The sequence below is a fragment of the Apium graveolens genome, chromosome 9 (assembly GCF_009905375.1).
Source record: "Apium graveolens cultivar Ventura chromosome 9, ASM990537v1, whole genome shotgun sequence".
NCBI lineage: Eukaryota > Viridiplantae > Streptophyta > Magnoliopsida > Apiales > Apiaceae > Apium > Apium graveolens.
Window position 1 is genome coordinate 110,290,036 of NC_133655.1, and position 72,089 is coordinate 110,362,124.

At 36.4% G+C, this 72,089-nt stretch overlaps 2 protein-coding genes and 3 non-coding genes across 7 annotated transcripts; 1 reads left to right on the forward strand and 4 right to left on the reverse strand.

The window, feature by feature from the left end:
- The first annotated feature begins 26,892 nt into the window (after positions 1-26,892).
- LOC141683918 (glycerophosphodiester phosphodiesterase GDPDL3-like) lies at positions 26,893-33,171 on the forward strand. 3 transcript variants are annotated; one of them, XM_074488722.1, is made up of 9 exons: positions 26,893-27,226; positions 28,099-28,392; positions 29,223-29,338; positions 29,452-29,953; positions 30,334-30,372; positions 30,556-30,834; positions 31,014-31,156; positions 31,446-31,932; positions 32,603-33,171. In XM_074488722.1, the coding sequence occupies exons 1-9, from the start codon at positions 27,112-27,114 to the stop codon at positions 32,902-32,904; spliced, it is 2,277 nt and encodes a 758-aa protein (XP_074344823.1). In that variant the 5' UTR covers positions 26,893-27,111; the 3' UTR covers positions 32,905-33,171. The 3 variants fall into 3 exon arrangements, with proteins under 3 accessions (XP_074344823.1, XP_074344824.1, XP_074344825.1); XM_074488723.1 differs by lacking the exon at positions 26,893-27,226 and adding an exon at positions 27,578-27,707; XM_074488724.1 differs by lacking the exon at positions 26,893-27,226 and adding an exon at positions 27,816-27,950.
- Positions 33,172-43,086: 9,915 nt separating this feature from the next.
- LOC141683575 (small ribosomal subunit protein eS8-like) lies at positions 43,087-46,326 on the reverse strand. Its single transcript, XM_074488320.1, has 5 exons — positions 46,211-46,326; positions 46,050-46,122; positions 45,493-45,826; positions 44,998-45,167; positions 43,087-43,369 (listed from the first exon to the last, which is right to left on the reverse strand). Exons 1-5 carry the CDS (start codon positions 46,212-46,214, stop codon positions 43,291-43,293), a joined length of 660 nt encoding a protein of 219 aa, XP_074344421.1. The 5' UTR covers positions 46,215-46,326; the 3' UTR covers positions 43,087-43,290.
- LOC141688256 (small nucleolar RNA R38) lies at positions 43,725-43,810 on the reverse strand. Its single transcript, XR_012561712.1, has one exon. It is a non-coding gene; the product is annotated as a small nucleolar RNA R38 (small nucleolar RNA).
- LOC141688257 (small nucleolar RNA R38) lies at positions 44,005-44,087 on the reverse strand. The gene has a single exon (XR_012561713.1). It is a non-coding gene; the product is annotated as a small nucleolar RNA R38 (small nucleolar RNA).
- LOC141688264 (small nucleolar RNA snoR64a) lies at positions 44,406-44,480 on the reverse strand. Its single transcript, XR_012561720.1, has one exon. It is a non-coding gene; the product is annotated as a small nucleolar RNA snoR64a (small nucleolar RNA).
- Positions 46,327-72,089: the final 25,763 nt, after the last annotated feature.

Sequence of the window (72,089 nt, forward strand, 5' to 3'; positions counted from 1 at the left end):
TCTTAGGCTCAATTTAAGATAAAAAGTATGTATGCAAGCTTTTATTTGTTGTGGCACTTCTAGTCCTCACTCCAGCATTAGGATCATCAATTATAGTGTCTCTTGTGTGACTTCTATACCATTTTCTGGTGTGATAATTTTGGTGACTAGAATTAACCTCATTTTCTTCATTGTTGGCAGGACTTGCAGAACTATCATTTCCTTCTCCCCCTAAGTTTGTGCGATTAAATTAGGTGCGTTTCTTTTTTGAGATGAATTCTCATTTTCAGATCATTGGTCATTTGTTTCTTCCTCCATTCTATTATTTATGTTTACTTCGACTTTATTTTTCCAGAATCGCTATCAATATTGAGATTTTCAAACTTTAAAGCTTCAACTTCATTTTCGTCAAGATATTCCAAGCCTAGATACTTATCATCATCAAATGTCACATCTGTGCTCTTCAATATTTTCTTCTGCCCTAGCACATAGACTCTGTAGGCAGTCCTTTCTAGTGAATATTTAAGAAAAATAGTTTCAAATACTTCGGAGTCAAATTTTTTAATATATTTAGAGTTGTCTTTTAGCACAAAGCACTTGCTTCCAAACACATGAAGATGCTTAACAGTAGGCTTTCTTTTGAAAAAATTGAGTAGGGTGACTTTTCAATATTTTTGTTTAGTAAATATATATTTTGAGTGTAACATGTTGTGTTAACAGCTTCTTTCCAAAAACTGGTTGGCAGTTTGGCATCTTGCAGCATTGTTCTTGCAGTTTCAACTAGAGTTCTATTTTTCCTTTCAACCATACCATTTTGTTGAGGTGTTCTTGCAGCTGAGAACTCTTGAACAATGCCTTTGTCTTTGCAAAATTCACTTATAATTGCATTCATGAATTCTGTATCATTGTCACTCCTCAATCTTTTGACAAAGTTTTGATCTTCAGCATGCTTCTCAATTTTTTTATGTGTTCAATGATGATGTGTGGAGTTTCATATTTTGAATGCATAAATTCCACCCAAGTGTACCTTGAGCAATCTTCTTTGTCAAATATAACTTTGAAGCCTTTGTCTGTAAATTGTCTAACACTAAGAAGATTCACTTAAAGACCTGCAACCAGTGCTACATCTTCAATGACAACATTTCCATAAATCAACTTGCCATTTCCCATTTTGAAACCCTTGTTGTTGTCTCCAAAGGTCACCAAAAGGTCAGCCATCTCCTCAAATTGTGATAGCAGGGCTCTATCACCTGTCATATGTCTGGAACATCCACTGTCAATGATCAATATGACTTTATTCTTTTTTCTCTGCATACAATGAGGTTTAAGTGTGTTGAGCTACCCAAGCAATGTTGGGTACTTTCTTGTTTTTGACAGAGTTAACAGAAGTAGAAATTGAACATTCAAAAGAAATAGCATTCTTAGTTTGATCAGCATTTTATTCTTTGATCACTGATCCAAAGTTAACTTCTTTTAGATCCTTTCTCATTTTATGATAATTTGTCATAACTTTCATATTACATGGAATGCAGTCAAACTTATCACTAAAAGAGTAGGGATCATTGTCCGTGCCTCATTGTATTTGCAAGCTCCATACTTTGGCTCACTAACAGCCTTTTTACAAAGGTGAGTTAAATGATTTGTTGAGCCATATTTTTGACACTGCTTTCTGGGAGCATCTGTAACATAGGCATAATTGTTGATTTTGTTGACACCTATCTTTCCATTCATGTTCTCTTTCTTCTTTCTATTACTGTCATTCTTGATCTTAGTTGTCGGTGTCTTGACAGCTGGACTCACTGTAGGCTTCTTCTCACATTCAGTGTTAAGAGCAGATTTTGCATCATCCTTTTGTTTATCTTCATCTGCAAGCTCCTGCTTGATGATAAGCTCCACTTCACTGAAGTTTACTTCAAGAGCTTTGAACAAGGGTGAATTTACCTTTTTGAGCACAGGAACATCTTGGTTCATACTTTCCTTTCCATTGTCAACGTTGCTTTTCTTGTGAGATGTAACGGCGTCATAGTCCAAACCAATAGCTATGTTAGCAAATGGTTTGTTCTTCTCATGGTATTGACCAACTAGCTGCGATGCATTTTTGAATTATTTGAGCTTCAGTTCATTGTTCTCAACTTTTTCTCTCAACACAACTTTTATTTTGTGGCGCCCTCCAAACCCGGGTCAGAAGTTTGGGGTCCACACACACACACCTTATTTATAACCTGCTTATAACAATAATAAAGATAATAATAATATGCAGTGACCCTACTTACCAACTACCACGGACCGCAACAGGTTAGAGTATGCACACAAGCCAAACACACACTTATATTACAAACCGTCCAAATCCCAACTATTCAAACTCAGAATTGAGTATTAAGCATTATTACAAACTTTTACAAACTTAAATTATCTCAAAAGATGCCTATTATCTTAACTCGATCAACCTGAACCCCTAGCTCTTGCGCTGGACTGGGGATCCTCGCTACCAACTGGTTCCTTCTTAATTGGAAAAGAACATAAACAACATCGCACAAATGAGCTAACTAGCTCAGCAAGTCACAATGAAAAAATTGAGAATAATGATCATCAAGTGAAAAGGGTTATGATATCAAGTGAACAATGAATTATGATTTAGAATTGGATATTATATTTTAATTTTAAAAACCAAGGTTAGGCTGCTGATCAGTCACGCACTAACCCCGAGCAAAGCACACAGCACTGCTCTAACTACTGGATCCAAGGCACACATTGGCCTAACTTAACCATTTATATGGTCTGACCACGAATATGGTCCACAATTTTATAAAACAATCCAATTCTAACATAATAACAGAATAAACAATGTAAAGCAATAAACAGAATCATAAACAACATTGGATGTTCGATAATGAAATGGTTTCAACCTTCACAAAGAGTCAATATGGCAATTTCAAAGCTTAGCTGTTAGGTAATGAAAGAATTGGATAACAAAGGAATCAATATTTCAGGGTTACCAGGAATTGGTCTTTCAAATCATAAGGTACAATGGTTTGAGTATGTAAGTAATTCGATTCAGTGTTTGGTATTTAGTTTGTATGTATTTGTGGAGTAGTATCGTATATTTGTGGTTCGTATCTGGGTGTACGACAACCAATGGTTTAGAAAGAATAAGGTTTACGGCTCAAGATCAATAACTGGAATCAGGGTTTAGGGTTCAGTGCTTCAAAGCACTTGCAATATAAAACATGACTATCAATCAACTATAATATATCTCGAGAAAGTTCAGAACACTTGCCTAGTACTAGCTTGTTATACTGCACTAACTTCCAATCACAACCGTCTACTCCTCGACTATCTGTTTCCCTTTCCTACGCCTTGCCTCTTCTTGATTTCTGCAGTAAAACGGATTCCAGAATCTGATAGTACTCCTCAAACCCTTCATTTTGGTTACTCAAGCTTTGAAAACAGAGATCACTAACACCTTCAAATTGTTGTTTGATTCTCAGAAAGGTTTATGAATATATGAATTTTCTCTGGAAAATTATATAATTACTGTCTGCAAATGATTTTTGATACCGAATAAAATACGGTAAAGGCTATTTATAATTACAGAAAATTAGTATCCCGTTGGATCATTCCTGATAGAAAATGGTACGTTTATTTATAAAAACTGATACAAACGGTACCGGTTTTCGGGATAATTATCCAAACCAGTACAATTTGTATTGCGGTCTTGGTCTCAGCGCCTGGTTACACGTATTACGAGGTGATAATTGTGATAGTTTAATAAAAAGATCTCATTTATCGAAAATACGAGTTTTATTAATTTACCGAAACGAATAATGTATCGAAAATGTTGCGGCGGGACCCGCGCAGGACAAACCGTACGCCGGATAGAAAAAGTCGAAACATGGAAAATGCTCGGAATATTACAATTAGGTTAGGAAGGAGTTCTCGGAAGAGTTTCGGGTTATAAAAACGTAAAAATGGATGACGTCGGTTGGTTCCCGTTTGTATAAAATAGTTTTTAAATACTCAGAAAAAGATTTTATAAAATCCATGTGTTTCCTATAAAATCATAAATCAACATAAAAATAATTAGGAAGATATGACAATTATCTATATTTTATTTTGGACATATAAAAATTAAAATACTCAATTAATATTATTTTTAAACATCCAAACACATTTAACACTTAACAAATAATTCACAGAATAAACACTGAATATTCATAATAATTATTTATTAGCAAAAATAATTACACGATATATCTCAGATATTACATCCTTCCCCCCTTAAAAGGATTCTGTCCACAGAATCTCCTAAGAAAACAAATGAGGGTACTTTGCTCTCATATCACTTTCTAACTCCCAGGTTGACTCTTCAACCTATGGGTTTCTCCACAATACTCTTACTAGCTTTACCACTTTATTTCTCAATACTTTCTTTCTTTCCTCTAGAATTTCTATCGGACTCTATACATATGACAAGTCTGCCTGAAGCTCTATTGGCTCATATTCTATTACATGCATGGAGTCTGGATTATACTTCTTAAGCATCGATACGTGAAAAACATTGTGAATGTGCTCCATGTGCGGAGGTAACGCCAACTCGTAAGCTACTTTGGCTACGCGCTTTAAAATCTCAAAAGGTCCAACGTATCTTGGGCTCAGTTTTCCTTTCTTTGCAAATCTCGTTAATCCCTTCCATGGTGATACTTTCAGTAATACCAAGCTTCCTTCTTCGAATTCCATATCTTTCCTTGATTGATATGCATACTTCCTTTGACGGTCTTGTGCTGCTATCAATCTCTTCTGGATAACTTCAACAACTTCCTTCGTTTGCTGTACTAATTCAGGTCCAAGTATTTTGCGTTCTCCTACTTCGCCCCAATACACTGGAGATCTACATTTGCGTCCGTAAAGAACTTCGTAGGGTGGCATCCCAATACTAGCGTGATAACTGTTGTTGTAAGCAAATTCTACCAGAGGTAAATACTCGTCCCAACTTCCTTTAAAATCAATAGCACAAACACGTAACATGTCTTCGATTGTCTGGATCGTTCTTTCACTCTGGCCGTCTGTTTGTGGATGGTAAGTCGTACTCATATTCAGTCTCGTTCCCAAACATTCTTGAAAACTCTTCCAAAATCTTGAATTAAATCTTGGATCTCGATCAGATACGATGGATACAGGAACTCCATGACGAACTACAATTTCTTTCGAGTACATATGGACTAACTTATCAAGTGAAAATCTTTCATTTATAGGCTGAAAATGAGCTGACTTGGTAAGTCTATCCACTATAACCCAAATGGCATCATGATTAGCTTTTGTCCTTGGTAATCCAACTATCAAATCCATGAAAATATGCTCCCACTTCCACTCTTAAATCTCCAATGGTTGTAGCAATCCACTTGGTCTCTGATGCTCTGCTTTAACTCTCTAACATGTATAACATCTGCTAACCCATTCTGCAATTTCCCTCTTCATATATGGCCACCAAAAATTTTCCTTTAAATCTCTGTACATCTTGGTACTCCCTGGATGGATTAAATACCTTGAATTATGAGCTTTCTGTAAAATTTCATTCTTCAACTCCGTCACTGGTGGAATCCAAATTCTAGAAAAAAACCTAAGAATATATTGATCGTCCTTTTGCGTGCACAATTCTTCACCTACCAAACGATTTATGTCCTGATCCATTACTTCTTCTTGACACTTCTTTATCTTCTCTAACAACTCCGGCTGGAAAGTCATACTATACACTTTTGCTTCATCAGGCTTGCAAACTCTAATCTCCAATTCCAGTTTCTGAAATTCCTTATATATTTCTTCGGGTACTGATAACACATTTAACTTTTCCTTCCAACTCAACGCGTCCGCTACAACGTTCGCTTTACCGGGATGATAATTAATTGTATAGTCGTAATCCTTGATCAATTCTAACCATCTCCTATGTCTCATATTAAGCTCTTTCTGTGTGAATATGTACTTCAAACTTTTGTGATCCGTGTAAATCTCGCATTTTTCTCCATATAGATAATGTCTCCAAATTTTTAAAGCGAAAATTATGGCTGCTAGCTCTAAATCATGGGTAGGATATTTCTGTTCGTGTGGTTTCATTTGCCTTGACGCATATGCAATCACCTTATCGTGCTGCATCAGAACACATCCGAGTCTTTTATGAGAAGCATCGCTATAAATTATGAAATTTCCTTGATCGTCGGGAAGTGACAAAACAGGTGCCGTGATTAATCTTCGCTTCAATTCCTGAAAACTCTCTTCACATTTATCGTTCCATATAAACTTTTCATTCTTCCGTGTAAGCTTTGTCAATGGTGTGGCAATCCTTGAGAAATTTTGAACGAATCGACGATAATATCCCGCTAATACCAAGAAACTTCTTACCTCTGTTGGTGTTCTCGGTATTTCCCAATTTATAATTGCTTCAATCTTTGTTGGGTCTACTTTGATACCTTCATTACTGACTATGTGTCCTAAGAACTGAACCTCCTGTAGCCAAAATTCACACTTCAAGAATTTAGCATATAACTTTTTTTTCCTTAAAATCTCCAAAGCTGTTCCTAAATGTGATGCATGATCCTCTTCTGTCTTTGAATAAATTAAAATGTCGTCTATAAACACAATAACAAACTTGTCCAAATATTCCTTAAAAATTCTGTTCATCAGGTCCATAAACGCTGCCAGGGCATTGGTCAATCCAAAAGACATCACTAAAAATTCATAATGTCCATACCTCATCCTGAAAGCTGTCTTTGGTATATCTTCTGGCTTAATCTTTAGTTGATGATATCCTGATCTTAAGTCAATCTTGGAGAAATACTTGGCTCCCTTCAATTGGTCAAACAAATCATCAATTCTGGGTAACGGGTACTTGTTCTTGATTGTAAGCTTGTTGAGCTCCCAATAGTCGATGCACGGTCTCATGCTTCCATCTTTCTTCTTGACAAACAATACTGGTGCACCCCACGGGGATACACTGGGTCTGAGTACTCCTTTCTCTAACAACTTTTACAATTGCTTCGCTAGTTCTTTCATCTCAACGGGCGCCATTCTATATGGGGGCTTGGATACTAGTTCTGTTCCAGGTGCTAAGTCAATTGCAAACTCAATTTCTCTATCTGGAGGAAGTCCTGGTAACTCATCGGGAAACACGTCTGGAAATTCATTAACTATTGGAATATCTTCAAGTTTTGCTGGCTCCTGACTTCTATCAATCACATATGCAATGAAATACTCGCATCCTTGTCGTAGTAACTTCTTGGCTTGAATCATCGTTAAGAACTTATTTGCTTGCTTCTGGCCCTTGAACGTTACTATCTTTTCGTCTGGCGTCTTCACCGTTACTTTCTTATTTTGACAATCTGTCTGGGCATTGTGCTTAGATAACCAATCCATTCCTAAGATAACGTCAAATTCTCCTAACTTGAATGGTATCAAATCTACACAAAACTTACTACCAAAAATCTCAATCTCACAATTCTCACAAACTTGATTAACAGATACACGTTCTTGATTTGCTAATTCCATAGTCATTATTTCATTTAAATACTCAACTGAACAATTTAACTTACTAACAAAATATTGTGAAACAAATGATCGAGTTGCTCCCGAATCTATTAACACTTTGGCACATAAAGAATTCACATTAAGCGTACCTGCCATGACATCAGTATCCTGGATAGCGTCCTTCACAGACATATCAAAAACTCTAGCCCTTGGAGTCTCATTCACTGCTGGGGTAGATCCCATAATCATCAATGCATTACTGACTGGGGCTGGTGTCTTGCAATCCCTGGCTATATGTCCTGGATTCCCACATTTAAAGCACGTAAATCCAATAGCTGGAACCTTAACTGCTGGATTCCAAATAGGCTGATCCTTGTTTGTTAGCTCTCTCACTGGCTGATTTCGGCACTCCCTCGAATAGTGCCCTTTCTGATTGCACTTGAAATAAACTACATTCAACTTATTACAAACTCCTCCATGTTTCTTCCCACATACCTGACAATCTGGAAAAGTTAATCTCAACTGATTCGGCTGATTCACATTAACTGGACGGTTGCCCTGGCCTCCGTCGTCTACATTTTGTCTCTTAAAATTAAAATTTCTCCCTGGCTGAAACTTGCCCTTCTTAAAATTTGGAAACTTCCCTGATTGTGACTGACCTTCATTCCCTTCGGACTTTCTCTTCTTACTTTCTTCTTCCTTCTGTGACATCTCACTCTCTGTCTCTGCAATCATGGCCTTTTGTAAAACTCCTGCATAGGTATCCAACTCAAAAATGGCTACCTTTCCTCTGATCCATGGCTTCAGACCTTGCTGAAATCTCTTAGCCTTCTTCCTGTCAGTATCCACATATGACAGCACATACCTTGACAACTCTTCGAACTTACTTTCATAATCCGCCACCGATATATTTCCTTGCTTTAACTATAAAAACTTCAGCTCCATCTGATCCTGAACAAACTAGGGAAAATATTTTTCTAAAAACAATTCCTTAAACCTTTCCCAAGTAATAACATCTGTACCTTCCAATGTCTTCACAGTCTCCCACCAATAGGTGGCCTCATTCTTCAAGTAATAACTCGCAAACTTAACCTTCTGATCTTCCTTCACCTTTACTAAGGCAAATGACTTCTTTATTTCCTTTAACCAAATATTTGCTTCAATCGGTTCTAAGGAACCCTTGAATTTTGGTGGGTTTACTGCCTGAAAAGTTTTGAAAGTTACCTGGGGACTGGTCTATCTTTGTTGTTGTTGTGCCAGGTGAACTGTTTGCTGGGCCAAGATTTGGAGAATCTGGGCTATTGTTGGGTCTATGGGTCCTGGGTTCACATTCTGGTTTGTATCATCTTGGTTATTATTGTTGTTGTTGTTGGTTTCTTCATTATGGGTGTTGGTGCGGGTATTTCTTCTGGGAGGCATTTTTCTGTAAAGAATCAAACAACTTATTTAGCTTTTTAATCAAATTCTTTGCATAAAAGAAAAGTTTTGTAGAACAAAAATATCTCTTTTTGAAAATAGTTGTAACAGTTGAACTAAGTACACTGCATGCTTCTTTACAGAATATAAACAGTTATGGGAATAGGGTACATGGTATCACAGGGATATAAATGGTGCAATAAATAAGGTAAAGTAAAACAGGTGCAGTAAAGTAAATGACAATACTGGAAAGGAAAAAGGTACTGATATATATAGATCAAAAGTTTTAGGTAGTACAAGCGTAAGGACACTTCGGAAGTAAAAGCAAAAGGATACAACAACCTACTCACTAGTCAGCAGATCTAGTCTATAAATACAACCCAAAAGTCTATTGATACATACTACACACTACTGTACATACTATACAACCATGACAACTCTGATCAGCATCTCCATCTCTGGCTCATGGCAATTCTGGACCTCCAATCTCCTCAAGCTCCACTAGAACCCACTTAGCCCACTCCACTAGAAAATCAGGGGTGATGTCCTCATGAGTAGCCTCAGCAATCCTCACAGCAGCTGATGTACGAAACACCTGGAGCTTCTCTCTAAGTCGCCTCTCACCACTCCCAACCTCTCTGGTACGCATGATATGTAATAACTCCGGAATCTGGCCCTGTAAGAATCGCTACTCCATAAGGCAAGCCTCGAACTGATGATATGGGACAGGATAGGAAGAAAACTGGAAAGGTAATCCTGTAACTGAATGACCAGTGAAGCCTGAATCAGTAGGTGGGGGTCCTCTGATAGGTGGCCTCATGCCTGGGGGTGGAATAGCCTGCAATGGTACGGGCTGTGTTGCGAATATGTTGTGTACCTGATGATCACTTAAACAAAACATCTAAGTAGATTTTACTTAGTGAAATAATGTAGCACTCGACGGATAAGAATTATAGTCCCAACGAATAACTCATTATAGTCCCGACGGATGATTAACTTATTATCCATCGAGTGAGTAGCTTATGTAATAATAAGTTTGTAGCACAGTGATGTATACACCTTTGTATAGAATCTGTAGTAGCATATAAGTCATGTTGACTTTAACTAGATATGCAGGATAGGTTGATTAATTGTACATAAGCAATGTCTTGTAATTCTGTATAAGTGAAATGAAGTCAAGTGCCAAAATAGCTACCGACAGATGATTAACAAAGCCTTCGACGGATGATCAAATGACTATCAACGGATGTTTAACATAGCAGTCGACGGATGATCAATTAAGTCATCAACGGATGATCTGAAAGTCGACGGATGATCATATCAAGAATTCAAACATCAATTGAACAGTGAAAGCTGACACACAGCCGTCGAGTTGTATACAAACACATTGTGGAAGCCCATTAACTGGGTAATAGAGGATGAAAAGCAGCAAAGATTAAGACTGTTAGATTTTATATTTGTTCAGTCTTTTTGACTTTGTAATCTTGGTATTATATAAACCAATAGATTAGCAAATAGAAAAATAACTGAGATAACTGAGAGAAACTCAAAAAAAAATAGAGAAATCTTTGTAAGCATAATCTTTAGCATTTCCTGTATTCTCAGTAGTTCTATTTTGTAAGCAGCTGTGAGCATTTCTGCACATAGAGTCCTCTCGATATATTATATATATCTCTGGTGGAATTGTTTAAATCCACCAGAAAGTTTTTAAAGACTCTTGTTTTTAATTACTTGTGTTTTGATTCATTTAAGTTTATATTCCGCATTGTGCTAATCAAAACAAATATATCAATAATCGAGTTGAACATTTTTATTTCAAGAAAAAGGTTCAAGAATTCCATTCAACCCTCCTTCTGTAATTCTTGCTACATTGTTAAGGGACTAACAATTGGTATCAGAGCAGACTCTTAATCTACAAAGAGTTTAAAGATCAAAACAATTCAGCAAGATGAACAATAAAGATGTTGGAGTCAAGATTCCTTTTCTTGATAAAGATAATTACCATCATTGGAAGGTAAAGATGCATCTTCATATGCTTTCTCAAGATGAGGCCTATGTGGACTGCATAAAAAGAGGCCCCCATGTTCCAATGAGAGCTGCAACAGGAAATGAGCCATCTGTTCCAAAGCCAAGGCATGAATGGTCTGATCCTGACATTGAACAAGTCAGGAAAGATAAAAAGGCCATGAACATTTTGTTCAATGGTGTTGATGCAGACATGTTTGATGACATCATCAACTGCAAGACTGCCAAGGAAGTTTGGGACATAATATAGATAATCTGTGATGGTACTGAGTAAGTAAGAGAAAATAAAATGCAGCTCCTGATTCAGCAATATGAGCATTTTCACAATGAAGAAAGTGAGTCACTCACTGACATTTTTAGTAGATTTCAAAAACTACTAAATACTCTTAAGTTGCATGGAAGAGTCTATCAGACTAAAGACTCAAATCTGAAATTTCTCAGATCTCTTCCAAAGGAATGGAAACCAATGACAGTCTCATTGAGAAACTCACAAGATTATAAGGAGTTTACTTTAGAGAGACTGTATGGCATTCTGAAAACCTATGAGCTTGAGATAGAGCAGGATGAAAGAATGGAGAGAGGAAAGAAGAAAGGAGGATCCATTACACTAGTTGCTGATCTGGAAAAGGAGAAAGAAGTGAAGATGGAAACTGTGGAATCAACTTCAAAGGTCTGTGAAAGCAAGGGTAAGGGGCTAGCTGTAGAAAGTGAAGAATCATTGAGCCAAGATGACATGGAGGACATTGATGAGCACCTAACATTCCTTTCAAGAAGATTTTCCAAGCTCAAGTTCAAAAAGAACTTTGGAGCAGCCAAGCCAAATAGAAACATGGTGGATAAGTCAAAATTCAAATGTTTCAAATGTGGCTTGGCAGGGCATTTTGCAAATGAATGTAGAAAGTCAGATTCCAGTAAGAAAAGGTTTGAGTCTGTAGATTACAAGAAAAAATACTTTGATCTACTCAAATAAAAGGAAAGGGCTTTTATTACACAAGAGAATGACTGGGCAGCTGATGGTTTGGATGAAGATGAAGATGTCAGCTATGTCAATCTAGCCCCAATGGCCAAGTCTGATGAAACAGAGACAAGTTCCTCAAGCAATCAGGTAATCACTACAAACCTTGCACATTTATCTAAAGCTGAGTGTAATGATGCCATAAATGACATGTCTACGGAATTGTATCATTTGCATGTTACACTTAAGTCTCTCACTAAAGAAAATGCTAAAATCAAAGAAAACAATTTGTTTTTAAGTGAGAGGAACAATGTGCTTGAGTCTCAGTTTATTGAGTTTGAGAAACTAAAAATTGAGTGTAAGATTGCCAAGGAGGAATTAACAGAGTCCTTGAAAAAGGAAGAAATTTTGAAGAAGCAGCTCAAGCGTGAACAAGAGGTGATTAAAGCATGGAAAACATCTAGGGATGTTCATGCTCAAATCACCAAGGTTCAAGGAATTGAGTCTTTTTGTGATGAAGCCTGGAAAAAGAATAAGGAGAAACTAGAACCTATTTTGGTAGATGGGCTGCTGACAGATGTAGTCTCGACGGATGATGAGGACTATCCGTCGGATAACAAAAAGTGTTATCCGTCGAATGATAAAAATCCTCATCCGTCGGCTGTAAGCAAACCCATTAGCAAAGCCAAATTAATCAAGCTAAATGAAAAGTATGGGTCTGTTTCCAAGAACTTTGTTTCAGGAGAGTCAAGTCAAGCTAAGAAAGGGAAAAAGGCTAATGTTGGTCACATGACTGTCAAACAGTTAAGTGACAGACTTGAGAAGATAGAGGTAAAAACAGAGACTAAAAGGAAAAACAATAGGAATGGTAAAGTAGGGATTAACAAACACAATAACTACACACCTGATAAATATGCTCCTAGAAAAATCTGTGTCAAGTGTGGTAGTGTAAATCATTTGTCTGTTAATTGCAAATCTGCCATGCCTACTCCCATATCTGTTCAGCCTCAATTTCCTAACATGAATGCCATGCCTCCCATGCCTGTTAATGTTATGCCTACACAGAACATGAATGCACAGTTTTCTAATATGCCATTTGCACCTAATCCATATTATGCTGCATACAATATGCCTCAAATGCCATTTAGCATGCCTTACTGGAATAACATGTTTGCACCAAGCATGCCATTTCCGGTTAGCCATAACATGCATGATAATTTTGTTGCATTTAGTGGTTTCAAAGATACAACCCAATTGACTAAGGAAGAATCTGAAATTCCTAAGTCAAATGAGATAAGGCCTAAGAAACAGAAGAAGAAAGCTAACAAGGCAGGACCCAAGGAAACTTGGGTACCAAAATCAACTTGATTTGATTTTGATGTGTACAGGGAAATAGAAAGAATCTTTAGTACTTCGATAGTGGCTGTTCAAGACACATGACTGGTGATTCTACCCTGCTCACAGAGTTTAAGGAGAGAGCTGGCCCAAGTATCACTTTTGGAGATGACAGCAAAGGTTATACTGTGGGATATGGCTTGATTTCAAAGGACAATGTCATCATTGAAGAGGTTGCCTTAGTGGATGGTCTCAAACACAATCTGTTGAGTATCAGCCAGCTTTGTGATAAAGGCAACTCAGTAACCTTCAACAAAGAAGCCTGTGTTGTGAATAACAATTAAAACAACAAAGTGGTTCTCACTGGTGTGAGAAGAGGAAATGTGTATCTAGCTGACTTCAACTCAACTAAAGCAGAATCTGTAACTTGTCTTCTCAGTAAAGCAAGTCAAGATGAAAGTTGGCTATGGCACAAGAAGCTATCCCATTTAAACTTCAAGACCATGAATGAGCTGGTAAAGAAAGAGCTAGTTAGTGGCATTCCTCTAGTGGAGTTTACAAAGGATGGACTGTGTGATGCCTGCCAAAAAGGGAAGCAGATCAAAGCATCATTCAGGAAGAAACTTGATTCAGCAATTGAAGAGCCTCTGCAACTCCTTTACATGGATTTGTTGGGACCAGTCAATGTATTGTCAATTTCAAAGAAAAGATTTTGCCTAGTAATTGTAGATGATTTCTCAAAGTTCTCTTGGATATATTTCCTAAAGTCTAAAGATGAGGCTAGTGAAATCATCATCAATCAGATAAGGCAAGTTAACAATCATCCTGATTTCAAAGTTAGAAGAATCAGGAGTGACAATGGAACTGAGTTCAAGAACTATGTCATGAGAGCATTTTGTGAGGAAAATGGGATCTTGCATGAGTTTTCAGCAGCAAGGACTCCACAACAGAATGGAGTAGTGGAAAGAAAGAATAGATCTCTTATTGAAGCTGCAAGGACAATGCTTGAAGAATCAAAATTACCAACATATTTCTGGGCTGAAGCTGTAAACACTGCATGCTACACTCAAAACATCTCTCTGATTAATCAAGCAAGATGCATGACACCTTATCAATTGTTCAAGAACAAGAAGCCAACTCTAAACTTTCTTCATGTCTTTGGCTGTAAATGCTATATTCTGAGAAATTAAACTGATCAAAATGGGAAGTTTGATGCCAAAGCAGATGAAGGAATTTTTGTTGGATATGCTGTTGGTAAAGCATATAGAGTCTACAATCTAAGAACCAACATTGTTGTGGAATCTATACATGTTGTGTTTGATGATAAAAAGATTGAAGGACTGAAAGATGGAGATTACCATGAGAGTCTCAAATTCGACAATGTTGAGATGGTTAGTGATGAAAGTGATGATGAGAGTGATCAAGAAACAGTGTCTAAGGATAATGCAGACAAATCTACCACCAATGAAGCACAAAGGTCAACATCCATCGAGTTGCAAAATGCTTCATCCGTCGGAAGGTAATCTGTGTTATCCGTCGGTAGACAACCTGCCTCATCCGTCGGTATTCAAGATTCACCATCCGTCGGGTTATCAAAAGAAGCAGGAAGTCAAGGCAGATCACCCATAGAAAGTAACCCTTTCTTAAATCATAGATCCACAAACTCAGGGGGAGTTTCTAGCAATCATAACTCAATCACACATCAAGACAACATTGAGGTCTCTTCATCTAGAGCTAATCTACCTCAACCAAGGAAATGGACAAAAGATCACCCCTTTGAACTGATTATTGGTGATGTTTCTTCTAGAGTTCAAACCAGGAGAGCAACTCAAGAAGAATGTCTATACAGCAGCTTTCTGTCAAAGGAAGAACCAAAGAAGGTAGAAGAAGCCTTGTTAGATCCTGATTGGATTTTAGCTATGCAGGAGGAGCTAAACCAATTTGAAAGGAATAAAGTATGGAAGCTGGTACCCAAGCCTAAAGGAAAGAATCCAATAGACACCAAATGGGTATTCAGAAATAAGATGGATGAAAATGGCATAGTAGTAAGGAACAAATCCAGATTGGTTGCTAAAGGTTATTTCCAGCAAGAAGGAATAGATTTTGATGAAACATTTGCTCCTGTTGCAAGACTTGAAGCCATCAGAATCTTCTTAGCCTATGCAGCCCATGCCAATTTCAAGGTCTATCAAATGGATGTCAAAAGTGCCTTTCTGAATGGAGATTTGGAGGAAAAAGTGTATGTTAGTCAACCTCCTAGCTTTGAAGATCCAAATTTTCCAGACTATGTCTATTATCTACTGAAAGCACTTTATGGACTGAAGCAAGCACCTAGAGCCTGGTATGACAATTTATCAAAGTTCCTTTTGGAAAATCACTTCACAAGAGGTACTGTAGATAAAACTTTATTTTTCAGAAATGTTAATGGCTCTAGCATACTTGTTCAAATTTATGTAGATGATATTATCTTTGTCTCTACAGATGAGAAACTTTGTAAAAAGTTTGCCAAACTGATGCAAAGTAAGTATGAAATGAGTATGATGGGAGAATTAACTTACTTTCTTGGTTTACAAGTTAAGCAAGTTAGTGATGGAATATTCATTAGTCAAACTAAATATATTTTTGATCTTTTAAAGAAGTTTGATCTAATGGATTGCACATCTGCAAAAACTCCCATGGCCACTGCAACTAAGCTTGAACTAAACACTACTGAAAAGTCTGTGGATATTTTTCAATCTATAGAGGCATGGTTGGCTCACTTCTGTACTTAACAGCTAGTAGGCCAGATATAATGTTTGCTACATGTTTATGTGCTAGATTTCAGGCTGATCCTAGAGAGTCTCACTTAATAGCTATTAAGAGAATTTTCAGATATCTCAAGGGAACACCAAAACTTGGCATTTGGTATCCTAGAGATTCTGGTTTTGATCTAACTGGTTATTCAGATGCAAACTATGCAGGTTGCAGAATTGACTGAAAAAGCACAACAGAAACTTGTCAATTTCTAGGAAACAAGCTTGTGTCCTGGTTCAGTAAAAAACAAAATTCAGTTTCTACCTCTACAGCTGAAGCTGAATATATTGCTGCTGGCAGTTGCTGTGCACAGATTTTATGGATGAAAAATCAATTGCTAGACTATGATTTGCAAGTTGAGAGGATTCCTATTTTCTGTGATAACACAAGTGCAATTGCCATCACTGAAAATCCAGTGCAACATTCAAGGACAAAGCACATAGATATCAAGTACCATTTCATAAGGGAACATGTAATGAATGGTACTGTAGAGTTACATTTTGTTCCAAGTGAGAAGTAACTTGCAGATATATTTACCAAGCCACTGGATGAATCCACCTTTTCTAGGTTGGTAAGTGAGTTAGGTATGCTTAATTACTCTTGAATCTATCTGAGTTATTTTGCAAGTTGAAAAGTAGCCAGAAATTTAACTGATTTTTAGTCATGGATGAAATTTTGGCTAAGTCAAAATTTGCATCTCGACGGATGACCATTATCCAATAAGTTAAGTCATCCGTCGATATACAATGTGCAAATAAAAATCAATTATTTTTCTGGAATCTTTTAAAACTCGACGGATAACAGTTTATCCTCATCCGTCGAAGTGTCTAAATCTTAACCGTTAATTCCCTGAACATTATCCATCGAGTATACTTACAGTTTGTAAGCATTACACGACGGATAATGAGTGGAATTTTTACAGTTTATTTTTAAAATGGCTAATTTAGGCAATTTCTATTGGGTAATTTACTTCTCTTTATTATTTTTATCCGTTGTTTTTGAGCAAAGTATAAAAGCTTATTTCATTCTAATCATTTTCTTTTATCATTCTCAAATTCAACTGTGTTTATTTCATTCTCTCTCAAGCAAAAATCCTCTTTCTCTTCAAGCTTTCCTTCTCTAACAATGGCACCTGTAGTAAAGATTATGTCTCAGACTGGGTTCATTTATGAGAAGAACAACTTCACTGCTTTGGTCAACAAGGGCATTCAGCAATCAGAAGACTATCACAAGATGATGGACTTCGTGAAGAACTGCAAGTTAAGTTTTGTCATGCTTGAATCACCCACAATCTTTTGTGAAGTTGTAGAAGAGATGTGGACCTCTGCAATTTACAACTCTACTGACAAAACCATCACTCTGACCATCAAAGGTAATGAATTATGTATCAATAGTGATGTGATAAAAGTATGTTTCAATATTCCTGATGATAATGTAACTTCACCACACACTGACACTGATTTGATCAATATGCTTAATTCCATGCATTATGCACTTCCTACTAATAAGCTAAGTGATATTAGGAGATTAGGTCTTAGGAAGGAATGGAGTTTTATGTGTGATGTTGTAACTAAAGTTTTCTCTGGAAAAATCAGTAATTTTGATTCTATGAACATTTCCATGCTTAGCATGCTATACATGCTAGTTACAGACAAATTTTACAATTTCAGTGACCTTGTCATATATGAGTTAGGCTTTAAACTAGGTGAGTTAGCCAAAAGGGGAAAGAACATATATTATGCTAGATTTTTTATGCTATTGGCTAACCATCTTTGTCAAGAAATTGCACTTGAGAACCCAAACAACAAATTAGCTTGTTGGGTTCAAGAGAGAAGAATCATTGCAGATTTGAACAGAGCCAACCACCATAGGGATGTGCCAATGTTCTATTTCCCTGTAATGCTGACACTTCAGGTAAGTGAGGTAAGTTCATCCATACCCTCAACTATTCCAATCTCCTCTATTTCTTTGACTTCAGGCATAGCTATGGCAACTGTGACAATGACCAAACAGTTGCCTACCAAAGCTGCCAAAACAACTGTAATCTCCAAATCCAAATCGAAAAAAACCCCCTCTGGTATCTCTCAAAAGGTAACAGTTGAAAAATCTACCAAAGCCAAAGAGGGGAGTGTGAAGGAGGGTCAGATAGGTTAGGGAAGGGGTGAACATCAAAGAAACCCCAAGGATAAGGTTGGAGAGTTGAGTGAATCCCAGCCTAGCCACACTGCAGTTTCCCAACAAACTGCAGTGCTTAAAAAGGACAAAAGCTCACTTCTAGCTGCATCCTCCCAAAAGGATGTGGCTATTGAACAAAGCTCTCATCCAAGAGCACAGGCCAAAAGGATTAGGGGCACAAGCTCACCCCAAACTTACACTAGAAAGAAGAAATCCAAAACAATTGGGGATGCACAGGGCACACACACAGTGCAAACTGGTGCTAAAGACACAGTCCCTGCACCTTCTCAAATTCAGATTGATGTGGCTCCAATAAATGTGGAGTCACAACCAAAATCTCTTATAATAGAAGCCACTGAAACACCATACTCACCAACTAACTCACTGGAAGTGGATATGATAAACACTTCAATTCCTGATTCCCCTTCTTTAACTCTGTTGGGGAAGCCAAAATCTAGTGCAAGTGAGCATCATCTTTTAGATGATTTGTTGGCTCACTTGCCAATTCTTTCAGATACTATTGTGACATATGTGCCTCAAATAACTTCAATCAACACAGAGTCAACAATAGTTTCTCTTCCCACCTCATTCATTTATACTCTCTCGATGGATATTGCTCATCCATCGAGTAGTGATTGTATCCCGACAGATTAGCTTAACAGCAGTTATACGTCGGATAGCTTTACCACTCACTCAATGGATATCACTTATCCGTCGAGTGTCTCTGCACAACTTCAAACTTCAATTATTTCTAGTGCAGAAGATTTAGTGGTAATACAATCACTCTTAGGACTGAGAGAGGAGAGTGTTTTGAGTGAGAGGCTGGGTTGCTCCCAGGCAAAAGGAGAGGAAAAGAGTGAATCTCAGCAATCCATTTATTCAGGATTGGCAAAAGTGAGTGAGAGGAGTCCCACCTTAGTAGGTGAAGGTGAGGGTGTGAGGGTGGGGAGCCAGGGTGAGACCCTGATGCAACAAAAGAGAGAATATGAGAGAAAGGCAGGTACAGGAGAAATAAGGGTGGATCCAGCCATTGCTAGTGAGTCAATGATTGTGGATGATGCTGAAAAGGGAAGACAATTTCAGCAACATTACAAAGCTGAAATTGATAACATTTCCTTGGATGCTGACACTTTTACTCATCCTGTGTCAGCCTATCAATTGTTGGCTGCTCAGGGCAATGTGGAGGCAGAGCAGACTTTGAATTTGGTGCACACCACAGAATCTCTTCAAAGAGATAAAGCTGCTGTTAACAGGATGTCTTCTCAAGCTGGAGAGCCATCTGAAGAATTTGGAGTAAATTCTAATGATGATGACTCTGGTTTTTTGGATGGAAGCATGAACTTAGGGGGAGCTGAAGGCCCAAGTTCTGCTTTAAGTTTACCTGAATGGGCATGGGCAAAGGAATCTACACCAGGACAATTTGAGGTGTCTTTGGTCAAACAAGTAATAGCTATTCAACAGGCCCTTCAGGAAACTTCAGATGCTGGTACCAAGGCTGTTCTTCAAGCTCACCTAGACTCTCTACATCTAATGAAGATCCAGCACTTAAGACAGAATCTCAGTGTGGATGAATTGAAAAGAGATAAAGCTGACTTGAAGACCTATAACTCTGAGAAGCTGGATTCAGTAATGCCATATGGTACCATGCAAGATCTACTACTAAGATTAAGGAGAGAATCAGAATCTGAAAAGAAGCTAGCAAAGCTGGAAAATAGAGTTCAGGTTATTGAAGATTCAGTGGCTATTCTTCTTCAAAATCAACAGACTCAGACAAATCTTCTCATGCAACTGGCTAAAGCACAAGGCCTAACTCCTCAACTTGATGATAACAAAAAGGGGGAGAGAGAATCAAGTAAGGGGGAGAAAGGACCAAAAGAGGGGGAGAAACTTTAAGTACAAATCAGCAAAGTAATTGTACCTTCAATTACTATCTCCAAGCCACCAGTTGCAGATGGTATAGATCTAATTGAAGCAGCAGCAGCAAATTTGAAAGTTGTTGAAAAAGAAAAGTTGAGTTTAATCAACTGGGAAAAGATTGATGAGGAAATTCAGAGAAAGTTTAAACTAGTTGAGGAGCCAGTTAAGTCAGCCATCCATCACTCTCATGTCAAGCCAATCAGTGTGAATGAGATGAGCATGAACTATCTGGAGAAAGGACAATCTTCCTGCATCAAATCACAAAAGGCTGAAATAATTCTCAAACCAAGGGCAAATTATCCAAAGTCATCTTTGAAGAATCCCTTGGACACTGTGTATGAGACACCCAAGCCTGATGAAAAGAAGCTTCTGTCAAGATCCATTGTCTTCTATAAAGATCCAGCTGATTCAGCTTCAAAAAGGAGAATTGCTAAGATATTCAGAAATGGAAAGGAAATTTGTGTGGTAGTTGGACATCCACAGTTTGCTCAAGCAAAAAAAGAAGAAAAAGCCAGATTAAAGCAGGAAAAGAGGCAAGCTGCTCTATATGCAAAGAAGTCTAAACAAAAGAAAGAACAGATTGCTATCTTGGCCAAGCTACAGGCTGTGAATTCTTCTCAACAAATTCCTTCTCAACCATCTGAAGCTGCTGAATCAAAGAAGAAGATTGAAGAACAGAAGAAATCCCCAAGAAAGAAAGAATTGGCTAGAAGAACTAAAAGGAAACTGGATGTTGTTGACAAGGAATTGGAAGATCAATTCCCTAAGGAATCCACACCAGCTAAAACTCAAGCATCAAAGCCCTCTGTGGTATTTGAAGACATAAGGGTGGTGGACCCCTACAGGAACATACATGGAGAGCCTATTGTGCCAAAGGATGAGCCAATAGAGTGGGATAAATTACCAATTCTTGACTTTAACTTGCCAATCCCTACCAAGCCAAAAAGGACAAAATCAAGGACAATCAAGAAAGTGAAGCTGTCACCTCTCAAATCCAAGTTAGTAGTTAAAGCTCAACCCAAGGTCAGCAGGGGAGACTACTTGTACTTGTGTGATATCAAAGAATTCTCAGATCTAAACCTTTATCTGGAGGAACTGGATGAAGTAAGGGCAATTGATGCATACAGAAACCTACCTGAAAGGTTGGTGTTCAAGTACAAAGGAGGAAGGGAGATTCAGTGGCCTCTTCACAAGATAGTTCAAGAAAGCCAAGTTGTGTTGATCAAAGTCTATTCATCCTTCAAGAAAAACTTTGGGTTCAATGTAACTGCAAGAAGACTAGTATTGAAGAAGATTGAAGAGCTGAGGAGTGTTAGAGCTAAAGATGCACTCCCAAAGACTCTAATCATCCCATACACAGGGAGAAGAGTGCATCTAAGGCCCTACTGGCTGATGGAATTCATGGATGACAAGGGTGTGAGAAGATTCTTCAGACTAGAAGACCAATTGAGTATCTCTAGCAATGAGACTCTCTTGGAGATGCAAGAAATGCTAGATCTCTCAGAATCTGATGAACTAGAATTCCATAGACAGCTCCAGAATCAAATTAAAGAAAATAACAGAAAGCTTGGAAGAAGATCCAGACCTTCAAGAAACTAGAAAAACCTGCTCAGGCTAGAGGAGCATCTTGAACTGACTGTGAGCCAAACCTTGTACATTTTGTTTAATTGAAGCACTTTCAGTTTTATCTACTTATCTTTAAAGATATATGTTTTGGATGTTTTGTTATCATCAAGTATCTCTGAATTTATGGCTACAATTCCAGTAGACATAAATTGGGGGAGATTGTTGCGAATATGTTGTGTACCTGATGATCACTTAAACAAAACATCTAAATAGATTTTACTTCGTGAAATAATGTAGCACTCGACGGATAAGAATTATAGTCCCGACGGATAACTCATTATAGTCCCGACGGATGATTAACTTATTATCCATCGAGTGAGTAGTTTATGTAATAACAAGTTTGTAGCACAGTGATGTATACACCTTTGTATAGAATTTCTAGTAGCATATAAGTCATGTTGACTTTAACTAGATATGCAGGATAGGTTGATTAATTGTACATAAGTAATGTCTTGTAATTATGTATAAGTGAAATGAAGTCAAGTGCCAAAATAGCTACCGACGGATGATTAACAAAGCCTTCGACGGATGATCAAATGACTATCAACGGATGTTTAACATAGCAGTCGACGGATGATCAATTAAGTCATCGACGGATGATCTGAAAGTCGACGGATGATCATATCAAGAATTCAAACATCAATTGAACAGTGAAAGCTGACACACAGCCGTCGAGTTGTATACAAACACATTGTGGAAGCCTATTAACTGGGTAATAAAGGACGAAAAGCAGCAAAGATTAAGACTGTTAGATTTTATATTTGTTCAGTCTTTTTGACTTTGTAATCTTGGTATTATATAAACCAAGAGAGTAGCAAATAGAAAAATAACTGAGAGAAACTCAAAAAAAATAGAGAAATCTTTGTAAGCATAATCTTTAGCATTTTCTGTATTCTCAGTAGTTCTATTTTATAAGCAGCTGTGAGCATTTCTGCACACAGAGTCCTCTCGATATATTATATATATCTCTGGTGGAATTGTTTAAATCCACCAGAAAGTTTTTAAAGACTCTTATTTTTAATTACTTGTATTTTGATTCATTTAAGTTTATATTCTGCATTGTGCTAATCAAAACAAATATATCAATAATCGAGTTGAACATTTTTATTTCAAGAAAAAGGTTCAAGAATTACATTCAACCCCCCTTCTGTAATTCTTGCTACATTGTTAAGAGACTAACAGGCTGCAACACGGGTGGAGGTAGAATAGACAACACTGGTGGAACAACAGGACGTGGATCTGAAGATGGTACTCCCACTGAAGGCTCTGAGTGATCTGCTGATACGGGGATGAAAGAGTCGGCCATCGCTGCTATCTGAAATCATATCGCAATATAAGAATCTCGAACCACGACGCGAATCATACTAATACCTATTATACCATATCACTCAACCTCTCGACGTTCTATTTTTCTATTCCTTTCTTCAAAACCTAACCCTCTACCCATTCCCGTCAACCTAGGCTTGTGTCAGTGACTTATAACCTGTAGCTCTGATACCAAACCTGTGGCGCCCTCCAAACCCGGGTCAGAAGTTTGGGGTCCACACACACACCTTATTTATAACCTGCGTATAACAATAATAAAGATAATAATAATATGCAGTGACCCTACTTACCAACTACCACGGACCGCAACAGGTTAAAGTATGCACACAAGCCAAACACACACTTATATTACAAACCGTCCAAATCCCAACTATTCAAACTCAGAACTGAGTATTAAGCATTATTACAAACTTTTACAAACTTAAATTATCTCAAAAGATGCCTACTAGCTTAACTCGATCAACCTAAACCCCTAGCTCTCGCGCTGGACTGGGGATCCTCGCTACCAACTGGTTCCTTCTTAACTGGAAAAGAACATAAACAACATCGCACAAATGAGCTAACTAGCTCAGCAAGTCACAATGACAAAACTGAGAATAATGATCATCAAGTGAAAAGGGTTATGATATCAAGTGAACAACGAATTATGATTTAGAATTGGATATTATATTTTCATTTTAAAAAACCAAGGTTAGGCTGTTGATCAGTCACGCACTAACCCCGAGCAAAGCACACAACACTGCTCTAACTACTGGATCCAAGGCACACAGTGGCCTAACTTGACCATTTATATGGTCTGACCACGAATCCGGTCCACAATTTTATAAAACAATCCAATTCTAACATAATAACAGAATAAACAATGTAAAGCAATAAACAGAATCATAAACAACATTAGATGTTCGATAATGAAATGGTTTCTGCCTTCACAAAGGGTCAATAGGGCAATTTCAAAGCTTAGCTGTTAGGTAATGAAAGAATTGGATAACAAAGGAATCAATGTTTCAGGGTTACCAGGAATTGGTCTTTCAAATCATAAGGTGCAATGGTTTGAGTATGTAAGTAATTCGATTCAGTGTTTGGTATTTAGTTTGTATGTATTTGTGGAGTAGTATCGTATATTTGTGGTTCGTATTTGGGTGTACGACAATCAATGGTTTAGAAAGAATAAGGTTTACGGCTCAAGATCAATAACTGGAATCAAGGTTTAGGGTTCAGTGCTTCAAAGCACTTGCAATATAAAACAGGACTATCAATCAACTATAATATATCTCGAGAAAGTTCAGAACACTTGCCTGGTACTAGCTTGCTATACTGCACTAACTTCCAATCACAACTGTCTACTCCTCGACTATCTGTTTCCCTTTCCTACGCCTTGGCTCTTCTTGATTTCTGCAGTAAAACGGATTCCAGAATCTGATAGTACTCCTCAAACCCTTCGTTTTGTTTACTCAAGCTTTAAAAACAGAGATCACTAACTCCTTCAAATTGCTGTTTGATTCTCAGAAAGGTTTATGAATATATGAATTTTCTCTGGAAAATAATATAATTACTGTCTGCAAATGATTTTTGATACGGAATAAAATACGGTAAAGGCTATTTATAATTACGGAAAATTAGTATCCCGTTGGATCATTCCGGATATAAAATGGTACGTTTATTTATAAAAACTGATACAAACGGTACCGGTTTTCGGGATAATTATCCAAACCAGTAAAATTTGTACTGCGGTCTTGGTCTCAGCGCCTGGTTACACGTATTACGAGGTGATAATTGTGATAGTTTAATAAAAAGATCTTGTTTATCGAAAATACGAGTTTTATTAATTTACCGAAATGAATAATGTATCGAAAATGTTACGCTGGGACCCGCGCAGGACAAACCGTACGCCGGATCGAAAAAGTCGAAACATGGAAAATGCTCGGAATATTGCAATTAGGTTAGGAAGGAGTTCTCGGAAGAGTTTCGGGTTATAAAAACGGATGACGTCGGTTGGTTCCTGTTTGTATAAAATAGTTTTAAATACTCGGAAAAAGATTTTATAAAATCCATATGTTTCCTATAAAATCATAAATCAACATAAAAATAATTAGGAAGATATGACAATTATCTATATTTTATTTTGGACATATAAAAATTAAAATACTCAATTAATATTATTTTTAAACATCCAAACACATTTAACACTTAACAAATAATTCACAGAATAAACACTGAACATTCATAATAATTATTTATTAGCAAAAATAATTACACGATATATCCCGGATATTACATATTTCCTCTCACACTTCAGCTTGTTCTTGGAGTATTCATTTTATTGTCTAACTGTTTCTAGACTAACAAGCTGCAGTTATAGTTCTTGTTTTTCAATCACAAGTTTTTCATTCACTTTTAACAGCCTATTCACTTCCTTAGTAGCTTCCACCATGCTTGTATGAGTGTGGAACATTTCCACACTCATCTTTTTAACAGCTTCCTTATATTGTGTAGCATTTAAATCAATGATGGTTAGGATAGGTACCTCAGACTTAGATGTAGATGACTCTCCTTCCTCCAATACCATGAGAGCATAGTTTTCAATTCTTTACCATCATCTTCGTCATATGTGTCATCCCAACTTTTACCTTTAGCAATATAAGCTTTTCCATGTTACTTTCTTGGGAGTGCTTCATACTTTGCTTCATACATATAGCAATAAATCTTGATGGATTGCCCTTTAACAACCTCTTACATTAGGATGGATATCTAATTACTTTCATTAATTTTTAAAGAATATCAATCGATTATTAAATATATTAATAAATATTAAAATAATATGCAAAATGCATTTGAAGGAATGATCTTCGAATCGCGGTAAATAACGTCTAAGAATAATTTTTTATATCATATTATTTTACAAATAAGAAAGTATAATTTGAAGATCAAATATTATTATCTAATACCATAAATATTTGATTGGGGTGAATGAAATGGAATGAAATGAAATGAGATTTTAAGTAGAAAATGATTAAATTTTCTAAAATGTTCATTCTTCCACCCATTCCATTCCTAACCACTTATATTATAATTAAACACCCCAATTTAAGATGAAATGCTCCATTCCTTATTAACCCCATTTTATTCACAATTCTTATCATAACAATTTTTGTTCATCTAATTATTTTTTCCAAATCTTCCTTCCAACTCTCATTTAATTCATTTAATTACATCCATTCCATTTCATTCACCCCAACCAAAAGTATTCTAATTCATAATATATCCATAATCATTAAACGGTTCGAGCATGAAAGATAGTAATATAATTTCATCAATTTAATTGATAACATTTGAAATCCAACATAACTGTACTTTGTTGAAGAACATTTATTAACAAGTGAAGCTCATAAATATTTTCCTGAATGATCTGGATTCCAGATTCCGGGTTTCATCTTGATTTATTATTACTTTTTGCTGATTTTAGTTAGATTTTTTTCAACCCTTAGTTATTGTGGACCAACATTTTATTGGACGTGTTAGTTCCATTGAACATTTTTAAGAAGGAAGGCGGAGAGATTCTTGCAAATAGTGAATGGAATGGACGACTTTACCATGCATTTTAGTCTTAAATTTACAGGGATTATAACGATTAAATTGTTTTAGTATAATCGTATGGTAAGGATGGAGTCAGTAATTAAATATCCTAATAATTTCAGTGGTGACATGTACATTAATCGGCTAGCTGTGATTCGGCGCGCCAGCGACTCCGTCAGTCAAATCACCACAAGTGGCCGGCTTTTCAAAAATATACTTAATAACATATTCTTACAACACATTTACAAATGTAGTTTCTTTCAAGGACCAAATCTTTAACTACCACTTTACAAACATAAAAAATCACAGCTCTAAATTTATAATAGTAAGCCACCTTCCTGAGATCAAAACACATATTATTAAAATTGCGAGGTCTTTTATAAACTGGAATCTCACAGTTCCCGAGATAAATCAAGAAACGAACAATAGTCAAGTTCTGAGAGCTCTCCTCTTCCCCTCTCTCAACTTCTCCAGCAATGTTCAACTTCAAGGTGCCAACTTTATGCATCTTCTTTCTTCTTTGCCTCCCTCTTTTCTCTGCTGCTCAGCGATCTCCTAGCAATAACACTTCTTTATGGAAGACATTAAGTGGTGATCCTCTCTCTCTCTCGCTCTCTATCTCTCTCTCTCTCTCTCTCTCCCTCCCTTCCCCCCACACACACATGTATGTATGCAGATTAGCATTAACCATACATAAAGAAAGATGTGGCAAGTCGAGTTCTTTCCTTTTTTCTTTTTACTTGGATCAGTCACTTATTTGTCTTCGATATTTTAGTAAGTAAACTAAGTTTATTTCTTTTTTGTTAAATTTTGTTGATTAATGTACCAGGGTACCTATTAGTCTTGTAATTACTTCTTTCTTAATTAATGAATATGCATCTATCTCTGTACATTTTTTATGATTTGGGTTTTAATGTGATTTTAGTATTATGTATTCAGTTGTTTTTTTTAACCTTCCATTTATATTTATTTTTGTGTGGAACCTCGCGAGAACTATGATCAATAAGGTGGAAGTAGAGCGTTCGATGGAGTGATTGAAAACTGTTACTCTGTGTTGTCTAAGCTACACAAAGTAAGCAAGTAATTGTACAGTAGTTTTAGTGGAGAGAGTTCAAATATTGGTTGCTTTGCTTGATTGTGTCACATTTGCAATCGTATGTGCTGATGTTACTATTTTAGAATTTTGAATTTAGGCAGCTGATATTTCTTCTGAATTTCAATTGATTGCCATTGTGCCCTGAGGACCCTCACAAATGTCTTTGTCCAATTTGATGGAAAGAGCGAGAATGTATTACTTTGAATTCATGTTAACAGGGTACAACTTTATATTGATCCTGGATTAGCAATTCTACAATATGTTCTCGATTTTTTATTAGTTTTATAAATGCTACATTACTCTCTTTTAGTTAATATAAAAGTATCCCAAATAATATAAAAACTCACGTTTTGTATTCATTTTGTAGGAGATCCACCTCTAGCCATTGCACGTGGTGGCTTTTCTGGGTTACTTCCTGATTCCAGTATGAATGCGTATAACTTGGCATTACTTATTGGTTTACCTGATATGGTATTGTGGTGTGACGTACAATTAACAAGTGATGGAGCCGGGATCTGTTTCCCGGAACTTACTCTCAACAATGGTTCTGACATCGGGCGGCTATTCAACGAAAGCAGTAAGACCTACCTCGTAAATGGTGTAAGTAGGACGGGATGGTTTTCAGTGGATTTCACCCTAGATGCTCTCACAAATGTAACTTGTAAGTCAACTTTTATATTTATCTTTTAAGTGATTAAAAAACGTTTTTTTATGGAAAAAGGAACACTTTTACACTTAAGTCTAAGGTTTTAACAATTAGGAAGTTTAGGACAAGTCTGAGAGAAAATTAATATACATTTGAGATCCGCAATCAATGTTAAACATTCTTTATGAAATCTTGTAAAACCTTTCCTAAGTCACTCGAGAGGTTGTTAAAGTTTTCTTCATTTGGTTTCTCAGCACGAGATAGAACTGAAATGTTAAAGAAGCGTCTATGACATCTTTCTATGTATAAACTATAAACCTGTGATTAGATCATCGTTTGACAATTTGTGGGTAACCGTGAATAAGATTTCTCGTCATGGATAACCGTTTGTTCTTGTACCGATTCACTCTGGAACGTGATCGGGTTCACCAAATTTGGCGAACCTCAAATCTTTAAATAAGAATATAAGATTACAAAAAATGACATTCGGAGATTAAGGTCAACAAGTTGAGATCAGAGACTCCTTAAAATAATTGAAAATGCAGAAGGAATAAAAAACCAATCTTTGCAACCATAAGAATTAAAATTAAAAAACCATTTTTTTTATCATGGCATGACCTAGGCGTATGGTGTTCTATAATATTTATAATAAGAAAAAGTAATTATTAACGTGGTCATTGTATTGACCCTCATTTATGTATCATGGTTCCTCGTACCACTTATCGGAATGACTTTTGTTCCGCTTACGCTTTAAGAGTGTTTAAAAGATATATATAGAAGCGCTTAATGAAATTTGATGATTTGCCAGATTAATTAATTTTTTTTTTAATCTGGACACTGGACAGTAACCCAAGGAGTATTCTCTCGCTCCAATCTCTTTGATCGTAGCTTCTTCCAAATATTGACTGTTGAGGAGGTGGCTAGGCAATTGAAACCACCTGGATTGTGGTTGAATATTCAGGTAATAATCAAGCTACACATTGATTCCTCACAATATGTAAATTTGAGGAAAGTATATTTTAATGAATTAGCTATATCTCAATCCCAGCTTATGCATTTCTAATTGCTTTGCAGCATGATGCATTCTTCAACCAACATAATTTAAGCATGAGAAGCTTCGTGATATCTGCATCTAGAAGTGTTATCGTGAATTATATCTCATCACCAGAGGTTAACTTTTTAAGAAGTATTGTTACACGATTCAAACCAAGCCCAACAAAACTTATCTTCCGATTTCTAGGACAAAGTGAGATTGAGCCTTCTACCAACCAAACTTATGGCTCTCTTTTGAAGAATCTGACATTTGTTAAAACATTTGCTTCTGGAATTTTAGTTCCAAAAACTTATATATGGCCTTTGGATAAAGATCTATATTTGGAGCCTCACACCTCAGTCGTCTTGGATGCTCATAAGGAGGGACTTGAAATTTTTGCATCTGATTTTGCTAACGATATACCGTTTGCTTATGATTACAACTATGATCCTGTATCTGAGTATCTAAATTTCATCGACAATGACAACTTTTCCGTTGATGGTGTGCTTTCTGATTTCCCTATAACTCCGTCAGAGGCCATAGGTAATGTGAATTATTAATTTATTTTACATGTTTTGTTTTGTCTTGTATTATAATATGTAATTCACTACTGATTTACTGGGAACTAGTTCTTTTTCCTTTTTAATCTGTCACTGTGCACTTGTGAACAGTATATTGTGCCTCTGGGTCTCCTTGTTCTCCATAATACTTTATGCATTTTAAGTATTAGTCCAAGTAAGATGACCTCTTTAGCCGAAATAAAAAGCAACATGAACAAAAAGATGATTGTGTCCTAGGAGTACCCTTCCTTTTAACATTGTGAGGATATAACTTAATTACTAGGCTCTTGAACGTCCCAAAATATTAATCGTTATACTGCTAATATGACAATTATTTTTCTTTTGATATTTTTAATGCTGCAGATTGTTTCTCTCACATGGACAAAAACAATTCTGGACCAGGTATGTCGTTAAAATATAAGTTATTTGTGTGGGTCTTGTATTCTTCTTCTTTGAAGGTTTTTTTTAAAAAAAATTTTGTAAATATGCAGAATTTTTTGTTGAAACGTGTATTATAACATGTATTGCTTTTGGGACAACTGAAGTCCCACAAGAATGATTAAATTTTTTGGTTTCTCCTTGCAGCAATCCCTTTGGTCATTTCACACGAAGGATCAAGCGGAGAATACCCTGGTTGTACTGATTTAGCGTATAAACAAGCTATTTCAGATGGCGCTGATGTTCTTGACTGTCCTGTTCAAATGTCGAAGGATGGAACACCGTTTTGTTTAGGATCTATAAACCTTATAGATAGGACCACAGCTGCTCAGTCCTTCAGCAACCTAGTAGTTACCATCCCTGAGCTTAACAGTGATGGAATATTCTCCTTTAGCTTGGACTGGAGTGACATACAAACTTTAAAACGTAAGTTAAACATTGTTGCCACTTCTTATTGGGTAATAATGCTGGCAATCTGAATTTATTGAGGAACATAATATTTTTTTATTTATGCGAGTACATAGACATTTAGTCAATCAGTTTAGATTTGATCAGGATTTCTGGCATACTCATGTTTAAATATTTTATAAAAAAAATCATGGCAGCGGTGATATCAAATCCCTATTCAGACGCAACACTGTATCGGAATCCTAGAAACAAAAATGCTGGAAGTTTTGTGGCATTATCTGATTTTTTGGCATTGGCAAATAATGCAACTTCCATTTCTGGTGTTGTGATCCGCATTGAGGTTAGTTTATTATGGTTTCTTGATCTCTTGTATGATGCGTTGACAAGCAAACCAATATGTTTCAAATATATATAACAATAATTTTAACAACTTACATGAACTAAAAGGTTGGTTGACTGAATCACACCTTCTCATCTGGATGAGTTTATTTGAAAATTTATAAGGTTCCTTTTGTCATCATGAATCTATATATATCTATGTTATGCAAATGTTTGTTTGTTTATTATGTACTTCATGGTCCAACAGCTTGACCATAATGCTTCTAATGAGGTTTTCCCCAATTCTACAGAATGCATCCTACCTAGCAGAAAAACAGGGACTGGGTGTAATAGACGCTGTTGTCGATGCCTTGAGCAAAGCTGGTTACAATAATCAGACAAGGAAAAAAGTTATGCTTCAATCTTCGAATAGTGCAGTTCTTATTAAACTTAAGGAGGAAAAAAACAACTATGAGCTTGTTTATGAAGTTGAGGAGGATATCCGTGACGTCTTGAATTCAACCATTTTGGACATAACAAAATTCGCCAATTCTCTGGTTATCAACAAAAATTCCGTCTACAGTAAAAATTTTGGATTCCTCACAAATGTTACAGATGTTGTGTCAAAGCTGCAGGCATTTAAGCTACCTGTTTATGTAAAACTTTTTCAAAATGAGTTCTTTTCTCAAGCATGGGACTTCTTCTCAGATGCATATGTGGAGTTGAACTCATTTGTTGTTGGTTCTGGTGTTGATGGTGTTATTACTGATTTCCCTGGGACAGCCAACAGATACAGAAGTAAGTTTTTATCCCTTTTCTGCTGAGTTGATGCTGGTAGATAATCATGCGGAATTGATGCTAGTATTTTTATACCCTGTTGATCATCTCCTTTTCTTTTTTGTTTAAAAATTGGTAAACGGCTATCCTTGAAAGTTCAAGTTAAAACTTTTACAAGCTGTAATAACCATGTGAGGGTAACATCTACAAAGATGAAACACAAAAGCAAGCAACAAATTAAATTACACAAAAAGTGAGATGGAAACCTTACTAGAGGGGTAAAACCACATTCCACTTTTGTGAATCTAAGACAAGAATGAAGTTCCTTCCTCACTCAAAACTCTTATATGTCTCTGCACAACTATCTAACCTTTTGCATACTTGTCATGTGGTGTTAATTGGTATATGTACAGTTTTACGCACTGATCATTTCTATAAATAGTCAACAGAAGTATTTTGATCTTGATCTACTTGTTTCTCTATGTCTATGATAATTACTACCTTATCTTTAATATTTCTGTCCAAGTAATAATACCTTTGTTATCATAAAATGATTCAACTTGATTTGGAATTCCTATCTTAGAATTCAGAAATACTCTAAGTCTCTAACAGTAGTATACATAGTTTTCATATCGTAGAGTATTCTTCTAATCTTTTCTTCTGCCCTCATATTTGTTATGGTTATCTACAGGAAACCGTTGCTTAACTTTAGGAAAGGATACACCAAATTACATGACTCCTGTAGGACCTGGAGGTCTTCTATCACTCAGTCTAACTCAACCACCAGCTATAGCTCCCAACCCAGTCCTGGAAGTGGCTGATGTGACAGAGCCCCCATTTCCTTCAGTTGTCACGAAACCAGATAGTGACAATGGTACTGGTGATGGTGCTACAGCACCACCTCCTAAGCAACCAAATGGGCAAGCTAAAGTAGTTGTGGGCATTTTCTTATCTAACCTCGCCATTCTTCTTTCCAGTGTTTTGCTCTTTTGAACATGGAACACACGTCATTTTTCTCCAATCATTTTGCATATTTGTACTTTTTCGCCTTTTTTGTAGCTGAAGTTTTTAGTTGTTTAGAGCTCAGATGGAGATGATTTAGATGTCTAATGTTTGAAATTGAGAGTGTAGGATTTGTTCATTCCTTTTCCTTGTAATTTGAGAATTACTTTTACTGAGTACAGGGCTTTTGTATAAATATTGAATACTGTTACACTATGATTATGTTTTGATAAGAAGTTTTGGTTGGTATATATTGGATTTTATGGAGAACACCTTAATTGGAGAACACCGACAAGACTTCATTTTTCTTATATTCTTTTATCCCTTATTCAATATGCATATTTTATGTTAAATGAAAACAAAAAATTGTATATAAATAAAAAAATGTGAGAAATATTTTATAGAACATATGTTGGAAAATATGGGTATAAGTCTCATATTGGTAAGTCATATTTTTGAGCATTATGACTAAAAGATGTGTGAGATATGATGATATTCTCTTAATAATGAAATTATTATTTTCCATTAGAATTTGGCTCAAATATTATGGCATAAATTAATTTGATTTTGTTTCAGATTAATTGATATGGTGTATGTCTTGATATATTTAATCTGATTCTGTTTCAGATTATTTATGGAATAGAGTAGCTTGCAAGTATTACACCGATTCCATAATTAATGATATTTAATTATGGAAAAGAGTAGCGCACAAGTCTATCTACACCTATATAAACACCTCTAAGGCGTTAGGGTTAAACACACCAAAAACATATTCGCCTCTAAACACAAATCTCTCTCTCTCTCGGTGATAGTTTCGTGCCCGTTCAAGCTCGCTGAAGGTGCTCGTTATCCGTAACGCCGCCGCTACCTCGTTTTATCCTGGGAGGCTATCGACTCGCACATACGGTGAGAGGCGAAATAGCTTTAAGGAGACAGTTTCAACTGGACTCGAGGATTTCTCTTCTGTTTATATCTTTTCTTCCTCCGTTTGATTTCGTTTACTCACGCACACACTTGTTTGATTATTTGTATTAATCGCAGATTGTTTTCACAATCTTAAAGCTATTTATTTTATATACATCTGTGACTGATACATCTGTATCTGCTTGTTTTGTTGAGTAACAGATCGATGGAGAACCAAACTGTGAACAATTCGATGAACATGACAGCTGATCCCAACGCACAGATCACTGGATCTGATGGGGTTCCCCAGCAGCCGATTAACCCTAACGCACGGATCGTACGATCTGATGGGGGTCAAACGCCTGTTGGACATGTGCCTTCGGGACATGTGCCTGTGGGACACACTGTCATTGGACAGTTTAGTGTTCCTCTTGGACAGATATCGGCAGGATTCACTCCTCCGATCATACCTGCGGTGCCTACTGGTGTGCATACACCTGTAGTACAGACGCACGTACCATCTGTTCCACCCGTGGTGCCTGCTGCACCTGTTATGCCAACTGTGCCTGCTGCACATGCTGAAAAACCTGAGAAGTTCAACGGAACGAACTTCAAATATTGGCAACAAAAGATGCACTTTTATCTGACCACGTTGCATATGGATCGCTTCCTTAAGGAAAAACCACCGTTGCTCACTGCTGAGAGTAACATGCAGACTGTGTATGCTGCTGATGCTTGGAAGCACTCCGACTACATCTGTCGGAACTATGTGTTAAATTGTTTGTCTGACTCGTTGTATAACGTATATAGCGCGAAGCCAACAGCTAAGGTCTTATGGGAGTCACTTGACCATAAGTATAAAACCGAGGACGTTGGGGCAAAGAAGTGGATTGTTGGCCGCTTTCTTGATTATAAGATGGCAGACTCTAAGACTGTGGTCAGTCAGGTGCAGGAACTGCAGGTGATCATTCATGACATTCATGCTGAGGGAATGGTCATAAGTGAGTCTTTCCAAGTTGCTGCTGTTATTGAAAAGCTTCCACCTGGATGGAAAAATTTCAAGAACTACCTTAAGCACAAGCGAAAGGAGATGTCTATGGAGGATCTTATTGTTAGACTTCGTATTGAAGAAGACAACAGAGGGTCCGAGAAGAAAGTTAACGTTGCCACTGAGAAGGCAAACATGGTGGAGCATGCTCAAAGCTCCAAGCCCAAGAAGGCTAATTCTGGTAAATGGGCAAAGCTGGCACCCAAGGGAGGGATTTCGAAGTCGAAATTTCAAGGGAAGTGCTACAACTGTGATAAAGTTGGTCATAGGTCTTCTGACTGCAAGAAGCCCAAGAAGCCCAAGAAGCCCAACAAGAAGAAAGAAGCAAACATGGTAGAGAATATCTCCAAGGAGATAGGTGACATAGACCTCTGTGCTACGGTCTCTGAAGTGTACCTGGTCGGTTCTAATCCACGTGAATGGTGGATTGATACTGGTGCTACTAGGCATGTTTGCTCAGACAAGGCGGTTTTCTCTAGCCTCAAAGCTTTCGATGCTGGTGAGAAGCTCTACATGGGGAATTCAGCAACTTCTACCATTGAGGGTGAAGGCACGGTGATCCTGAAGATGACCTCTGGGAAGAATCTGACTTTGAAGAATGTACTTTATGTGCCTGATATTCGCAAGAACCTTGTGTCTGGTTCTCTGTTGAATAAGCATGGCTTTCGCATTGTAATAGAGTCAGATAAAGTTATTTTGTCTAAGAGTGGTATGTTTGTAGGCAAGGGTTATTTAACTGATGGGCTTTTTAAGCTCAATGTAATGTCCGTTAAGGACGATAATGAAATGAAGAATTCTTCTGCTTACTTGCTTGAGTCTCCTAATTTATGGCATGCTAGATTAGGACATGTAAATTATGACACTTTGCGACGTTTAAGTGCAAAAGAATACATACCTAAACTTACTATCGATCCAAAACATAAGTGTGAGACTTGTGTTGAGGCAAAATTAACGAGATCATCATTTAAACGTGTGGAAAGGAACACCAAAGTGCTAGACCTAATACATAGCGACATATGTGATTTAAAATTCGCTCCAACAAGAGGAGGAAACAAGTATTTTATTACATTCATTGATGATTGTACAAAATACTGCTATGTATATTTGTTGAAAAGCAAAGACGAAGCTATAGATAAATTTAAAATCTATAAGGAAGAAGTTGAGACACAACAAACTGAGAAAATCAAAACGATACGAAGTGATCGTGGAGGTGAATATGTTGAACCGTTTGGGGAATTCTGTTCACAACATGGTATAATCCATGAGGTCACTGCACCATACTCCCCTCAGTCAAATGGTGTGGCTGAAAGGAAGAATCGCACCCTGAAAGAGATGATGAATGTGATGTTGTTAAGCTCTGGGCTCCCACAATCGATGTGGGGAGAAGCCATCTTAAGCGCAAATAATATTTTAAATATTACGATGCGCAAGAATAAGGATGTAAGTCCTTATGAAATGTGGAAGAAAAATAAACCAAGTTACCAACACCTGAAAGTGTGGGGGTGCCTTGCAAAGGTACTGATCCCTACACCGAAGAAGGTGAAGATAGGTCCTAAGACTGTGGATTGTGTCTTCATCGGATATCCTCCACACAGCACTGCATATCGGTTTCTTGTTCATGAATCCAAGATTCCTGATATTCAAAAGAATACCATTATGGAATCAAGGAATGCCTCATTTTTTGAGACGATGTTTCCCTGTAATCCAGGAAACCAACAACCTACGACGTCTAAACGATCTCATGAGTCTGTAGATGACGATAATGAGAGTGACGAAAGTGAAGACGAAAATATGGGGGTAGTGAGAAGGAGCAAAAGACAACGAACGGAGAAATCCTATGGGTCTGATTTTATGACCTATTTGCTCGAAGAAGGTGACCCAAAAACTTATAAGGAGGCGGTTACCTCACCTGATGGGCCTATGTGGAAAGAGGCCATCAAGAATGAAGTTGATTCAATTATGCAAAATCATACTTGGGAATTAGTGGACTTGCCAACTGGTTGCAAACCATTAGGTAGCAAGTGGGTTTTCAAGAAGAAGTTGAAAACTGATGGCACTATTGATAAGTATAAGGCCAGACTTGTAATTAAAGGATACAAGCAACAAAAAGGCCTTGATTACTTTGATACATATTCTCCTGTAACGAGAATAACGTCCATAAGGATGATGTTTGCTATTGCTGCAATGCGTAATCTAACTGTACATCAAATGGATGTGAAAACAGCTTTCCTAAATGGAGACATAGATGAAGAAATCTATATGGAACAACCTGAAGGGTTTGTTGTCCCAGGACAAGAAAGGAAAGTGTGTAGATTGGTGAAATCATTGTATGGTTTGAAACAAGCGCCTATGAAATGGCATGAAAAATTTGATGAGGTCGTGCTGGCCAGTGGTTTCAAAATCAATGAATGTGATAGTTGTGCCTATTACAAGGATAACGAGAACAGCTATGTCAAGGAGAATGACAATGGCTATGTCATGATGACACTATATGTAGATGATCTACTTATTGCTGGAAGCAATGATAAAGTTATCAAATCTACAAAGGACATGTTGAAATCAAGGTTCGACATGAAAGATATGGGACTAGCAAATGTAATTCTGGGAATTCAAATTTCTAGAACATCAGAGGGTCTCGCATTAAGTCAACCACATTATGTTGACAAGATCCTTTAGAAGTTTCTTAAGGATGACTTTGAGAAAGCTAGGACACCTGTGGATATGACTTTGCACCTATCCAAGAACAAAGGTGTAGCTGTTTCCCAATTGGAATACTCGAGGATAATTGGTAGTCTGATGTACCTCATGAGTTGTACAAGACCAGACATTGCATACTCAATTAGCAAGTTGAGTAGGTTTACGAGTAATCCGGGAGCTGATCACTGGAAAGCGATTATAAGGGTACTAAGGTACTTGAGGGGAACTCGAGACTATGGACTGCACTATGGCAAATACCCAGCAGTATTAGAAGGATATACTGACGCAAATTGGATATCTAGCAAGAAAGCACTTAAGTCTACGAGTGGCTATGTGTTTACATTAGCTAGAGCGGCAATATCATGGAAATCCTCAAAACAAACGGTGATAACTCATTCCACGATTGAAGCTGAGTTTGTGGCACTAGATAAATGCGCCGAAGAGGCTGAATATCTACGTCAGTTTCTGGAGGATATTCCAAGATGACCAAAGCCTGTAACTGCAATAGGGATTCACTGTGATAGTCAATCCGCTATTGGCAGAGCACAGAGCACGATGTATAATGGAAAGTCTCGTCATATACGACGACGACACAGTTCCATTAGACAATTGATCTCAACCGGAATTATCACTATTGACTATATACCGTCAAAGGATAATATCGCGGATCCACTAACCAAAGGGTTATCAAGAGAAGTGGTTGAGAAATCATCGAGAGGGATGGGCCTTAAGCCTATTGCTTAACGGCATCATGGTGGACGCCCAACCATTGCTGACTGGAGATCCCAAGAACTTGGTTCAATGGGACAACTAAATCATGATGACCAAATCACTGTGGGGGTAACCCCTGGCATGTTCCTATGATGAGGAAACAGTGAGACCCGTAAGGTACGAGGTTAAGCTTTGAGCCTTTAATGATCTTTGATGAATACATGGAGCTCAGGAGTGAACGCATGGAATTCAGTTGAGTAAACGCGGGTTACTCTATAAGATAAAGATCACCTATGTGGGAGAGAAGTGGGGCCGCTTCAAAGGAGAATTGCGAGGCACAATTCTTTAGAAACTTCTGCAGAACCAGGACGATGTTCCATGGCCAAAATGGACATACTCATGAGAGCTGAACGAGTCAGAAACGATATAGTGATAAGTATATCATCGTTTACATAAACGGTCGAACAGTTCAAGGACAAGCACGTCTACTGTCTACCAGTAAAGTCGGTATGCTTACTCGAGCGAAGGTTCAAGGAGCATTCTCTACCTATCGTATGCTATATCTGATCGAAGAAACTATCACCAAGTCAAACTCCGTGTCTGTCTGTCTGGTGTGTGCTACTAAGATCACCAATCTCACCCATGTGGGGGATTGTTGGAAAATATGGGTATAAGTCCCATATTGGTAAGTCATATTTTTTAGCATTATGACTAAAAGATGTGTGAGATATGATGATATTCTCTTAATAATGGAAATTATTATTTTCCATTAGAATTTGGCTCAAATATTATGGCATAAATTAATTTGATTTTGTTTCAGATTAATTGATATGGTGTATGTCTTGATATATTTAATCTGATTCTGTTTCAGATTATTTATGGAATAGAGTAGCTTGCAAGTATTACACCGATTCCATAATTAATGATATTTAATTATGGAAAAGAGTAGCGCACAAGTCTATCTACACCTATATAAACACCTCTAAGGCGTTAGGGTTAGACACACCAAAAACATATTCGCCTCTAAACACAAATCTCTCTCTGTCGGTGATAGTTTCGTGCCCGTTCAAGCTCGCTGAAGGTGCTCGTTATCCGTAACGCCGCCGCTACCTCGTTTTATCCTGGGAGGCTATCGACTCGCACATACGGTGAGAGGCGAAATAGCTTTAAGGAGACAGTTTCAACTGGACTCGAGGATCTCTCTTCTGTTTATATCTTTTCTTCCTCCGTTTGATTTCGTTTACTCACGCACACACTTGTTTGATTATTTGTATTAATCGCAGATTGTTTTCACAACATATACATGTGTTATGCAAAAATCATAAAATATACTATACTTGTATATTTGTATATTTAGTGTTCTATGGTAATCATAACAATATTTATTAAAATTTTGACGTGTTATATAAAACTAAAATATATGTATGAGAATTTTTGATGCAATTCAAGAAAAAAATGTGAAATTTTTTTACAAAACACATAAAACATAATTATAGAACATAATTATAGTTCTCTAGGGAACTAGTTCTTATATATTATAGTATTAATGATAGTTTGCCTTTTTGCTAACCAAAAGGTAAATATAAAATGAAATAAACAAATGAGGCAAATTTAATATTTTTAAAACAAAATCTTAGTTTTGTTTTTCGGGAGAGGGTTTTTATCCCTGCTTTATGGTTAGTGTTATTTTCGATTTAGTGATGAAAACCGGGAAGACGATTTTGATTCATTTAATATTTGTTGGACTCTATTATTTTTGTAGATCATTGGAACTTTTTTTTTTGCTAATTATCATTGTAACTTTTTAGTATTAAATTCTTTCCATCTTTTTTTAAAAAAAGACGAAATTTAAAACTTTTTATTTACAAGAACGAAATTTAGCACTTCACAATTATATTTGGTAAAATAATATATAAACGAATTTTGTAGCGAATAACAAGATCCAAATTATTTGCACTTGCCAAAAGAAAAAAGCAGCAGTCTGAAGTCTATATACTCAGCCGCTGTCTCTCTGGAATCTCCCCAACACAATCGGCCATTCAAATCAGTCTGTTGCGTCTTTAATGTAAGTTTTTATACATCATCACCTCCTTGTTATACATATATACGTACTTTCCATTTCAATCTTTATAAATGTATGAATTCATTATTTTCATGGGTTATCAATTTGAGGTCAGAGTGAAAAACAGATGCATATCATGTGTTTGATCAAATTCCAGTAGCTTAAGTTTTCACTTATTGCTTTTTCTAACTTTGAATAATATAAATGTTTTATCATTTGTTTCTGTGGTTTGTACAAATTAATAAAAGGCCACAATAATATTGCAAAATTTGACTTTTCAGTCTGTATGCTAGCTTAGCCTTTTTCAGTGAAGCATAAGCATGAACTAATAATGTTTCTTCAGAGCTTGTCTCTGATGCCAGAATAAGTGTAGATTAAGAACATATCCACGGCTATTAGCTATATTCATTAGCTAAAATAGTATAAAATAGATATTATGTTAAATTTGTTGAAGCTGTAAGCAATTGGACTTTAGTGGTATTAGCTAAAATGATTAGCTATATTTGAAAAAAAGTTTTTATTGTTATTTTCAAATTTCAAAAACTATATTAAATAATTATTTTTAACATATATAGTTGTGAAGATATTATTAATAACAAACTAATTTTTTTTAGTGAATACAAGTGAAACTAAAATATTAAATTAATTAAAACATATTGAAGGATATTATTCTTATAATATAAACATCAGAAGAATTAGTTAAAAATATTACGTTTATATATTATAAAATGTTTAACTAATTTTATTATTATATTAGTTTATTAATAATTTTAAAAATATAATATATATATTTAAATTATTTTATAAGTATTTAATAAATTTGGTTAACAATGAACAAATTTGTAGTTTTTCATAAATTAATTTCACACTTCACATTACATAAAATTAAAATAATATATATATATATATATTATATGTGTGTGTGATGAACAAGTATATATACATCAATATCTCCTAGATTAAAGCGGGAGAATTCTTCATTTTAGAGGGAAATAAAGTTGGGGATATAGATTTTTGAGAGGGAAATGACGTGGAGTGAATATAGATGATGGTTTTTCAGTCAACAAATCTACAAATCTAGGTGCTTATTTATGGGCATCTAAAAATATACCTAACACGTGTCTACGTTGGAGTTGTGTTTTTTTTACATATCATCTATATTTTTGAAATTATTGTTGCCACCTAGATTTTATTGCATCCCCTTGGAGATGCTCTAATACGTCATTTGAATATGTACAGTGTCCAACAATTCTCGATTTTTTAGCTGTTGTGCTTTTATTTATTTATATTTATGCAATTCTATGTTGCTCGGACTCTTCATTTTACCTTCGAGTACCCGTGTCGGACACTCGACACTTGGACATGGACACTTGGACTCGGACACTTATTTTAGGCCAAAAACATGTATATTTTTCAAAATGTTGCCGAATCCGATACTTGGACACGTGTCCATGTCGGACACTTCTAGCCGAGTCCTAGTAACATAGATGCAATTTGAAGTTTTATTGGTTTCAGATCTCCAAGGAGATTATTATCTTTGATTAGAGTTGGATAAAGCAAGTCTCAGATGGTTACATGCTATCCGTCAACACCAAGGAAGATGCTTATGACTTTCGGAATCTTTCTTGGCGGTGCCTCTATATTTGCTGCTGGCTTGCATCTTTCATATCTTAATGTTGCTCCTCAGCAGGCCCGAACCAAAGCTCGAAGCGATTACGTCAGACAGAGATTAAAACAGAAGTACGGCAAGTTATAGAAGTAATTTTGGATACTTGCGTCACTTGATCCTGTTTGATTCCTAAAACTTCACTTAGTGATACATTGTTACAAATTCCTTTTTTAATTGTTTATAGTTTACCATTATATAAGGTTATTCAGGTGCTTCGCAGTACACTGTGCTGGCTTCTTTTACCTCTGAAATCCGTTTACTTGCTTTCCGGTTTATAGTTTAGCATCAAGAAACATTACACCTGTGTTGGTAACTTTCCAGTTTCTGCTTTCGTGCTAAAGCATCAGTTGCTCGGTGGACTGGCCAGGCCTTCAAATATTATAGGTGTCATGATCTATCTTACCAAACACGGTTTATACAATTATACAATGTAAGTGTTGTCCAACCAATGCATATGAAAGACTTGAATGAGAATTATAAATCTCCTGCGAGTGTCAAGGGTTGGGGCAGGCCAGTCTTGACCACAACATAGTAAAGTAAAATACATAGATCTACAGCAGGTTTTACATTTGGTAGTGGATGGATTGGACACACATAGCGATGCTGCTGCAGATAAAGGACACACATAATGATGCAACCAAGGATAACCAATTTTTTTATGAATATATAATAATTAGGTTATACTGTTACATTTGTATTAACTTTATATTGTTAGACTTGAATACTAGGAATCGTGCAGTCAGTTCCCGGTTTAGTTTGCAAGAAACTTCAAACTAGAGTGGGACTATATTTGCATTTACGTGATCAACGTCAGCTTCTAAAGTTAAATCTGTAGAAAACTGGAGGTTGGTTGGTAGAAAAATAAACTAGCCAGACACCGAAATGATTTAATTGTTGAAAATGTATCTCCATTTCACATTTGGACACAATACAGACAGCATTCACCTGCAAGAAACAATACATATAGCCCGACTGGTTTTACCCGTATAAATTTATGTACAAAGCCATGTACTATCAACTTAATAGCTGCACGACATGACTTAATGACTAGATTAAGTGTTTGCAAGAAAGGTAAATCTAGTATATTCAAATATAAGTTATCCTGGATATTACCACTGTTAAAGATATTACAAAAATTAATATTCCTAAAAAACAGGGTTAAGACCAGAAATGAAGATATTGGAATTGAATTGAATAGGTTTTTCAATGCCTGAATGCATGTCTGACATACATAAAGGAATAATAAAGAAAATATGCTGTTAAGTTCTCCATTCAGGTCGTTGAAGTTTAAGCTGCTGCACCCTTTCCCTTCTTCCTCTGAAGTTTCTTCATGTAGAACTCTAACTCCTTGCCCTCCAAAATGTATCTGTAACAGGAAAGGATTTAAAACTATGTTAATAGGTGTAAACAATTTTCATTAAATTCAATTCTCTAATATTCAATTATCAAATAATATTCCAATAGAAATTAGATTGACAAATATGTAATTTAAATTAAAAAAATCATACCGTACTCAACATCATGAATTTAAGCAAATATATAAATGTCCCAAATTCTTCCATTAACAAACAAGTCAGTTGGGCCAATAATAACGTTTTTGAAGATAATATTGAACCACCTTCATTCTGTACTATTAAAAACAAGCAAATCTATACATGAACAAAATGAAATCCAAAAACTTACAAAAACACAGGAAAAAAGGATTAATTAGCAAATTTTGGATACATGTCAGATCACAAATGTTCAGCAGGATAGAACTCAGACAGGGATAACTGTGAATTTATATTTGATCTCATCATCCACATGTAACACAACTGCAGCATAAACAATCGAAACAATTTAATTGTACTAAAATGATACTAATAAAAATAATTACTTTATAGACTAAGATCAATTATTGATTTGTCAAATCACAACTGCAGCATAAACAATTGAAACAATTTAACTGTACACAAATGATACTAATAAAAATAATTGCTTCATAGACTAAGATCAAATATTGATTGTGTCAGATCACAAATGTTCAGCAAATATTATCTCAGACAGGGATAACTGTGAAATATTTGATCTCATCATCCACAATTTCAGAAAAATTATACAAGGGAAAAAAAAACTTAATGTACCTGGTATATCCCAACTCCCTGCTGGTAGAGCAGGTTGAAATTATACATACAAATAGAACTAAAACGATATATAGATATAGATGTAATTAATAATAAGCCTCAGACCGTCCTAGTCAAGTGTTTGTTTTTCAACACAAAAGCTGCAAATATATAACTTGCATTTTCTTCAGTTGAATATTTAAACTATCATCACGGGCAAATATTGCATCAACAATAATCACAAAATATCACAAAATATATACAAAATACATATATATAAAAATTATAAAGTAAAAAGAGGAATCAGATCTTCCTATACTGAATGAGAATCATAATACTCAAATCTTTGTAAGAGCATTCAACTCTGTCAATAAAACACATCATTTTCCCTTTTTTATTACCTCATATATATACAACACTGATGTACATGTACTTTTATAAAATCAGGGAAAGTAGATTGAGAATAATAAAAAGAACTATATTTGTTATTTGATCACATCAGCTATGGTTAAGAAAATGATACGAGCAGAAGATTTTTGACGACGGTTTTGTTAGACTTCAACATACAAGGACCTAACATAAGAGTGAGCTTGGCAAAAATACATGGAAAAGTATGAGAACATTTAGAGCCAGTTTGGCATTGCTTTCAGAAACTGTCTGCAAGGAAAAACGTTGAGCAGGAAAAAATTGTAGGTAGAAATGCTCTGGGAAAAACACACAAGTGTTAAGTATATAAATTATAAAAGTGTAAATTCAAAGGTCAAATTTACTAGCACTAAATGTACCTGCATTGAAATTTCAACATCTACGTTAATTTTATTTAAAAAAATTACTCGTAATATCAAGTTATCTCAGAAGTCAGATATTCACATGTGAAGATGCAATAACATACCCATCAGCGCGACCACTTTGGCCAGGTCTTGATGAAATTGCGGCTAATAGACGACCACCTCCAAATTGCTCTTCAAAATGTTGGTCGATCTTACGATCCTCTTGACGCTTTTGTAGTTTCCTCTGTACATGGCTACTTTTCTTCGCATCCTCAGTAGCAGCTTCACCATCCTATAAGCAACGCCAGTACATGAGTATAAACTTGTATCAAATCAACCTCTATCCTCAAACTTCGCATAAAGACCAAATCTTGTCACCAGCTACTCTCAGTCAACTAAATATACACATTACATTGGTTGATATCAATAATCCATGCACACAAACATATCTGAGCATGTTTTCATTGTTCAGGTTTCAATCAATTTACAGGTTTACTATAAATTTACCAGAAGTACTTTTTCCTCGTTTAACTGAAGGGACAAATCCAGGTTTACTACAGCATAAAAGTAGGAAATTATACAAAGAAATTAAATGATGAAGTAGAAAAGGTTCATACCTCTCCTTCCTTCTTGGCAGCAGCGGAAGTTTTCTTTTTCCTACCAATTTCAACTCCGTAGTGCTGAAGATACCATTGCTTAAATGGTGCTGCATCAACCTGAACTATTGCACTCTTGACCAATGTCTGTGTCCTAACCAATTCATTATTGGATGCATTATAGACAACATCAAGAATTCGAGTCTTCCGAGTTACAGCCTCACTACCCCAAGAGTAGTTCCCGGTATCCAGCCTGAGCGCACGCCACTTGACATTTCCACCTCGGACCCTTACCCTTCTAACAGTCTTGTTGCTGGACAACTTAGTGTTTGCAGGTTGCCTCCCTAGTTCATACCTAACAAAGGCAACAAAGTTTATGGTATCAACATAGCAAAAAATTAATGAACAGACTATCTCTGCATTTCACTACTCTGTCTCCACTTAACCTTTATAAAAAAATCAGTAATTTAGGACCCTATTGAATGAAACATGTATATATCTGCACAACTTCATGAACAACATTACTATCTTAAAAAAAGAATCTAGTGATAGTGATATTTAAAAATGTAGAAATTTACTTTCGTTTCTTCCTCCAAGCCTTCTTCTTGCCACCAGTGGCACGCCTCTTGTGCATAGAATCACGTGAAATACCTGCAAGTTGATCATCATATAAGCACATAACAATTGCATTTTATTCAATAAGAGAAAAAAGCACATAAATAAACTGATTATTACATACCCATGATTGCAGAGGATTGTTCTCCCGGCAGAGAAGAAGAGAGACAACTTGTTTGTGTTATTATATCCTCTCAAACCCTAATTCTCTTGGGCCTGCCCCTCTGGGCTTTTTACGTGAACTACAGTGTGCGATCCATTAACAAACATGATTGCTAAATGCAGTAAAGAATTGCTCCGTGCAGTAATCTGCAATTACAATTATATCCTTAACTTAGTAAGCACATGGAGGAGTTCAAGACTGCATTTAATGTTGTTGGTGATGGACAGCTGAATTCAAACGTTAAAAAATTAAATTTTAGTATTTATATTTTGTATTTATCATGGGTTTATTTTTTTATATTTTTCAAATTTTTTAATTCTTTTGATCACAATGACATTTTTATATATTTTTTATTGACAACTTTTGTATATATAAAATTATTTTCTTATTTTATATAACTTTTCATTTTTTATTTTATATTTGTACTTTAAGAAATATCAAGCATAATTTCTGTTAAATATTTTTGAAAAAAATTGTTAATTGTTAATTTTAATTATTATTTATAGAAAATAAATTTAATTTATAAAAATATGTATTTCATGCACCATAAATTAAAATACGAAAAAAAGTGCACAATTATTTAATAGCAAAAATAATAGTATAAAATAAAAATATTTATAGATAGAGATGATAACTTAAAAAAGTTAATATATTATTATTATTTCCAAATTGCTACTTTTTTGTAATAATATTACTAATACTTTATGTGTCCCACAATATCTAGTTTTACATTTTCACTTATATGATTATATCTATCATAAATACCTTAATTTAAATTTTTATTCATCTATTCATTTGTATTTAAATTTAAAATTGAACATGTATCATGAAAAAATACTATTATATGACGGATGGAGTAATTTTAAAATATTACTATTAAAAATTTAAGATAGAAATTTTAATATATATTTATAGTTACATCATATTTTTCTATTTATATATTTATTTAGATAAAATAATTTACTGAACAAATCTAGAAAAAATAATAAAACTATAATATTATTGTATAAAAAAATATTTATACATGTACACGCAATAATATACACAACCTTAATGAGTGTAGAAAGATAGGATTACCTTCTTTTTTTTTGCCAAGAAGAAAACAGACTTTCATTACTTCAAATCTTGTTCGAGTACATGGATTATATCCTGAGAGACTTCATTAGTCCTCCAGATGCGATCAGCTACAGAATAACTACAGCTTGCAAAAGCATGGGCTATGTTATTCGCAGAACGCTTTACAAATTTAAGGTAAACACCTTTGTTTTTTACCTCCTTCAAGAGATTTCTGCAATCCTGAATCAGAATGCCAAAGTATGATGACATTGCTTCTCGGCCACGGATTGCCTGTACAGCAACTAAACAATCCGTTTCAACTACTACATCCTTCGGCTGCTCATCTTTGATCCAGCTCAAAGCTTCTCTAATCCCCATTGCTTCGGCACACTCTGGAGTAATACACCCTTCTTTACAGCTGGACCTTGCTTCAATCAATTCACCTTTGTGGTTTCTTGCAGCAAACGCGAAACTATACCTGTTTGAAGCTTCAAAAACTGCAGCATCAGTATTAATCTTAGTCTTATTTTCATTTGGAGGAGACCATAGCTCATCACCGTCATCTGGGTTTAACAATCCCCATGACTTGTCGAAAAACCTGTCTTGAGCTTCTTTCCACTGACTAAGAACCACTCTAGCTGAATACACGGCTTCCTGCACTTCCGTACTTTTCTGGTTCCATATTAGGTTATTTCTGCAATTCCAGATTGTCCAACACAGCATGGCACCAATATGACGCTTAGTAGCATCCCACTTATCAAATACATTCAGGGCCCATTCAGTAAAAGAAGTATGAGGAGTATCATCTGTAGAGACCTCGACTATTTCCCAGCAACATCTGGCGAAAGAGCAGTCCAGCAAAACATGACTCGTGCTCTCAGCTTCCCTATTACACAAAGCACATGCTACGTTAATACTCATCTGCTTTATACGTAGCATTTCTTTTGTTGGGAGACACCCCGTTACAGCCCTCCACATAAAGTTTTTGATTTTTGGGGGTATTGTCAGGCTCCACATCCGTTTCCAGAAACGAGAAGAGCCACATTGATTTACCATGGGCTTTGATTCTTGAATTAGTGTATACGCCGTCTTCACCGAAAAATTCCCAGACTTTTCCTTCCTCCAGTACCAACTGTCTTCAATGTTGTCTGATAAAGGAGTAGCTAAAATGAGATTGACATCTCTCTGAGTAAACAAATGCTTAACTAGATCTTCATCCCATTTTCTTTCATTTGGTGCCATCAACATTGATACTGTATGACCTTCAATATCTGTACTCTCCGTTGACACGTACGGGTTATCAGTACTCGGCATCCATGGCTCATTTAGAATCTGTACCGAGTTTCCATCTCCTACCCTGCGACCCAAACTCTGTCTTAGAATATGCTGGGCTGCCAAAACACTCCGCCATACAAAACTTGGGCTTGCTCCCAACTTAGCACTGAGGAAGCTGTCATTTGGAAAATATTTTGCTTTGAAAATCCTTGCTACCAACCCATTTGGGTTTGTGACCAGGTGCCAGCCCTGCTTCCCCAGTAAGGCAACATTGAACTCATGCAGGTGTCTAAAACCCAGGCCTCCATGGAAATTTGAAGCACACATCCGCTTCCAGCTCATCCAATGGATATTCTTCTCTTTTTTCCCTGATTTCCACCAGTATTTGCACATCATCTTTTCCATATCCTCGCACATTTCTAGAGGCAGTAGGAAGACGGACATTACATAGTTGGGTATTGATTGGGTTACTGTCTTCAGAAGAATTTCTTTGCCACACTTATTTAATAAACTACCATCCCAGCTCTGAATTCTATTACGAACTCGATCTTTCAGGTACCCCAAAACTGCCGTTTTATTTCTACTCATACAATTAGGCAGCCCGAGATATTGACTGTTCAAGCCAGCTTCATGAAACCCCAGAACTTCTAACACTGCCTTCTTGGTTTCTTGTTGTACATTACGACTGAAGAAGACACTAGACTTACTAGTGTTTATTTTTTGACCAGATGCATGTTCGAAAATTGCTAGAATCTCCATTACTTTTGCAGCTTCTTCCTTAGTGGCATGACAGTAGATATAGCTGTCATCCGCGAAGAACATGTGCGTCACAGATGGAGCACCTCTAGCTACACTGATTCCATTTATCAAACCACGCTGCTCATAGTTCTTAATGAGTGCTGATAGGCCCTCCATGCATAATAGAAATAAGTACGAAGAGAGAGGGCCGCCTTGGCGCAACCCCCTTTGAGGAACTATATTACCAAACTCCTTGCCCGAATGGGTGATTTTATATCGAGCTGTAGTAACGCACTGCATAAAAAGGTCAACAATTGAGTTAGAGAAACCCAACTTACTTAACATTGCTCTTATATAACTCCACTCCACCCTATCATAGGCCTTGCTCATGTCGAGCTTCAGAGCCATCCAACCTTTTTTGCCTCGAGTTTTACGCTTCATGTAGTGCATAATCTCAAATGATATCATAATATTATCTGAAATTATCCGTCCCGGGATGAAAGCGCTTTGCTCTTCAGAGATAATCAGGTCAATTACCTCTTTTAGCCGATTTGCTAACACTTTAGAAGCTATCTTGTACCTGACATTACATAGCGAGATTGGCCTAAGATCAGTCATGTATTGGGGATTTTTCTTTTTTGGAACCAGGACAATATTAGTGTCCGTATATTGATCGCTCAAAGTACCGGATTCAAAAAAGGATTTTACCATTTGAATTACATCGCCCCCAACTGTGTTCCAATATTTATGAAAGAATCCCGGACTCATTCCGTCAGGGCCCGGAGACTTATCAGAATGCATATGAAAAATCGCCTGCTTTACCTCTATTTCTTCAACAGGTGACAGAAGAGCTTCATTCTGTACGTCTGAAATTTTTCTCCCAATGCAACTGATTACGGTTTGCCAGCTTATTTCTGTTGCAGTGAATAGATTAGTGAAATAGTCTTCCATCATTCCTTGCAGACCTCCTTCCCAGTCTACTTGCTCTCCTCTGTCATTTAGCAAGAATTGAATCTGGTTATTTTTCCTTCTGGCTCGAGCTGTAGCATGAAAAAATTTACTGTTTTTATCCCCTTCCCTTAACCATAGTTGTTTCGACCTTTGTTTCCGGAAAATTTCTTGCTGGGTGAAAATTTCTGACAACTCTTTGTTGGCACATTGGTTTCTCTGAATTGCTTCTCTATCCCTTCGCCCTTTCGTGTTTCTTATGATCTTCTTACACTTGTCAATCCTCTTTTTAAAGTTGCCAGTGAAGTCTTGCCCCCAAGCTGACACAGCTTCCAGACATCTGCTTAATTTGACTTGTATAGCCTCATTCTGATTTCTCTGCCACGAATCTTCTACTATACACTTGCATACTGGTTCCCTAAGCCAAGCGTTCTCAAACTTTTGCTTTCTAATTCTTGGCGTTAGACTCGCAACAACTAGTTCCAACAATATAGGACTATGGTCTGAGGTTGACACCTCGAGATTGACTAACTTTGCGTCCTTAAAAAAAATCAACCAAGAACTTGAAGCTACAGCTCTGTCTAATCTAATTTCAACCCAACTGTCTGTGCCATGCCCCCTTTCCCACGTGAATGGATAGCCTTGTAATTCCATATCATGTAGATCACATTCATCAAGAACTTCCTGAAACCCATTAATCAGCCATGACGGATACAACGGACCTCCTCTTTTGTCAGCTTGCCCTAAGACATTGTTCATGTCACCAATTAATATCCAGGGGAGCTGCATTTACGTATACAAATGTCTAATGAGATCCCAAGTAGACCTCCGATTCGACCTTTTAGGCTCACCGTATAATCCCGTTAATCTAAAGGGGGGCCAACCCTGAATGTTTACAACCACGTCAATGTGGTTATTACTATATGATTGTAAGGTGATCTCCTCTTTGCTTCTCCAGAATATAGCTAAGCCACCTCACTGGCCTTGACAATTGACTGCAAACGCTCCTTCAAACCTTATTTGCTTTCTTACATTTTCTACCTTTTCTTTTTTGCACAACGTTTCGCTAAGGAATATAATACTGGGCTTCTTTTGGATCAATTGATCCTTTAAGAATTGTAAAGCCCACGGGGTGCCAAGCCCGTGGCAATTCCAGCTAAAAGTCGTCATAATCCTAGGCGGGCCCGATTTTCGGAACCCGCCACAAATCCGTTTTTTGGCCCAATATTAAGTCCATCCTGGTCCATGCTGTCATTGTCCGATACTTGCTCAATTTCTGTATTTATTCCCATGATATCATCTCCCTCACAATCTGTTCTTCTTTTTTTATTTTCTAAAATAATACTTTTGACACCTGTATTATTTTTCCCTCCCTCTGCATTATCTCCACTATTTGAATTCCCTGATTTATTGCCCATCGTATCGCTCTGTTGCAATCCCATCCCTATTATTTTGCTTCCCTTATCATTCCCCGTAATTTCAGGGCTTACCATCTCAGTACGAACAAACTTCTCCGGTGCCGGATTATCGACTGAAGACCTTGATGATTCCGTCATACCTTCCCCACCAGTTCTCAACCATTTCGAGCCTATCAAATTGTTCTGTCTTCTTGGTTGAGCCCTCATCCAAACACCATATGGCCTAGTCAATTCGTTTTCTGGTGTGTCAAAGATCTTGCTGCAGAACTTTTCTCCATGCCCGATGATTCCACATATGAAACAGAATGTCGGGACGTTTTCGTACTTGAAAGTAATCCAACTCCATTCATTTCCAGACTTACGAACTTTCATTCTCCTCCTTAATGGTTTCTTAATATCAATGGTAACCCTTATACGCATGTATTCTCTCCATATACCTTTGAAGTTGCTTGGGCAAGAGCAAATATGCCTTCCTACTTGGTTTCCAATCTCCTGCAGTACCTTCTCCGACATAAAACCTGGCTGCATATCATGTATTTGAACCCATCGATCGATTGTATCCAAGGGAGCACACCGAGGATTCATGTTATCAGGCATACGTCCTATCAACAACACTTTCCGGTTAAAGGACCATGGACTTCCTTCTATTACTCTGTTCAGATCAATTACATGATAGAATTGGAACAAGAACAAGTTGGCCTCCACAGTCTTAATATATACTCCCTTACCTGGCTTCCATAACGTTGCCATAGTATGTTGCATTGCTGTGAAGTCAAAGATCCCTTCTGTTAAAAATTTCCCCACCAGACACAACCTTGGATCCCCCATTTGTTCTGTGGGCGTAACTGTTATTCCTAGTGGACTAACAATGAGATTTACAGAAGGGGGGTTGAATGTAAATCTCAAAACTTTTTCAAGTTTTGAGCAGTTTATGAAAGTTGTGTGTTCAAGAAGAACAAGTGTGTGAATTGCTTTAAGCTAATACAGACAGATATATATTCAAGCACAAATGTAAAGAACACAACAGACCTTAAAAACTTTTCTGGTGGATTTGTTGTTCCACCAGAGATGGTATTTTAGAAAATCTGTGATTAAACAATGTTGATCACAGCTGCATCCTAGTACAAACTAGATGAATTTTCTCTCAATATTTTTCTAAACAGCTCTGAAAAATCTCTCATCTAATTACTAGCTTCTACTTGGTTTTTATATTACCAAGTGTACAAGTGAAGAACAATATAAAATACAGTAATAAAATAAGATCTTCACTTGCTTCTTTTCCTGTTCACTCCAGTACTTTGTTGACTATTGCATCTTTGTACTAGAGAAGAACGGCTGCTTTTTCTGTTGTTCCTGAAATTCGGCTACCACATCTCAGTTGTCTCTATCAACCCATGTGCCTCTGTTTGTAGGTACAACTACCCCTTATCAACGGCTAATCATCAGAACATCCGTTGAAGCTATCATCCGTTGATGCACTCATCCGTTGAAGGATGTTATCCGTTGAAGCTTTCATCCGTTGATGCACTCATCCGTTGAAGGATGTTATCCGTTGATGACTTTATCCGTTTAAGCTTTAGAGACATCCGTTGAAGCTTAGCTTCTCATCCGTTGAAGGTCTTTAAGTCATCCGTTGATACCACTTCACTTATACAAAATTACAAGGCATGAAGTATTTACAATTGGCCTTCCTATCTGCATATCATCTAGTAGTCAACATGACTCATAGTTTCTCTCAACTTCCAAGAATTACATTTTAAATACAGAGACTGAAATATGCTACAACACTAGACTTATTTCTAAGTAAAGCTACACCATCAACGGATAGCCAAAGTGGTCTTATCTGTTGAGGCTACAGACACTAAATTTCTACTTAAGGATTTTGTTAAACATATCATCAAACTAATGCACATACATTCCTAATAATCTCCCCCTATTTATGTCTATAAGAATTGTAGGCATAAATTCAGGGTTAACTTGATGATAACAAAACACTTAACAGATATATGAATTGAAACTAAGTAGAAATTTAAAAATGCTGCAAAAGTGTATGTACTAGGAGATAATTGAAGATTTACAGTGTTTCCAAGGACACTCCTTTAGTCTGAGCAAATCATCTTTTTCTTCTTTGTTCCCTGGTTTTCTTTCCTAGCCTTTTGTCATTTTCCTCAATTTGGAGTTGGAGTTGTCTGAAGAATTCAGCTTCATCTTCAACACTGACATCCAACTTAGATTGCATTTCTTTGAGAGTTTCATTGCTGGCAATCTTGAGTTGGTCTTCAAGTCTGAAAAATCTTCTGACTCCTTTATCATCTCTAAATTCCATCAACCAATGAGGTGATTTGAGAATTTTCATTTCCCTTTCTTGAATGAGTAAAGTCCTGGGTAAAGCATTGGGCTCCCTCCAAGTTTTCCTTATATTGGCTATCTTGTTGAGAATTTCAGTCTTGGCAGTTCTGGTAAAGCCAGAATCCTTTTGTATAGCTGAATAGACTCTAATCAAGGTAGAGTAGCCTTCATCCAGAATCCTGTGGAGAGGCCATGTTCTTTCCCCAGCTCCTTTATATCTGAACACTAATCTCTCTGGTAACTGTCTGTAGGCAGCTATTCCCCTTACATCCTCCAGCTCATCCAGATAGAGTTCAATGTCTGAAATTTCTTTTATGTCACAGATGTGAACATAATCATCTTTAGAAATGGGTGACTTAGGCTTAGGTTTTTGTTTTTGAGTGAATTTCTTAGAGGTTAAGGGAGGTGTAGATTTTGGTTTTCTTTTCTGTTTCTTTGGTAGTGGAAGAGTGGTTAGAAAGGTAGGCAATTTGATAGTGTCCCAATCAATAGGTTCCTCTTTTGGAATGATTGGTTCACCATGGATGTTTATTGTGGGATCAGCAACAAGGGGTTCAGGTATGGAAGGTAGTGGTTTAGATATAGATTTGGTTATTTCAGTGTTATCTCCACTCCTTTTATGTGCCTTGGCCTTTCTTCTGTTTCCCTTCTGCCATTCCTCTCTTTCTTCCACACTCTCACCAAATATACTCCCTAAAACCTCATCTAGGTTTGTAGTCTTGTCTTCACCCCTGACTTCAATCCCTTTTTCTTTTTCAACTAGACTTGACTTTAGCTGTTGTTCAAGCTTTGCTTGTGCTCTTTTGTCAGCCTTTAATTGCTTGTCTTCTTCCTTCTTGGCTATTGAGAATTTGGGATGTCCTTGCATCACACATATGCTCTTTCCCTCTCTAATGATAATAGCTCTATTTCTCCTTACAGCCTCATCCATGGTCTTTTTGAGATAAGCAATACTTCTGCCTAAAATCTTGTTCTCATCAGCTTTTGGAGGAGGAAAGTCCACTTCTTTTAAAGGATTCTTTGTTGAGTCCTTATTAGATCTTTCATTGGGCTTGAGAATTATAGCTTGTAGTTCTTTGGAAGAAGCTTCTCCATCCTTATGACTCCCTACTGGCATGAGCTCCATGTTGATTGGTTCAATTTTTGTGCTGTATTTCACAGATGTTGATTTGTCTTGTGTAGAACCAAACAACAGTTGCAACCTTTCATCAATTCTCCTCCTTTGCTCTTTCACTTGAATTTCAGCTGCTGCTAGCTGAATCAAATCAATTCCATCAGGCTTGCCCTTGATTTGAATGATTGGAGAAGTAGTGATGGCAGGAACTAGCACTTTAGATATGTTGACTTTTGTAGATGGCTCTCCTTCCCCTTCCCTTTTACTCTCCCCCTTTTTGTTATCATCAAGGAGAGGGGTCAAGCCTTGTGCTTTTGCCAGTTGCATTAGGAGACTGGTTTGAGATTGTTGATTGTGAAGAATGGTGGCCACAGAATTTTCAATAACTTGAACTCTGTCTTCTAACTTGGCCAATCGTTTTTCAGTAACAGATTCTTTCTTCAATCTCAAAACCAAGTCCTGCAATGTACCATAGGGCATGACTGAATCCAATTTTTCTGAAGTATAGGTTTTCAAGTCAGCAATATCCTTCCTGAGATCATCCATACTCAGATTCTGCTTCACTTGCTGCAGCTTCATGAGATGCAGTGAGTCCAGGTGAGCTTGAAGGATAGCCTTGATACTTGCATGTGAAGTATTCTGAATGGCCTGTTGAATAGTGTTGATTTGTTTGACTAAAGAGACATTGAATTCCCCTGATCTGTACTCCTTAGTCAAGGCCCATTCAGGTAGATTTGGAATTGAACTAGGGCCTTCATCTCCCCCTAAGTTCATGCTTCCATAAAAAGAAATAGAGTCATCATCATCAGAATTTGCTCCAAATTCCTCAGATGGCTCACCAGCTGTAGAAGGCATTTTGTTAATGGCAGCTTTATCCCTTTGAAGAGATTCTGTTGTGTGCACTAGATGTAGTGACCTTTCTGCTTTCTCATTGCCCTGAGCAGCCAACAGTTGATAGGCTGTCACAGGATGAGTAAAAGTGTCAGCATCCAAGGAAATGTTATCAATTACAGCTTTGTAATGTTGCTGAAATTGTCTTTCCTTTTCAGCATCATCCACAATCATTGACTCATTAGCAATGGCTGGTTCCACCCTTGTATCTACTGTACCTGCTTTTCTCTCTTTTTCTCTATGTTCTTGCATCAGGGGCTCCCCCTGGCTCACACAACTCACTCCCTCACCTTCACCTACTAAGGTGGTACTCCACTCACTTACTTTTGCCATACTGGAAGAAATAGCATGCATTTTTGAGCTCTCAATCTCTCCTTTTGCCTGGGAGCAACCCAGCCTCTCACTCAAATTGTCACTCCCTTCCCTCAATCCTAAGAGTGATTGCACAATATTCATGTCTTCTACACTTGGGATTAATTCAGTTATTTGTGTAGAGACTGTCAACGGATGTGGAATATCCGTTGAAGGTGAAACTGATGTTATCAACGGATAACTGCTGTTAAGCTTATCCGTTGAAGAACAACCACTTGTCAACGGATGAGTGATATCCGTTGAAGAAGGAAAAGAAGTTGAAATTGAAAGTGATATAATTGTTGAATCTGTGTAGATTGATTTGAGATGTGGTGACACAGATCCTTCAATTATATCTGAAAGAATTTGCGGGTGATCCAACAAATCATCCAAGAGATGATGATCACCTGTATTTGAGTGGGGCTTCTCCCTGAGTTGTAAAGAGGGAGAATCAGGAATTGATGGGAATAACATATCCACATCCAGAGATGGTGATGAAGTGTTTGGTGATTGATGTGTGTTTATTGTGAGAGAATGGGGCTGTGACTCCACATTTATTGGAGTCACATCAAACTGAGTTTGAGAAGGCATAGATACAGATGGATGTATCTGTGCAGTGTGTGCACCCTGTGTAGAAGATTGGGTTCTAGCCTTCTTTCTTCTAATAAAGGCTTTTGTTGGTGAGTGTTTGGCTTTAGTGTCCCTCCCTCGTTTGTTCTGTGTTCCTGGTTTGGAACTATTTTCAATAGTAACATCCTTTTGGGAGGATGCTACTAGGGATGTGCTAGATACCTTTTCAACCACCACAGCTTTTTGAGAAACTGTGGCTTGGCTAGCTTGGGAAGCACTCAACTTTCCTTCCTTATCCTGGGGGTTTCTTTGATGTTCACCCCTCCCCTCACCACTCACACCCTGTTCACTCACCTCAGGGTTAATAGTTGGTGTTACAACTGTTGTCTTTTGAGAAACAACAGAGGTGGATTTCTTTGTCTTTGATTTTGAAAGTTTAGTTTTGGTGACCTTGGTAGAAATCTGTTGGGGCATCACAGATTTCATGGCCACACTAGAAGATAAAGAAATAGAGGGGTTGGAAGAAGTAGGAGTTGTAGAAGCAATTACCTCACCTACCTGAGGTGCATTCATGATTGGTAAATATACCAATGACACACTGCTGTTAAGATCCATTCTCATCAAGTCTGCAAGAACTCTTTTCTCTTGTGCCCAGCACTTGAGTTTATTATTCTCATTGATTATGACTAAACCTTCAGCAACATGGTTAGCCAATAACATAAAGAATCTAGCATAATACATGTTATTAGGTCTATTAGCTTTGTTACCTAATCTAGTACCTAATTCTAGCATCACATAGTTGCTAAAGTTAAAATACCTATCAGAAACAAGCATATAGAGCATATTAACCAGAGATGAAGTTATGGCATCAAAATTACTAATTTTCCCAGAGAAAACCTTTATAAAGGCATCCCCAAGGAAACTCCATTCTTTCCTAAGGCCTTTTCTTCTAATACTCCCTAAATTAGCAGAGTTAAGAGAATAACCTATGGAATCTAACATGCTGGATACATCACTATCAGTGTGTGGTGTCATGGCATTGTTCTCAGGCAATTTAAAACATGCTTGTAAATCATCACAGTTAATACAGTGAGTTTTACCTTTGAGAGTGAAGGAGATAGTCATATCCATGGAGTTGAACTCAGCAGTTGTCCAAATCTCCTCAACTACTTCACAGAAAATTGTTGGGGCTTCCAGCATTGCATAGCTAAGTTTACAGTTTTTGATGAAGTCCATCATTTTGTGATAGTCTGAGTGAGCTTCATTCTTTTCTATCAAAGCTATGAAATTGTTCTTTTCATAGATGAACCCAGATTGAGACATAATCTTCACGACTGGTGCCATTGTTGTGAGTAGAAATTGCAGAGAATAACTTGAAGTTTTTACAGAGAGAAAATGGTAAATGCTTGAAATTTTAAGAAAGCGTAAAGTAAAAATGAACAATCAGAAGGACTTATATGCTTTCTCAAATTAATAAACAAAAATATAAAATAAAGATTTATCAATAAATATGCGTTAGTGAATTTCAGCCGTTTTAAGAATAAACTGTAAGTATTCTAAAAACTACCTTTAAAACCAATACATACAGATGTATGTATGAGTATCAACGGTTAAGAGAATAGAATCAACGGCTGTTAAACACCTGAATTGATTGATGTGACATTTCAACGGATAAGGCAAATTGTCATCCGTTGAAAGGTACTTCAGTTTTATCCGTTGACGGATAAAAATCCAGAAATGTATTTGTCTTTCAACGGATAATGATTATCCGTTGATAGAGCAATTTTGACTTTCAACGGATAGGGAACATCCGTTGATGGAATAAACTATGTTAAAAGTCAAATTTGTTCTTAGCAACTAATATATTTCAGGCTTCAATTCAAATTGCAATAAAGACATGAATTTTAAGAGTAATTAAGCATACCTAGCTCACTTACCAATCTTGTGAATGTTGATTCATCAAGTGGCTTGGTAAATATGTCAGCAATTTGTTGTTCACTTGGAACAAAATGTAGTTCCACTGTACCATTCATGACATGCTCCCTAATGAAGTGGTACTTGATATCAATGTGCTTGGTCCTTGAGTGCTGCACAGGATTCTCTGTTATGGCTATGGCACTTGTGTTGTCACAAAAGATAGGAATTCTATCAACATGAAGTCCATAGTCAAGGAGTTGGTTCCTCATCCATAACACTTGAGAACAGCAACTTCCAGCAGCAATGTATTCAGCCTCAGCTGTAGAAGTAGAGACTGAATTTTGCTTTTTGCTAAACCATGATACAAGCTTGTTTCCCAGGAATTGGCAGGAGCCTGTTGTACTTTTCCTATCTATTTTGCAACCTGCATAGTCTGCATCTGAATAACCAATTAGATCAAAGCCAGATTCTCTAGGATACCAAATACCTAAATTTGGTGTACCCTTGAGATATCTGAAAATCCTTTTGATAGCAATTAAGTGAGACTCCCTAGGATCAGCTTGGAATCTAGCACATAGACATGTAGTAAACATTATATCTGGTCTGCTAGCAGTTAAATATAAAAGTGAACCAACCATGCCTCTATAACTTGTAATATCCACAGACCTTTCAGTCTTATTTAATTCAAGTTTGGTGGCAGTGGCCATGGGAGTTTTTGCAGATGAACATTCCATTAAGTCAAACTTCTTTAAAAGATCATAAATATATTTAGTTTGACTAATGAAAATCCCATCACTAACTTGTTTAACTTGTAAACCAAGAAAATAGGTTAGTTCTCCCATTAGGCTCATTTCATAATTACTTTGCATTAGCTTAGCAAACTTTTTGCAAAGTTTATCATCTATAGAGCCAAATATTATGTCATCTACATAAATTTGAACAAGTATACTAGAGCCATTAACATCCCTAAAGAAGAGAGTTTTATCAACAGTACCTCTAGTGAAGTGATTCTCCAAAAGAAATTTTGATAAGGTTTCATACCAGGCTCTAGGTGCTTGCTTCAGTCCATAGAGTGCTTTCAACAGATAATACACATAGTCTGGAAAATTTGGATCTTCAAATCCTGGAGGTTGACTTACATAGACTTCTTCCTCTAATTTCCCATTTAGAAATGCACTCTTGACATCCATTTGATAGACTTTGAAATTGGCATGGGCTGCATGGGCTAGAAATATTCTGATGGCTTCAAGTCTTGCAACAGGAGCATATGTTTCATCAAAATCTATTCCCTCTTGCTGAGAATAGCCTTTAGCAACCAGTCTGGCTTTATTCCTTATGATAATGCCATTTTCATCCATCTTGTTTCTGAATACCCACTTTGTGTCAATAGGACTCTTGTTCTTTGGTTTGGGTACCAGCTTCCATACTTGGTTTCTCTCAAATTGGTTCAGCTCTTCCTGCATAGCTAATATCCAATCTGGATCCAATAGAGCTTCTTCCACTTTCTTAGGTTCCTCCTAAGACAGAAAACTACTATACAGACATTCATCTTGAGTGGCTTTTCTTGTTTGCACTTTAGATGATGCATCACCAATGATCAGTTCAAAGGGATGATTCTTGGTCCATTTCCTTTGTGGTGGAAGATGTGCTCTAGATGAGGTGGCCTCAGTATTGTCATGATGTGAGACAGAGTGTTGACTAGTTGAAACTCCCCCTGAGTTGTTGGTCCTTTGCAGGGAACTTGGAGTTCTATCAACTGATGATGTAAATCGATTATCCGTTGATGAACTATGATCAACGGATGCTTCATTTTGTACTTCAACGGATGATGCACTATGTCTTTCAACGGATACTGCATTGCCTCTATCAACGGATGCAGTATTTTGTGCATTATCCAAGGGCATGTTTTGAATCCCTTTTGAAGTGTCATCTCCATCAGTCTCCTCTTCACTATCATCACAATATATCTCAATGTTGTCAAATTTGAGTCTCTCATTATGTCCCTCATCTGTTAGTCCATCAATCTTTTTATCATCAAACACAACATGCACAGATTCCATAACAATGTTGGTTCTTAGATTGTAGACCCTATAAGATTTTCCAGCTGAGTAACCAACAAATATCCCTTCATCAGCCTTTGTATCAAACTTCCCTTTATGGTCAGATTGATTCCTCAGTATAAAGCATTTACATCCAAAGACATGAAGAAAGTTTAGAGTTGGTTTTCTTCTCTTGAACAACTGATAAGGAGTCATGCCTTTAGCTTGATTGATCAAAGAAATATTCTGAGTGAAGCAGGCACAATTAACAGCTTCAGCCCAGAAATATGTTGGTAACTTTGATTCTTCAAGCATTGTTCTGGCAGCTTCAATTAAAGATCTGTTCTTTCTTTCAACAACCCCATTTTGCTGAGGTGTTCTTGGAGCTGAGAACTCATGCATGATTCCATTTTCTTCACAGAACAGCCTTAATGTTAAATTCTTGAATTCAGTTCCATTGTCACTCCTGATATTTCTAACCTTCAAGTCAGGATGATTGTTGACTTGCCTGATGTGATTGATAATGATTTCACTTGCTTCATCCTTTGATCCAAGAAAATAGACCCATGAGAACTTTGAGAAATCATCTACAATCACTAAGCAATATCTTTTTCTTGCAATAGACAATACATTGACTGGTCCAAACAAATCCATATGTAGCAGCTGTAATGGTTCATCAATTGTTGTTTCAAGCTTCTTTTTGAATGATGCTTTCCTTTGTTTGCCTTTCTGACAAGCATCACACAAACCATCCCTTGAGAATTCAACTAGAGGGATTCCTCTAACTAAGTCCTTTTTGACTAGATCATTCATTGTCTTGAAATTCAAGTGAGATAGCTTCTTGTGCCATAGCCAACTTTCAACTGTGCTTGCTTTGCTGAAGAGACAAGTAATGGATTCTGCATCTGTAGAGTTGAAGTCAGCTATGTACACATTTCCTTTTCTAACTCCAGTTAGAACCACTTTGTTGTCTTTCTTACTAGTGACAACACAGGCTTCAGAATTGAAGGAAACTGTATTCCCTCTATCACATAGTTGACTGATGCTCAGTAAATTGTGCTTGAGACCATCAACTAATGCAACTTCATTAATGATGACATTCCTTGTTGAAATCAAGCCATATCCCATAGTAAACCCTTTGCTGTCATCTCCAAAGGTTATGCTAGGGCCAGCTTTCTCCTTGAACTCTGTGAGCAGGGAGAAATCTCCTGTCATGTGTCTTGAACAACCACTGTCCAAGTACCATAGATTTCTTCCATTTCCCTGCACACCATAAAATCAATCAATTTGATTTTGGTACCCAAGTTTCCTTGGGTCCATTCTTGTTAGCCTTTCTCCTAGACTTCATTCCTCCTGCATCTTTAGACTTAGGTAAGTTTGAGTCAACCTTGGTCTTAGATGTAGTTGGTTGAGGTGTAGGGTTAGTCACAGAATCATTTAGCACATTTGTAAAATTATTAGGCATTGATTGTGCAAACATGTTATTCCATATGGGCATATTGTATGGCATTTGAGGCATACTAAATGCAGCAAGATAAGGATTGTTAAAATATGGCATGTTTACAAAATGTGCATAAGGATTTTGTTGAGACATAACAGGCATAGCATGCAGAGGTGATGCAGACATATTAGGCATAGAAGAGGGTACATTTATGGGAGTCTTCTTAATGGATTTACAACTAGCAGATAGATGATTAACACTACTACAATGCACACAGCTTTTTCTAGGAGCATACCTATCAGGTGTGTAATTGTTGTGTTTATTAACTCCTACCTTCCCATTTCTGTTGGATTTTCTTTTAGATTCCTTTTTATCCTCAACCATCTTGAGCCTATTATTTAACTGTTCTAAGGTCATGTGCCCTACATTCACCTTACTGACATCTTTGGATGTGCTTGCTTCTTCTTTGACAAAGTTCTTTGAAGTTGAACCAATCTTTTTGTTGAGTTTCTTTAGATTCTCTCTTTTAGAAACATCTGCCTGTTTTGATTGAGGAACCTTCAACGGATGCTCCTTTTCTTCCTTCAACGGATAACTTTCATCATCCGTTGATTCCACATCCGTTGACAGCCCATCAATTAATTCCAGTTTCTTTTTATTTTTATCCCAGGCAGTTTCACAAAATGATTCAATTCCTTGGACCTTAGCAATTTGAGCACTTACATCCCTAGATGTCTTCCAGGCTTTAATCACCTCTTGCTCTTTCTCTAATTGATTGGAAAGTATTTCTACTTTCTTAACAGATTCAGCTAGTTCATTTTCAACAGATATACAATGCAACTTTGTTTTCTCTAGGTCAATCATCTTATCTTCTAACAAAGCATTTCTATTACTTAAAAACAGATTGTTCTCTCTAATCCTACTATTTTCTTTAGCAAGAGATTTAAGAGACACACGCAAATGATACAATTCGGTAGACATGTCATTAAAAGCATCATTGCACTCTTCTTTAGTAAGCTGTGTTAAGTCAGTAGTGATTACCTGATTGCTTGATGAACTAACTTCATTTTCTTCAGAATCAGCCATGAGAGCAAGGTTGACATACTCCACATCTTCATCCTCTTCATCTCCATTAGCTGCCCAGTCCCTTTCTTGAGTAATGAAAGCCCTCTCCTTTTGCTTGAGTAGATCAAAATATTTCTTTTTGTAATCTACTTGTTCAAATTTCTTCTTTTCAGAAGTTGGCTTTCTGCACTCACCTGCAAAGTGTCCACTTATACCACAATTGAAACACTTGAACTTGGATTTGTCCACAGTGTTTTTGTGAGGTTTAGTGGCTCTAGTGTTTTTCTTGAATTTCATCTTTGCAAATCTTCTGGACAGAAATGCAAGATGCTCATCAATACCATCTGAGTCATCTTGGTTGGAGTTGTCTTCATTTTCAGCAACTTGCTCTTTCCCCTTGTTTGATTCCTGATTTCTTATACCATCTTTGGAGTTTGATGTAGATCTCGCAGTTTCTTGTCTGCATTTCCTCTCATCTTCAGCTACCAATGCAACTGAACTTCCTTTCTTTCTCCCCTTCTCCAATACCTCATCAGCTCTAGTTCATAAGTCTTCAAGATTCCATACAATCTTTCAAGAGTGAAGTCCTTATAATCTTGAGAGTTTCTTAAGGAGACAGTCATGGGTTTCCATTCCTTTGGCAAGGATCTTAAAAATTTAAGATTTGAATCCTTCACCTGGTACACTCTTCCATACAGCTTCAGTCCATTCAACAGCTTTTGGAACCTATTGAATGTTTCATTTAAAGATTCATTTTCTTCAAAATGAAAGTATTCATACTGTTGAATGAGAAGCTGCATTTTGTTTTCTTTCACTTGTTCTGTACCTTCACACAGTAGTTGAACTGTGTCCCAAACCTCTTTGGCAGTTGTGCAATTTATCACATTATCAAACATATCCATGTTAAGACCATTAAACAAAATGTTCATAGCCTTCTTATCCTTGTGGACTTCTTCTGTGTCTTCCATTGTCCATTCTGCTCTAGGTTTTGGAATGGATTGACCAACAGCAACTGTGGCTGTAGCAACTGTTGCTACTTTGTGGGGAATGTGAGGACCATTCTCAATGCAGTTTACATAACCTTCATCTTGGGAGAGTAGATGAAGGTGCATTTTCACCTTCCAATGGTGATAACAGTCTTTGTCAAGAACTGGGATCTTTACTCCAATATCCTTCTTACTCATCTTTGTTAGATTCCAAGATCTTTAAACTCTTTGTATGTCAAGAGCCTGCTCTGATACCAATTGTTATTCCTAGTGGACTAACAATGAGATTTACAGAAGGGGGGTTGAATGTAAATCTCAAAACTTTTTCAAGTTTTGAGCAGTTTATGAAAGTTGTGTGTTCAAGAAGAACAAGTGTGTGAATTGCTTTAAGCTAATACAGACAGATATATATTCAAGCACAAATGTAAAGAACACAACAGACCTTAAAAACTTTTCTGGTGGATTTGTTGTTCCACCAGAGATGGTATTTTAGAAAATCTGTGATTAAACAATGTTGATCACAGCTGCATCCTAGTACAAACTAGATGAATTTTCTCTCAATATTTTTCTAAACAGCTCTGAAAAATCTCTCATCTAATTACTAGCTTCTACTTGGTTTTTATATTACCAAGTGTACAAGTGAAGAACAATATAAAATACAGTAATAAAATAAGATCTTCACTTGCTTCTTTTCCTGTTCACTCCAGTACTTTGTTGACTATTGCATCTTTGTACTAGAGAAGAACGGCTGCTTTTTCTGTTGTTCCTGAAATTCGGCTACCACATCTCAATTGTCTCTATCAACCCATGTGCCTCTGTTTGTAGGTACAACTACCCCTTATCAACGGCTAATCATCAGAACATCCGTTGAAGCTTTCATCCGTTGATGCACTCATCCGTTGAAGGATGTTATCCGTTGAAGCTTTCATCCGTTGATGCACTCATCCGTTGAAGGATGTTATCCGTTGATGACTTTATCCGTTTAAGCTTTAGAGACATCCGTTGAAGCTTAGCTTCTCATCCGTTGAAGGTCTTTAAGTCATCCGTTGATACCACTTCACTTATACAAAATTACAAGGCATGAAGTATTTACAATTGGCCTTCCTATCTGCATATCATCTAGTAGTCAACATGACTCATAGTTTCTCTCAACTTCCAAGAATTACATTTTAAATACAGAGACTGAACTATGCTACAACACTAGACTTATTTCTAAGTAAAGCTACACCATCAACGGATAGCCAAAGTGGTCTTATCCGTTGAGGCTACAGACACTAAATTTCTACTTAAGGATTTTGTTAAACATATCATCAAACTAATGCACATACATTCCTAACAGTAACATCTTCGCCGTCTTCCAACGATATGCCTCCAACATCGTCTTCATCTAAACTAATTTCGTACATTGCCTGTGTAATATTCTCCATGGGATTCATTTACGAAAAAATAGACTCAAAAGATGTAACTAAGGATTAAAAACTGCAAAGATAAACTGAGGAAACACGACTTAAAACTTCCAGACGGATTCAAAACATGGCAAAAGCCAAGACCTTTAAACCATGGCAAAAGCCAAGACCTCGAATTTCCAAATATCTTGATTTAACAAGAGAACATGTATAAAATAAGATAGGATTACCTTAAAATGAATGAAAATTGATTAAGCTGCTATGGTACATTTAACAAGGTAGCAGTATTTAATACATTTAAGGGTTAAGATGTGATTTCTTATTACTGCACGAAGTAATTTTTTACTGCATTTAGCACCACTCTTAACAAAAGACAAACACGATATTTTTAGGGCGTCTTTGGCTGCCCCCAATTTAAGGCATGTCAGGTAGCACCTTATAAGCTAGCTTCAAACTTTTAAGTCCGGAATAATTTATTGACAAAATGTTTGTCGACCTAATTCATAAATTGAATTTACAATTTATAAGTTGATAAGTTGAATATTATTAACGACATAATTTTTCTTAATTTATTTTTATTTTTTATTTTTTTATTAACTTTAATTTTAAATATATATTTTTAAATGTTAATCTAATTTAAAATTCACAAATTAAGATAAATATATTTAAAAATTATGTATTTTAGTTCGTTTAAGTAAAAAAAAGAATCTAACTTATAAGTAAATTATCCAAACACTTATATAACTTATAAACAATCATATACTTATCACTTGTAAGTCGCTTATTTATTTTAGGTTATAAATTACTTATTTAAGATTTCTCAAACGAGCACTTAAACGGTTTATTCACTTATAAGCCCGTAATTAATTAAAACTTCAAGTTATTTTTTAGTACACAATAGAGTTTTGGATAAGCATTCCTCCTACTCCAACTAGGATCAGTTATAGAACTATTTTTCTCTCGGTAAATAGTAAGCAATTTTATTCGCATATCGTTTAACGAAATTCAACATTACATGACAATTTTTTCATTCATAAACCAAGGATTTGTAGTCCTCTATCCTACCAAGATATGATAAATTAACGGAGGAGCATTTAATTTCTTACATTACAGAAAGGCGATCGGTCCACTACCACCGGTTACGTAGCTTTGTTCTTGACCCAGCTTATTGCCTCTTTTATACTAGTGGATTCGACCATTTTCGGTGCTATCTGACCACTCCTACAGCTAGTAATAATATCTACCAAATCTCCTCAACAGTCACGACATACCATGGATAAGCAATACGAACCAGAGTTTTCAAAAATTGCAGCAACAACATTAACCTTAACAGTACCTTTTTGTGGGTGTTCCCAATGCTCTTCACCGTCCTCAGTGGTCATGAAACCAAGATAAATATCATACGACATGTCCTGATAATTCTTCTATTGGTTAAGTAATAGTTTTACCGATTTATAAATTTCTGAAACATCTAAATCATGTTATATTCTTCCACAAAGACTAGCAAATCATAACAGCTTTCAGAGCTTCTCTTTTACTATGCTCCTACAAGATATTAGTGATCCATCTGCTAAAACATAGATGGTCATCCTCGATTAAATTGATAACTGACATATCTCTTTTACAGTCGAGTTATTATATACCTAACTTGCCTACCTAGGAAGTCAGAGTTACAATATTCGCCTATTTAGCTTAAGATTGCCGCAACGGGCTTGATCATACAGAGAGATTCGTGGCGTGGAGAGATGTTCTTCCTATTTGACCCGAAACCGATCGATCTAGCCATCAGACAATCACTTATTCACAAACCTCGTGTGGGGCTAATACTCCGAGATCCCAATTACGACCAGAGTTCTTGCATAAATATGGATCTGCCCTCCTGCCCTTTACCCAAATAGTACAAGAATGGCAATCCACCTATTGGTGTGCTGCTACCCTCAACCAACCTGATCGTCCCAATCCGGTTGCCCTCACTAAGAATTTATTGTAGCTCACCATATGTATTATATGCCCCCTTATCCGTATCTAGCTATTGACTAATGGCTCCTAAGTGATCAAAAAAGAAAGAAGAACCCATCTTCTTTCTTTTTTGATTACCTTCCCTCGCGTATGTATAAGACCGAATCCATTCGATTTCTAAAAAAGATTGTGAAGCTTTTGCGGAAACTTTGTTTCTAGCAGGGCGTCCACCCTTTCTTTATTTAGATGTTGAGGCAAGACAATCCTTGTTTGTTGGGTTGGTTCACGCGCGCGCAAACGAGCACCATCTTCTTCTCAAGACTTATTTTCCCTCCTCTCGGAGGTGGAATTCATCCTCAACTAGATCAGACCAATATCACAACAAAAATTAATAAAGGGGCATGAAACTAGGGAGTGATACACTACTTCAGCATCAGTGTTGCATACTGAAGATCATTATATTTCTGGAACTCTTTTCAACATCAACTGATCTTTTGTTGGCAGTACATTCTTGGCTGCTCTCTATGCAAAATATTTCACTTTTAATGGCACCTTTAAATTCCATAATTGTTTTAACCAAATAGTTTCAGTTGAAATTATTTGTTCTTTGGCATCTCGAATTACCGTATAAGCTGATTTGACCATATATTGGCCTAGTTTTTCATACCTTCAAAACCATGAGTCTATACCAATAGGATATATATGTATAAAGAGTATCAAATGAGCATATCTATCCTCAAACATGCCCTTAACTAACTCAGTGACCCAGTTACATTAGTCTTGAGTCATCAGAGCATCAATTATTCTCTTCTGAAAAGCTTCTTTGAATGTATGAACATAAAGATCGTTGTCTAGCAACTGTGGATCCTCCATTATACTAATAGTAGTGCATTTCATTACTCGACATATTGCTCCTTGTTTTAGAAGGACATGGGCTTCCAGTATCAATCTTTAGATATAGCTTGGGTTGCCTCCCCCTTTTGCTGTCAAAAATGATCCTTCATGGCTCTATTTACACACCTTACCAACGAGACTATTAGGTTTGACAATAAGTCTTCAGCCTTGCTTGCCAAGAATGGATAATTTGAACTCCTGGAGCTTTCTGAAACCGAGGCCACCAATAAATTTCTTTTCACACATACGATCCCAACTCATCCAATGGATTTCCCCTGCTATTTTTTGAGCCTTTACACCAAAATTTATTGATAATTTTCTCCATATCAGCACACAATTGCTATGGAAATAGAAATGTGTTCATATCTAGCGTTTGTGCTACAGTTTTCAGCATCAATTCCTTTCATCCTCTCGACGGACTTTTCTTTTCCTACCCCTGGAATCTTTCTTGCAAACGATCCTTTAAGTAACCTAGCACTGCATTCTTATTTCTTCCAAGAATATTGGAAAGATCTAAATACTTTGTATCATTATCAGTCTCCTTAAACTACAACATATTGTATATTACATTCTTGACACCTTGATCAATATTACAAGTGAAGAAAATGAACGATTTCTCTACATTGATTTTCTGCATGTGATGCTCTCTCGAAAATCCTTAAAATATCAATAACACACTCATCCTCAATCTCATTTGCTTTTCAATAAATATAAATATCATCTCCAAAGAACATATGTGTAATATCCAAGATTTTCGCGAAATATAATGAGTAAATAAATTAATAATTATTTGGTTTGTGCAAATTATGTGAATTATTTACTGGATAATTAAATAAAAAATTACTCAAGTTTGATGAGTCAGTGTATGACCTATGTGAAAGTGTCTAGTAGAAAAGTGAGTTGGGTCGTCAATTGAGACGCGACCCGTAAATGTCGTTCAAACGGAAAGTAGATTTGATAATAATAAATAAATGAGGAGTTGATTTTGTTATATGGAAAAATAAGTGATGAGATGAGTTTATGTGCTTCTATGATTATTTAAATTAGAATAATTAAAGTGGTATCATTATATGAATTTCTCGGGGTCGGTAAATACGAGAAGTAAGTTATAAATGAATATTAAATATGAAAATTAGCGGATATCAGATTTGTTTGATTGGATATGTGGATATGTGTTATTTGATCCCTACGTGATTGATTTTATGGTAATAGAGTTTTTAAATAATTTTAAATTATTTATTATGTGAAAAATAAGGTTTATTTAACCTTTAATCTTTTTATGAAATCATCAGCGCCTGTTTGATACACTAAAATTGTTTATTTATCTTTAGATTAGTTACAGGGGCTTTTTAAAATTAAAATTTGTACCTAGTTTATGTCTTGGTATTTTAAATGATTTTAGAAGAGATATATTTATTTATGAACATTTCTTTGCAAAATTTATATCAAATCAACTGTTCGCTCAAATATTATTTTCAAAACATCGAAGGTAGATATTTTCATGAAATTTAATTTGAAAATGTACTTTGTATTTAAAACTCCTTTTTTCTATTTAATATGTATTTTCCAAATAATTTTTTCACATAATTTTCAAAGCAGAAAGGAAAAAAAACTAAAAATTTAGGATTTTATTTGTTAAATTACGAAATTTTCCCTGTTGTTATATTTTTAACCCCCATCACGTGTATACCCTCCTTCTTCCCCGTACAGTCTCTCGAACTCTCTCTTTTCCCCTCTTTCTTTCTCTCGCTAATCATTCTCTCTTCGATTTCTCTGTTGTTTTTCATCTAAATTTCGATATAAGACTTGATTCTTGTCATTTTTTGCTTCGTGATTGTGATACCTAGATGCATGCGTGTATTGTTGTGTATAATTTTTAATTTGTTCAAAACCAACTTCGGGTTTTACATCCAATTCGAGTTTTAAACTCGAATAATGATGAAATTGATAAAATATGCAGAATTTTATTTAACTTTTTCTAAATTTTTGAGCTTAGTACTTGAATTATCAATTTGATTTTTGTTGTTAAATTTCGTATTGTCATTACATGGTAAATATAGTAGTTTATTAATATCATGTGAGTGGCATGATTAGTTGATTGTTGATTACATGGTTAGTATGATCACGAACGGGTCATGGCGAATTTTTGGTAAAATTTTAGATGATGTAGATGCATGTTATAATTATTATGTTATGAACCGTAATATCTTGGTCACGAGTAAAAGTTATATAGAATGAAGTTCTATATGGGTTGTTAGGGTTGGTTGCGTCGGGTCATGACTAACAGGAAATTAGTGAGACAGCAGAAGTGTGTCTTGTTCATATAGTTTATTATGTATTGCTTATTACGTGCTTATATATTTTTATGAGTGTGTGATATTACGTGAACATACATGATTATGTTCTATATGAAATTATGTTACGAATTAGAGTTGCCTATACATATTGGAATGAAGTATGAATGCGAACGAGTCCTTATATGGCCGTTATAGATAGAGTATGGTATGATTGAGTTATTAAAGTGAAAGAGTAGGAATTTAGACATTCAAGGAACACAAGTTGTTTATAATATCCTTAATCAGGGTTTGGTTTTATTATAGATTCGGAAAACAAAGATGCTCATAATGGGAAAGGAAAGGAATGTCTAGGTGGCAGTAACCCGTAAAACAGAAAATCATTGAAGTCAAGTAACTCTACCCTCTTTTATGATTGATAAATGATATGAATAGACAAATGAAATGATTATGTTGATATTGTTACCCTGACACATTGATATGCCTTTGTATTAACCTATTTCTCATTCCATACTTACATAATTCATTTCTAATTGATATCTCGTCTCATTAATAGTACATATGCTAGTTCATACTCATACAATGATAATACTTATGCTTACCCCTTGATCCTGCTTTAACTTACGTTCTTTCATTATACCTTTACATTCACACTTGAATTTCTAAAATGAAATTAAGAATGATTTTTGACTTGAAAGAGTCTGAATGATTTCAAAAGTCGGTAAATATTTTTAAATGAAATGAGTTTGAGAAATATAAATGATTTTCCGATATAAAGGTTTTCACTGAAATCCTAAAGATTGGAGGCGTAAGAGGTGGTGTAACAAAGATCCAGCCAAGTGTATGTAGCCCGGGGAATGGACCAGAGCGTTATGAAAACCAGAGATGGTCGATAGTTAAAAGCCGATATAGTGCCTGAGGTACCTCATATGATCGGAATGGAGGTCAGTACAGACTAATCACCCGTATTATATTTAAAGGATATACACTGCAATCAAACTTTACTGATTTTATAAAAAAAACTAAAAATTATTATATGCACCTTATGCACTATTCATATAAAGTATTACAATTTAGTTTTTAAAAGTAAACTTGAGGCTTCGTCTGTTTGAAGAAAACTTCCTTACAA

Bases quoted from the DNA above. Each gene is read 5' to 3' on its own strand.
- LOC141683575 (XM_074488320.1), bottom strand. The intron at 45,168-45,492 runs GTATGAACCTTT...CGTTGCTTATAG, and splicing joins CTGCCAAGAAGGAAGGAGAG to GATGGTGAAGCTGCTACTGA. The intron at 43,370-44,997 runs GTATGTTATTGC...TTCCTGTTACAG, and splicing joins CAAAGTGGTCGCGCTGATGG to ATACATTTTGGAGGGCAAGG.
- LOC141683918 (XM_074488722.1), top strand. From the start codon at position 27,112: ATGTTCAACTTCAAGGTGCCAACTTTATGCATCTTCTTTCTTCTTTGC. The intron at 28,393-29,222 runs GTAAGTCAACTT...GACACTGGACAG, and splicing joins TGCTCTCACAAATGTAACTT to TAACCCAAGGAGTATTCTCT. The intron at 30,835-31,013 runs GTAAGTTAAACA...AAATCATGGCAG, and splicing joins TGACATACAAACTTTAAAAC to CGGTGATATCAAATCCCTAT.